Here is a 72,089-nt window from a genome sequence, read left to right on the forward strand (position 1 = left end):
TTTTATATAAGGCTTATGTCCCCTTGAATATGCTGTAAAACAGCCATTTCCTACAGCAAGAAATCATGATAATATTAACAGCAATATTCCCAAGTTATTCAGCTGTCTCCGAGCCAACCATGACAGCCATCTTGTTGTGATTGCTCAATTGTCTTAAATAACAATAATATTTTCCTTTATTTTCCTCAATGGGATTCAAAGTGCTTTAAACATATAGAAGAGTTCTAGTCAAGAGCCAGAATGCAGAGATATAATATGCAGAATATGCAGTAGGAAACCTTATTTCATGCTTGATATTGATAAAAGAGTTATCTAGATGGTAAACCCTTTATTGGTTCCTGAAACCTATGAACATATGTTCAGAGATTTTTATATGGAATAATCATGAGAAACATCAGAAACATATAGCTTAGGACAGGATAAAAAGCGCAGGGACAAATTGCACAGATCACTGTCCCAGGAGCCAAAAATGTTTGCAAATCTATGACAGGGTAGTGTCAACTGATGGGCCTTACATCACCACCCACCTACCCCCATCATTAAATAACATATCTAACCACCCATTGGGTAAAAAAGGTCAAAACTTTTTTATTAACACATTTACATGAATTAGATATCAAATATAAGAACAATGCATTTCAGCAAAGTGTAATGCCAATGCAACTATACAATGGATATTTAGTACCCACTGAAGGCATCAAACAATTATAAAATAGAATGAGAGGTCAGCCTGCTGTCACTCCTAGGCAAAACTCTCTTCTTCCCCATGACCCCATGCATCACTTTGACTCTAGACCTGACCCTTGCCACAACCTACATCTTGTACCCCTATCACCAGCTCCCTCCAAGGAAGCAACTTCAACTGCTGCAACTGAATAATAACCACCAAATCAAAATGTTTCTCCCCACTGTTCCATGACTCATTGAAGAGAGTGAGTGGGGCTTGTTCTGGTAATAGAAGCCTCAAACCCACTTCCTTCCTATTTTAAACCTTTTTGACTCCTCTCTCCATCTCCAGCCCTGTAACTACAATCCCCACAATTCCTATAACTCCCACCATACATGGAAAAATAAAAGCACATTTTTTAACAAAACTTTGTGGGGCCTCCCCCTTATATATAAAGATGCCTAACCTAGTTCAAATGTACAGTACAAACAAAGATGGGTTCAAAAGACTGGGCCATGCTGGGGATTCTAGTTACCTGTGCAGTGTGTGGTCTTAACTTAAAGGAACTTTGATCCCACAAGCCATCTATTATTTGTTGGTTCTTTTACTATAGCAGATCCTTTGATAACAAAATACCAAACAAAAATCTCAACAGAAACATACTGACCTGACGTTGAACATTTTCCAACTAGTTTTCTTTGTGTTGTATTAAAGTGAAAGAAAAAAAAAACAGAGCTTCCATCTGCAGATGGAAAATAAAAAGCTAAATAACACATGGTAAACAGGTAAAGCCACAGCTGAGTACTGAATCAAATCGGAATTCAGCATCTTGCCTTGAAAAATTTCATAAACCAAATCCTGAATCGTATAATCTGTTCTGTGAATGATAGGAAACCAATGTTAATCTGATAAAACTGTTGTAATATGATCACTGAGCTTTAGTCCATGTAACAATGTTAGCAATAGAATTATGGATTAGATGAAGCTTCTGTTTTTTCCCCTTCTACTAGACAGGAGAAGAACACGAGAGCTTGCCTAAATTTTGGAAATAAAAATAGTAATACTATGAGAAAATCCGAGAAATACAATGAGCAAAATGGTATATTTGTGTGCATGTTTTAGAATGTAATACATTATGTTTATTTTTCTTAAGGCAACTCACAAGGGTACATTTATCAAAGAGTAAAGTTAGAGATTACAACTCCATTAATTTCTATGTGATTTTTAAAAGAGTATTTATCAATGGGTGAAAGTGACAGTTCATCCTTTGATAAATACACCTTTCAAAATCCCATAGAAATGAATGGAGAGTGGAATTTCACTCTAGCAGACTCTCTAACAGACTGTGGCGATCTTTAACTTCACTCTTTGATAAATATACCCCATAGTGTGTAATGCACTTTTTTTTAAAGAGGTAAACCTTCTTTTACATAAAAGGGATCTTGCACTAGCAACATATGTATATGTGTCTGATGCTTTTAGTCTCCACAATAAATATTCTTTATTGGCATATAAAACATGGGAGTGTAGCTTCCTTCTTGCTTCAGTTACTGTGAACATTTCTGCTTCACCCAGACTGGATTTGATCTTCTTAAAAACGATCTATTAACCAGACACCTATTATCCAGAAGGTTCATAATTATGGGAAGACCATCTCCCACATACTCCATTTTAATCAAATAATTTAAATAAGGAAAAAAAGGAAAATAGAGTTCATTTTTCAAGACCTCTCTTTGGAGTTTGCTAAAAATGAAAGATTGTTGGCAATATGAGACCAAGGTAGATGTTTTGACCAACGTCATTTTGAATGCATGCCACAAATGTAAAAAAACAACAGTAAAACCAAAAAATGAAAGTGGTTTAAAGTAATTAGAATACATTGCACCATTTTCTTGCACTGGTAGAATTGGTGTGTTGGCTTTATAAACACAATTATAGTTTTTATAAATAAGCTTCTGCACAGCCATGGAGGAGCAGCTATTAAATCTGAAAAAATGAGAAAAGGCACAGCAGATAACAGATACAATGTTATCATGGCTCTCTGAAGAATTACCGACTGACCTATTTAAAATAGGTTTGTTTGTTTGTTACCAAAAAATAGTTTATTTATCGATTCTGGCTCAACAGATATAAACATTAAGGGGCCAATTCATTAACTTCGAGTGAAGGATTCGAAGTAAAAAAACTTGTGTTTTTTTGGCTACTTTGACCATCGAATGGGCTACTTTGACCATCGAATGGGCTACTTCGACCTTCGACTACGACTTCGACTTCGAATCGAAGGATTCGAAATAAAAATCGTTTGACTATTCGACCATTCGATAGTCGAAGTACTGTCTCTTTAAGAAAAAACTTCGACCCCCTAGTTCGCCACCTAAAAGCTACCGAACCCAATGTTAGCCTATGGGGAAGGTCCCCATAGGCTTTGCTAAGTTTTTTTGGCGAAGGATAATCCTTCGATCGTTGGATTGAAATCCTTCAAATCGTTCGATTCGAATGATTTAATCGTTCGATCGAACGATTATTCCTTTGATCGTACGATCGCAGTATTTGCGCAAAATCCTTCGACTTCGATATTCGAAGTTAATTAACCCTCGATATTCGACCCTTGATGAATTTGCCCCTGAAAGTAAATTTGACCTTTCAAACATGTGCCCTACATATTCATAAGAAAAAATCAGCTATCTGTTGGATAGTTGTAAAGTCTTGTCTGCTGAGGACCACATCACACCGTTGACAGGTGACACAAAAAGTCTGCATAGGCCCACCGAAGTATTGATTCATTGGCCCAAGGGAAGTGTTAACCAATTAAAATGCAAAACCTGTAGCAAAGCTACCATAGAGGACTAGTCCAAAATCATTCTAAAATGCAAACTGAAGCATACTAAAACATACTGTACAATTGTGGCACAACATTACGAACTAATGAATGCCCCATCTCTGAGCAGTTGAAGATACAGGTCATAGATTTATACATAGTTTTATACCTATGTGAACATATGCGAGCAAAGCAAGAATCAATAGAGTATCAGCACAACTTTACAAACTCCTTACTGATACCTCTCAACCAAAAGTTGTTTCTGTGGAGCTTTACACTAGTTAAACAGTGTTCGAGCAAGAGAAATCCATCTTGTAAAGTTCTGTACAGATGTAATAAAGATACTGATGCAGAAAAACTAAGCTAAAACATTCCATTCTACAGATGAACAAAAAGCACTCTTGACTTAAAGCTGACAGGAATAAAAATAAATCATTAAAATATCATTCCGAAAGCAGAAGATAACTTTACCTGACAGCAAAGACTGTAGTGGTGATTACAGCCGAAAGAGACTTACTTGTTATTCCAAGAATGTATGTGCTTTCTATATTCTATCAATACAAGTTGACAATTAAGCCCACAGGCAGTAAAAGAATTGTATATATAAAACAGGAATGGCCAACCTGTGGCCCTCAAGCTGTTGCTGAATTACAAGGCTGGTCATCAACTTGTTAAAGGTCCGGGGAGTTGTTGTTTATTGACTGCAGCTTCAGAGAAAATACCATAGCCACAGAAGGTTCCACCTTTCAGCAAAGTATAATTTACATAGCATTTTTCATTACTGTAGCTCGGTATGTCTTAGATTTCTCCTCTGCTGCCTCAGGAAAAATAACTTTTCAGTGATGAGAAATACATTGATGAATCCATTTTGCCTTCTTTGAAGAATTTTTCACATTAACTAGTTTGATAGCTATGAAACTGTTGACCTGTTTATCTAATTCTACTTGGTTCACTTGTGTTAGCAGCTGCAGGTAGGGAAGAGTAATAATGGTCTTGCACAGTGGCCAAAAACCCACACAGAATGACAACCAGGGGGGCCACGACAGAGTCACAGGGGCCACTGCTCTAGTGTTTGCAGTATAGACTCAGAGGGAGACGAATGGCTACAGGCAGGTTGGATGCTTGTATACAACACATTTAGAGGCACATTTATTGAAGTTCGAATTTTGAATTCATGTGAGCTTTCTTAAACTCTATTAAATTTGATTTTACTCGAAATTGGAATGGAGGGTTATTTATAAAAAAAAAACAAATATCTAAAACTCAGACGAATATTTCTGACCTGAAAACTCAATCAAATTTGATTGAAATTCAATATAACACTGAACTCAACACTAAAAAGAAATAATGGCGAATCGCGTCCAAAATTGCACTTGCATTTGAAAATGAAAGTTTTTATATGTATCTATCTAGATTGATTGTTAAACTCAATATATTTATGCATTTCATAAGTACTGTACATGTGATTTACATAGATGTGGTGGCTGAAAGGTTAAAGGGCAACTAATGTAAAGGGTGATATAAGAAATGTTCTATTATATTTTTTGAGTGTATTGAGTCCACCAATAGTATGTAGTTCAAAGTTGGAAAAAACACATCACATGGATGTGCAGAACAAAATGTAGCCTTATAGCAGTGAATATACATTCCTACAAAAATCTTCCAATATCTCTCTATATTGAGTTGCATATATGAAATGTTAAAATCTTAATGTGTATAGCATGTGGAAAGGGAACAAATTTATTGTACCTTGTACTTCCTTAAAATATACAGTATGATTTGTTAGGTCGACATAATGATTTTCATTTCTTGGATGTTACCGGTTGTTTATTCTGCTCCATTGCAGTGTCTAATGCTGTTTTTAAGCAATCATGGAACAACTGGTCCATTTTACAGAATGGTAACTATCGTTGCCTTTGTTAAGGGATTTATAGACAACCACATGATGAAACACAGCCTCTTTATTTCAATGCGTTTGTTTGTACTTAATCTTCCACAGGGAAGTACCAAAAGCAAGTGAAAAGCAACCTGATGCGCTCCACCTGACTTCAGCACTTGCCTGCATCACAAACAGTACAACAATCACATAGGAAACAAAAGAAACACCTGTCTGAAAGATAACTGATCAATTCAAATTTATCAACATGTTTTTCATGTTGGAATGATATCATTGGATTGTCTGGATCCTTTTTCTCCATTTGAGATTTGCTTCAGGGAATAAAGATTTGAATGGGAGGTACTGCTGAGCCCTAACACCCAATGATCCTTAACTGTATTTGACTGATTTGAGCAAATAGGAATACAGAATTCTGGAGAAGGAGCAGAGAATGTTACTGGATATTCAAGATCATGTTAAGCTGTTGTTGCATACTGCTGCTTTCTTGTTACGTTTAATGGTTATGATATCACATTTAAGCAAAATGTTGCAGTTATAAGAAGGACAAAGAGAAAGAAAAAAAATTGCAGTGTTGAATCCAAGCTGTTCCTGAACAAACCATTTCTGTCAAAGCTGCATTTCATAAATAAGGGAAGTTGGAATCATTGGCACACTCTCAGACTTTTGATTGATTTTACTGCTTCGGTGCTTTAGAAATAGGGCCTTTAGTTTGCCATCCTTGACCTCCCCATTCACATCTCTAATTCGCCACTGTATGACACTGTTGAGCAGATATTCCATATAAGCTATCTTTAACAAACAACACAAGCAAAAGAGCAGAGGTACAGGGAAAATATGAGCTCTTTGAATGGATTATAGCTGAACAGAAAGGACTTCTGATCACTTGACCTAATGCAAGAGAAAAAGTGATGGATAAATATATTTGTGACTTCACAATAAAGATATAGGGTCAGTTATCTTGAAACCCAAATATCCAGAATGCTCTGAATTACAGGAAACTATCTGTCGTAGATTTCATTTTAAGCAAATAATTCTAATTTTTAAAACTGATTTCCTTTTCTCTATAGTAATAAAACACTTGATCCCATCTTACGGTAGATATAATTAATCCTTAGTGGAGGCAAAACATTTCTATCGGGTTTATTTAGTTTTTAATTTTTTAGCAGATTTAACATATGGTGATCAAAATAACAGAAAGATCCATTATCTGAAACCTCCAATTCCCATGCATTCTGTATAATAGATCCAATACCTGCACTTTATTAGTATCTGGTTTGTTTAAATAAATATAAGCATGAAGCTATAATCTAGTATTTTTATTCAGTAAATAAGGAATGCAAACTGGAAAGAAAGGGGCAGCAAAAGTCCACCAATCAACTCCTAGAACCTAGAAATAAGTTCTAGGAGGTCCCCCATAGGCTAAAACAGCAATTTTTAGATGGAGTCGAATTTTTAAAGAGACAGTACATGATAAATTTAGATATTTGAATTTTCAAATTTTTTTCAAATTCATATAGAATTTGAACTATTGCTTATTCAAAGTACACAAAAATTCACTCGAAATTCAATTTTTTTTAATTCAAATTTTCACTTCAACCTTTGATAAATCTGCCTCAAAATGTCATTTTCAAGTGCTATATACTGTATACATACAGTATATCTAAAGAAAAAGGTTGCTTTGGAAATGTTGACTTTAAAGTGTTCAACCCATTTAATGTACTAATAGGCTCAGTTCTTGGTTTATGGGTGCAACAGGAACATGTTATATAAAAATGTAAAAACAATTTAAGCTGTTAATTATTTACTATGTGTCACTGCTTGGCAGCTGGACAAGCTCCTCACAGCTCCAATTAGACTGTTTTCCTTTCAAGTCACTCTTACATAAAGCTCTGCTGAGTGTTACTCTGATCTTTGTATTTTTGAGTGGTGCACTGCTGTTCTAGGATCTTTGAAGTCAGATAATGCCATTGACATAGATAACGCAATTCTCTAGCTCAACTCCACTGTCAATTTTTAATGTTACTCGGGCTTTGGATAAGGAAACATTATTAATCTGCATCTCAGTGTCTCGTCAGCAGCAGCAATAACCTCTAATTGTTGCTATCATCATCTTCATGTGTTCCTGTATTGTGTCTGTATTACACTCCCTTACAACCGAGACTAGTCCCAGTGTATGGGAGTACTAAGAAGAATAGTGCAACAGGAGTTGCATGAAAACAAAAAAAAAAGTCTCTTAGAATTATATACATATGATATTTGGACCTGTCTGGTAAAGCAGAGGTTTACACAAAGCAGGTGGTGCCAGAAGGTTACAGTTTAAGTTCAGAAGATTCATGACAATATCAACATATTGTCATGAAGAGTGGTGGTAAATGGAACATTTTCTAAATGGACCAGTGTTGTTAGTGGAGTACCGCAGGGCTCTGTACAAGGTCCCTTGTACTAGGTCAACTTGTTTATTAATGACCTGGAGGTGGGCATTGAAAGTACTGTTTCTATTTTTGCAGATGATACTAAATTGTGCAGAACTATAGGTTCCATGCAGGATGCTTCCACTTTGCAGAGTGATTTGTCTAAATTGGAAAACTGGGCAGCAAACTGGAAAATGAGGTTCAATGTTGATAAATGCAAGGTTATGCACTTTGGCAAAAATAATATAAATGCAAGTTATACACTAAATGGCAGTGTGTTGGGAGTTTCCTTAAATGAGAAGGATCTAGGGGTCTTTGTAGATAACACGTTGTCTAATTCTGGGCAGTGTCATTCTGTGGCTACTAAAGCAAATAATGTTCTGTCTTGCATAAAAAAGGGCATTAACTCAAGAGATGAAAACATAATTATGCCTCTTTATAGGTCCCTGGTAAGGCCTCATCTGGAATACGCAGTGCAGTTTTGGACTCCAGTCCTTAAGAGGGATATAAATGAGCTGGAGAGAGTGCAGAGACGTGCAACTAAACTGGTTAGAGGGATGTAAGACTTAAATTATGAGGGTAGACTGTCAAGGTCGGGGTTGTTTTCTCTGGAAAAAAAGGCGCTTGCGAGGGGACATGATTAGACTTTACATTTACATTTGTACATTAGAGGACATTATAGACAAATTGCAGGGGAACTTTTTACCCATAAAGTGGATCACCGTACCAGAGGCCATCCCTTTAGACTAGAAGAAAAGAACCAGTGAGGTTGTGGAATGCACTGCCGGGTGATGTTGTGATGGCTGATTCAGTTAATAACTTTAAGAATGGCTTGGATGATTTTTTGGACAGTCATAATATCAAAGGCTATTGTGATACTAAACTCTATAGTTAATATAGGTATGGGTATATAGAATTTATATGAAAGTAGGGAGGGGTCTGTGTATGGATGCTGGGTTTTCATTTGGAGGGGTTGGACTTGATGGACTTTGTCTTTTTTCAACCCGATTTATCTATGTAACTATGTAACATACAACAGTCTCTTCTGATTATAAACGCACTTGACCCTGTCTGGCACTATGTGTATGGGGTAGGATGTTATTTTTTAGAATATGTATAGAAAGTGGAACTGGCACCAGAACTTTAGATATTTAGATATCTTTAGATATTTCAAATTTAGATATTTCAAATTTAGATGTTTCAAATTTAGATATTTCAAATTTAGATATTTAGGGGGTTATTTATTAAAGTCTGAATGCCAAAAGCTCGAAAAAATTTTTACTATAAAATCCACATTTTTATTAAAAAAAAAAACCTTGAATTTTTGGGGATTTATTATACCCCGGGTTGGAAAAAGTCAGAATCCAAAAATCTGGCATCTGAGTCCTGGCGAGGTTATATGTAAGTCAATGGGAGAGGTCCTAAAGATACCCTGATCTGAGTGTTGTGCAATAATTTGAAGATTGTGTGGTTTTCAGGCAAAAATCCCCCCCCCAAAAAAAAACTATTTTTGAGGTGTGTTACCTTGACCTAAAATATTTTTTCTTGCAGCCAGAATAAAAATATAAGGATGAGGAATCCAAACGTGGATACTTATCATAAAATATCTAAATGAAAAAGTCTAGGGAAAGAGATTTACCACTAGGTGGCGTTTATGCAGGGAAAATGAACAACAAACATTTTTATTAAAATCGCCAGACAGAAACAGTACTGGTAAGGCTTAAAGGAATTGTTCAGTATCAAAATACAACTGTGTAAATAGATATACAAATTTCGGGTGGGTTGTGGAAGCACTCTAAAGGCTAAATTAAAGTATATTTAAGTATAATGGAAGTGCTACTTAAAATGCACTTCCCTGGTCCCCTGTCTCATAAATAATTCAGTATGTGTAAATAGATAGGCTGTGCAAAATGAAAAATGTTTTCACTATAGTTAATTAGGCAAAAATGTAATTTATAAAGGTTTGAGTGATTTGATGTATAACATAATAGCCAGAACACTACTTCCTGTTTTGCAGCTCTCTTGGTTTCCACTGATTGGTTACCAGGCAGTAACCAATCAGTGACTTTAGAGGGGCCACATGGGTCATAACTGTTTGCTTTTGAATCTGAGCTGAATGTTAAGGATCAATTGTAAACTCACTGAATAGTTATGTCCCATGTGGCTCCCTTTCAAGTCACTGACTAACTAAGAGCTAGAGAGCTGAAAAGCAGGAAGTTGTGTTCTGTTCTGTCAGACATCCAGTCACTCCAGCCATGTTTAATTTGCACAGCCTATCTATTTTCCCAGTTTTATTTTACACTATACTTTTCTTTTAAGATGGTTGTTCACCTTTAAATTACTTTTTAGTATGATGTAGAGTGATATTCTGAGACAATTTTCAATTGGTTATCATTTTTTATTTTTTGTGGCTTTTGAGTTATTTATTTATTTTTCATTCAGCAGCTCTCTAGTTTGTAATTTCCACAGTATGGTAGCTAGTGTCCAAATTACCCTAGCAACTATGCATCGATTTAAATAAGAGACTGGAATATGAATAGGAAAGGGCCTGAATAGAAAAGCAAGTAATAAAAGTAGCAATAACAATACATTTGTAGCCTAATAGAGTATTACTATTAAGATGGGGTCAGTGAGCCCCATTAGAAAGCTGGGAACTGAAGGCCAATTAAAAAGTTGATGAGAATTGGCCATTCGATAGCATACTAAATGTTATCTTAAAGGTGAACCACCCCTTTAACATTCCACTCTAGATGGATTATAATATCATATAGTAGATTGTGTATATTTATTTCTAAGGTCACTGCATAAACTGGGAGTATACTGCAGAATGCAGAATATTCCCACCAACCAGTATAAGTAGAAGGAGTACTTTTTTTTGGCTAACACCCTCAGTAACTAAGAAATCTTCTGTGTGGGTAGCCAAGCCAAATGGGGCACTGGAAAGATGAAGAGACAAAAAGTGTGAAAGACACTTTGCCTGTATACAGCTTATGTTCATTGTTTGACGTTTGAAGAAACTACTACTGGATGCACATGTGGTCTTCAATTGCTATTATTATAGACGCTTCTTTGCTAGATTCTTTCACTATTTTTTTATGTTTTTCATATGGTTGAGTCTTTTAATTTTTGTAAACCTTGTACATGCTTTTCATACATGTGGAGTCATGTGCATTTCTGTGCATCATTGTACTTATTTAGTACTCTTTCTTTGCATATCTTAAAAATAACAGAAACAGAATATGCCTCTGTGGTGTGTATTTGCAAACATTATCATCGTGTAAGATCTGCTTTTTACTGGCCACAAGACATATGTAATAATTGAAATCATATTGTCTGTAACGTTACCAGTCTCTTCTGATAATATCTCTGTCTGTGTATCTAATAGGAAGTTATAATGATGTGCTGTCATTGTGCATATGAAAATAATGATATAGGGAATGGATAATATCCTTTGTGGCACCACAAAATCAGCACTAAGATGCAGCCAGGAAGGAACCTTCTGTCTTTGGAGACAGATCTGTCTATTATAAACAGGACAGTCATTTGTTGAAACAAACCATCTTCCGTGGAAAAAAACAAGAATGATGATAAGCAGTTAATGGGAACCAAAATAAACTAAAAATGTTATTGTTTAATTCAATTAAAATAATATTGCTTTGACAATTTGTATCATAAAGTAAATATGCTAATAAAACTGTTCAATGTTCAGTACAAAAAGATTTAAACATGCATTTTAAATATGTTTAAAAACTGAATATAAAAAATTGGTGCCTCATATCGAAGACCTTCTAAGTGGAAATAAAATAAACATAATGCCTTGTACTATATAAAGAAGTCATTAACCATAGACATAGAGATAGGAATACTTTCTATAAAAAATCTGCAATTTACAGTAACAGATATGTTAAAAATCCTAGCAAGGGCAGAAGAGAATGACAACTTTAACTCTAAAGCACTCTGTATGCCATGTCTTGGCGACCTCATGGAAATAAACATAATTAAGAAAAATGTTTCATTTTAATAATGAAAGGGTGTAATAATTAATTGCACTTTATAGTGACTAACATTAAAGAATGATAAATAGTTGCACTTGACTTTACAGTGACTAATATTAAAGAGACGTTAAACCTGATTTATTGTGAAAATATTTTATAGATCTGTTGTGTCTCCTTTTAAACATTACCAGAAGAACCTCTTTTAAACATTGCTGACAGTCACCACCTTTCTATGGCACTGTGCAATGACAATTACAGGTGGATATACATGGTGCTTAAGTGTGAGATCACATGTAGGTGGCATGTATGCTAGTTTGTGATTAACTCCCAATGCCAATCAAATAACTGGCAAGTGGCAACCACTTCAATTGCAGCAGCATCTGAACTAGGGTGAACAGGGGTACCCCACAGAAATCTTTTGATTTGAACATTATTGCAAAAGTAGGTTATTTTGAGGAATTAAGCATAATTCCTAAATTACACGAATGCCTTTTTACCCCTAAATGTGAGAATAAATAACTCTTGAGTTGTTATTCCATAGCTCATATAATGTCCTTCTCAGCTCTGACTTAAACGCAAGATAAACTATGAGATAAATGGATTTGTGAACCTAAGCGACGTGTGTAAATATATTTACAAAGGGACTAAGTTTTACCTGCAACTTACTTGCTGCTTTCAAAGTAAAACTCCCAAACTTGGCTGCCCTTTTATTAGACACCAGTGGGATCACCTGACTATAGCTGGGAGGGGTGGGAGCTACAACATGGAGCTGGTCACTGCTCCTGTATAACTATAACAAACAAGGGAAAGTTGTGCTCACCACTAATTTTTAAAACCATTAGGCGGGGGTGCAATGAGTCTGTGACCACAAAATACATATAGTCAAATACAAGAGTCCTCTGCACTCAACCCATTATCAATATATTTAAGAAATTGAGACATTTTGTGCATACTGCTACTAAAAATGCCTTACCTAATAAACAAAACAGGGATTGTTGTCCATATATTGCAATATATTTAAGCTGACCAACTACGTCAAAGTCATCCCCAGTGTGGCCAGTTCCTACACTCAACTTGCATCTGATTCATTAAGAATTCTATTACTTTATTATACATTTTTTCTGCAGTGTGGGCTGGTGGCTGCACATCAGAGTGGGATAAGCTGTGGCGACCCCGTCCTTTGGACTGTGATTCCCCTGAGGTGCACCCCATGTTATGTTCCTGAAATGTTGAACTATAATCGTGTTCTACAGCCCCAGAGGGGCAGCTGGAATACTCACACTGACTTTTCCTCTTGCTGGACTGCCTGGAAGCTGCAGGTGAATCTTGTAAGGGACTCTATGTAGAGAGTTACTATAAAGTAACTACAGGGGAAGTTACCTCCATACACTGTTAGTGGCTTAAAGAGGACAGGTGGCCAAGGTTTACTAAATAACTATTATTTGTATGTGAAACTGTTGCCTACACCTGTTGAGCAGTTGAGACTGTTGCCTGCACCTGTTGAGCAGTTGTTCCCTACCAGATGCATAAAGAGATTGCTTGTCTTTGAAGTTTGGTTACTGTTTCCTGCCTGTGTGTTTCTTATGTGCCCATAAACCAGTCCCATGCTCTGGTATGTCACACCTAGGACGTTGTGTGACTTTTTAGAAGCAATTGACACTGGCCACTGTGGGAACCCTGCTTGAAAGTGGTGGTAGATCCAGGATTCCCCTTCATCAATCTTACACAAAAAGTTGACATCATACAAAGGATTATTCTTTAGATTGTGTGAAAAAACACTATTTCCTGATGGGCAATTACTATTGTCTCAATAGTATACTTTTTTGTACAGTTAGTTAAATGGGTGGTCAACCTTTATTTTACTTCCCCATGCTGTCCTTTTCCAAAAAAAATATTATTAAAGGTGACGTACATCTTGTGAAATCTGACATCTGTCATGTGAACGATGTGTTCAGGTCTTGTATAGTCTTCTTTTTGAATTCAATTCACATCACAGTTTGTTTTCCTCTTTACAGTATCTCAATGTTTTTGATTTGTAAATTCTAATGGAAGGCCATTGTGTCATTCATTGTGTGCATGTTGATCATTTTTGCTACAGAATAGAATTTGCCATTTGTATTGCTCTTATAACAGTTTTTACATAAAAATAGACCTTGTTAACTGTTGTTGCTTTTAGCAGTATTTCTTTTTTTAAAGGAGACATTTTTTATACAGTAGTGTAGGTCCCTGGGAGCTTCTAAGGCAACTTAAGGTTTCTACAACTTATGTGCAGTCGGGCTTTACTGTATTAAATGCTATTGAGAATCTGGAGTAGTTTTATATATTGTTTTGTTTAATATAAAGGGAGGCAACTTTATATCATACATTAACATTGATTTTCAATTACCAAGATGTGTCCCAGTTGTTTTCCAGATAAGAAGGAACTACAGATACACATTTTTTTTAAATAATTCCTAAAGTTTCAGGATGTATTTCCCCAAGAGAATATACATAGAGATAATAAAATAGTTTGATAGATGTAAAAATGTTGTGGAAACACTGTCAGAATAAATACACTGGTACTGCATTTAGAAATGACTGGATATATATTCTAGTGGTGGACTTGACAAATCATGTTTTTAACAGTGTAAGCAGGCTGATATTGATGCTAAGAGAGAAATGATAACTGAAGTACTTACCAAATCAAGTTTAATTTTTTTACAATACACAATAGTGAATTCTGCACCTCTGCTTGGCAAGGTAATCGCTCCTTCAATTATCCATCATTTATTTTTATCATGCTCAAAATGTCAAATGTTGAAACTGAACAGCCAGAATGTCAAACTGTCAAAACTTTATATCATCTGAATTACTTTCTTAGCATTGCTGTGAAATGTGCAAATGTGCCACTGTGGTCCCATTTATGGAGGCAAGCCATCAACTTTATTTTATGGAAGCTGGCATTGAGAGTAGAAATATATTTTAGCCTCCTCTGTGAATACATATAGTATATATTTGCAGTCCACTCGACAATAGCCAATTGTTTGTTCCTCCAGTAGCTGTTTAATTCAAATAAATCACAACTCTTTTTTTATTTTGGGTGAAATGTCCATAAATCAGGTGATGTAGGCTGGTTTCAGGTGAGTTTATTATTTGCAAAAGTCATAGGAATATTGATACAGACACACAGTTTTGTATATTATTATTATTATTATGTTTATCATATATGTAACTTCCTACAATATACTGATTAATTTTATACTGTGGGAGTTGGGGGTACAGAACATTTTAAGGACACAAGGCTGGTGAATGAGCCTAATTGTAAAGAGAATTTGACAGCAACTTCATATTAGATATTAGATATATATGGCTGTAAACAAGACGGAAAAAAGTTTTTGTGTCTTCCTAAATAGTCTTCCTAAATACTCTAAGTTAGAATCTCCCCTTGAATGTATGTCATGTGAGGAATGTCAATGTCAAAATCTCATGTGGGCTCATTCCTTTGGTGATCCTGGTATCAAGAAGATGGCTAAATTTGTTTCTTGATATTACTAGTGACCATCCCTTCTGCAATATGTTTCCCAATTTGTATAATTTTCCTTCATGTGTGCACTGCAAAATATGCCTTACACTTTGCCTTGTGGTCTTCTTCAACTAATGGCTTGTTCCTAAAACAGTCCACAAGAAAAACCCAGTGGCACGCAGGCCTGCATGAACACTTCAAGTGTTTATTTTAGCGGAGTGCAATGCAACGTTTCGTGGGGAAAACCCTTTTGTCAAGCATGTTTGTTCCTAAAACAACCTAGGTCTGATAGAGCCATGGGATTTTTGTAGACCTACCCAGATTCTGTGACATGACTAGCATTTTGGATGTGGTCAACAGATATTCTAAAATGTCTCTATTTGTTCTGCGGGAGAACTTCCCCACTCACCTTCATTTTTCTCAGGAAATCGTTGCCTGGTTTTGATGTGCCTTACATACATTTTTAATAATTACGCTGCTGAAAAGATCAATCAGTCTCTAAAGCAAATTTTTGCTGTTTTTTTCTCTCAAAATCAAATTAAGCGAGCATTGAACATGATCATGGTAAAGGCCAGCACTGGCCTCCTGCTTCAGGAAAGAGTAAGTCTATTTAGGCAGACTACTAGTAGTTCCAGCATAACAGTATGTTACAACGTGTATTTGATCCCTTCTTCCCCACTGTCATTGCTCTCTCTTACTATAATTGCACTATTTCCATAATCACCTTTAATCCTTTTCAACCCATGAAACAATCCCCTACACCAGTGATACCTAGCCAGTGGCTCCCAAGCAACATGTTGCTCATCAACCCCTTGGATGTTGCTCTCAGTGGCCTAAAAGCAGGTGTTTAATTTTGAATTACAGACTTGGATGCAAGTATTGGTTGCATAGAAAAAACAGGGGTACTATTAAATTGATCCTCTGGTGGGCTGCTAGTCCACATAGGGGCTACCAAATAGCCTATCACAGACCTTTTTTGACAGCCCCATGGACTTTAATCATGCATCTGTTGCTCCCCATTTTGTTACATTTGAATGTGGCTGCCATACACACTCATGTTTTACTCCTAGCCAGCCTTCTCCCTATCTGCTTGGCCTGTTGCATGCCATGGCTTATAAATCCGCTCTCAATGCATCCAAATCTGATGTCACCAAATGTGGTGGAGTGGAGAGTGAACATGTTTATAAATAAAAGCACCACATGAGTCAGACAATCACTAAAGTGGGCTGGTAGAGATGAAAGACTGCTGATGGACTAAGGCAAGAAACCTGCTCAGAGCCTGCCATTTAGTGATGTGAAGTGCCTGCTTGCCCCGCCCCTCTTGTGATGTCATCAGCGGGGCAGTATCTGGTGCAGGTCTATAAAAGGAACTCAGGTGGGGGTGGGTGTGGGCTGAGGGAGGGTCGGGTTAGGGTCAGGTGCGGATGAGATTTTACCTGACCCTAACCCGACCCTCCCTCAGCCCACACCCACCCCCACCTGAGTTCCTTTTATAGACCTGCACCAGATACTGCCCCGCTGATGACATCACAAGAGGGGCGGGGCAAGCAGGCACTTGTCCACAAAAAAGATAGCTGGAAGTCGGAAGCCGCCAGTCACAAATGGTGTGTGAGGTCGCCCCGAACCTGCCTGAACTGTGGGTAAACCCACAGGTCCTGCGGGTACGAGCCGGCCAGCACATCACTACTGGTATCCACCTTGGATGTGGGCCAGGGCCTGCCATTTACCTGGTATGTGAGTTGGGTGGACCTGGTCTGGTCCCACTCAGTCTTCACCATAACCCTCTGTTATTTCAATACCCAGTTATTCTTTAGTTTCTTGCAAAGATTCACTAAAGTTCTTGGCTTCCCTTTGATCTATTCCAAGTCTTGTGTTTACTGCTGCTAAAACCACAAAAATAATCAATAATTAATAAAAAATAATATGCCAATTGCTCCATTAGATGTTAGATCAGGAGATCTTTTGCCCACTAATCATAATGTATGTAACATTTATTTTAAGGGTAACATCTGTATTATTATTTTTAGTTGTGTAACTTGCTGGCAATAAATAAATAATGGTGATTATAATTAAAAAAGGGTATGTTGATATTATTTATGTCATAATGCCCAAACAAGTGCTGTTTAATTACAGTAATTAACTTAATTTATCTTTTACTTTGATATGCACTACACTCATTTTTTTTTTTTACTTCAGGATAAATAACAGACTTATATTGTGAAGTCTGTGACTTGGGTTGGATAAAAGTTTTTATATTGGTAATCTGTTTTAAAAAAATGTCTTTGAATTGCAGATGTTTTATGCATACTGGGTTGTGGAAAGATAACAATTGTATAATAGTTTAAACTCATTCCATAAATCAATAATAAAGCATTCATTTCAGTTCTCCATGCAATTGTTAAAATGCTCTGGCAGCTGACAGGCATTGAACACAGTCGGTCTGGGTTGGTATCAGAGGATTATAGAATTACTATTGGATTGTAATGACATGAAAGTGACACAAAGAAAGATTTTAAATTAAGTTATTTATTCCAAAGGGTTCTGCTAAAGACTGCAAACCATTTTTTTTTTTTTAAAAATAGACAGGTTTTATCTTAATTTCATTTGTATAAAAGGAGTATGGATAACAAATGTACATGTAGTCAATATTAACCCCTTCTGTTCCTGTTATTTATGTGAAATACCTCATGACAATTGCAGAGTTAAGATATTGTATTAATTATGCATGTTATTTCCTGTAAATCTTGTAATCTTTTTGCTGTTGAATAATTTAAAAAGTAATATAGCAATTCAGATGGAAAATAAGAAATATCACATAAATAAGATTTCACCTACAATTTCAAGCTTGTATTGCTGATATTACTGTCGTCTCACTCATAAAATAATGTTTTACAATGGATTGCCGTACAATGGAATAAATCTTGAATTACTAGAACTTAATATCATTTTCATTTTACTTTACTATATATGATGTCACTTTTTGGTCTCTTGCTGTTTATCTGTCTATTTAAATATTTTTAGATGCTGTCTTAAAGTCACCAAGAATTATAATTATGGACCTAAAAACACACTCTACATTATACGCACATTATACTACTGAACCATAGTAATAGACTTTGAAGCCAAAATAAGCTAGCAATTTACGAAAAGTTTGGATGACATACAACACACAACAGTAGACAGAGCTGTAATTTAAAAGTGAGAGACATGCTGAATCTGCGAACAAGCAGAATGTAGGCCAAAAATAACTGAGCTGCAAATGAAAACATCCATTAAACTAGGGCAGTATGGGCTATGTTCTTTAGAAATGCTGACATCTTATTCCTACAAGACCCCATCTAGTCTACACTGCAGAAAAGGCAACTACTGAGATCACTTATGAAGTCCTATGTTCTCATACAAAGCCCCAATCGCTAGTGATGAGCGAATCTGTCCTGTTCTGTTTTGCAGAAAACCTGAAACTGCGGAAAAATTATCGAAACATCAAAACATTTGCGAAACAGCAAAAAATTTGTGAAATGGCAAAAAATTTGCAAAACTTAATGAAGTCACTAGACGTCAAAATTTTATCCATACGCAAAAATTTTTACACGTGGAAAATTTTTCTTGCTCCAAATGCATTAAAGTCAAAGGGTGTTTTTTTCTTATGGTGACTTTTTTGTCCAAATGCATTAAAGCCAATGGAATTTTTTCTTATGAACTTTTTTTTTATTGCGGCTAATTTTTCTGCTGTGCATTTTTGCCACAGTTTAACAAATACATTTGCAGATGGCTATATGCGAAATTTTGCCGTGAATACATGTCTGCTTAAAAAAATTTGATCATCACTACCAACAACATTTACAGCCTAGTGGTACTTAGTCTGGTCAAGGGCCAAGGTTTTAAAGGAACAAGACAACTACTGAAATCATTTATGAAGTCCTATGTTCTCACAAACAGCCCCAACCACATTTGCAGCCTAGTGGTTGCAAAATTGGCCAAGGTGCCAAGGGTAAAGGATTTAAGAGATACTCAAAGACACAAATTACCCATATGTCTTTTTTCCAAGAAAATAATTTCAGTGATGGTGGCATTGTCAATTAAAGAGCATCAATGTGCTCAACAACTGCATTCATTTCTGCAGGACTGGAGCTGCAGCTGTTGTGGTAAATGAACCCTAAATTAGTAAATATATTCAGATCCCTGAGGACATTGTTGAAAATATATATAAATACTATTTGGCCTTAACTTCCCATATGTAAATAGTAGTGATGGGCAAATTTATTCGCCAGGTGCAAATTCACAGCGAATTTGTGTCGTTTTGCGAGTTTTTTCGCGCGAAGCGAAACTGCGCAAATTCGCCCATCACTAGTAAATAGTTATCTTTCCTGGAAAGTAGATCAGTAAGGTGAATTGTATGGCATATACATGTGCAGTACAGTGTGTGTTGTTGAGCTATGATGAATCAAGCAATCCTGCAAGTTTTAACCTTGTATTTCTGGCTGTAACACAGTCAAAAAAGATTTGAGAAATTGTTGCAGAACAATGAGAGTGTAACAATTTGCTGCATGATCTCAGATTATAATAAACTGAAAACATCAAGGTAAAAGTGTATAATGTATACTATTCAACAAGTTTATATAGTAAAAAAAAATCAGGAAATTTTGCATTTTTAGAGTTGCAGCAGAGCAATTATTTCTACATTAAATTTAATCTAAAAGCCCTAAGGTATATGTATAGGTAATGTAATTTTACAGTAATGATTTAGTGATAAACATATTTCACTTAGATTTTTATGATTATATGTATTCAGAATAGTTTATGTTCCCTTTTATGCTGCAAAGTATGATTCAAAGTGTAACAGTACAATATCAGTGATATGGAAATGAGAACAAGAACAGGTGGCAACATTTCTTTGTCAAGTGCTTAAAATAATCCACTTTTCTCTGATTCTGATATACATGGGTATTTTAAAGAGCACAGTAATCCCTGACAAGAATTCAGTCACAATACAAGTGGTTACATTGGAGCATGGCCATTTAAGATACAGGAAACAGATTGATTGGCCTGAGGACAACAAAATACCTGAGGTTTTTATTACAAGCTTTCTTCTGACAGTACTGTACAAATACAAATTTCTCAAAATGTAATATAATTGTACAAGATTTTTAGTTAAAAAGATATGTTGAAGGGTTAGGCAAAATGAGGAGTAACTCATGTGGAACATATTTAATTCAGAAGCTATTCCTTTTCAATCATAAATTGTTTGCTCTGCACACAAATCCAGTTTATTTTTTTTTACAGTTTTTTTGTTAGCCCATAGAAAATATTTAAATGTTAAAAAGAGAAAAAAAACATGCCATTTGGAATAAACCAGCTTCTGCTAGTTGCTAATGAGCCCCTGTTTTATTCAGCAGAAATTAAACAATAGAGACATCAGATTTTTTTCCTATTTCCCTTGAAGTGCATACCAGGATTCCCGTTAGAAAAACCCTCAAAAACTTTAAAAATCCCTGCCGGCATTTTTTTTTTGGTCCTTCTGCTTTCACTGGAAGCAAAGTTTTCTTTGTGTGCAATTTTTGGTATCCCAAATCTGCCGGTGTTTCAGATACCTTCCTGTACTGGTGTCAGGGAATTTATCTCCCTGTCTGTGTGCCCTCCCTCCCAACCTGTCTAAAAGGCATTTGGTGGCAGTGGTGTATGCATACCTTACAGCCCCCTTTTATTTGTACAGATGGATGAGGGAGGTAGCAGTCATCACTTTATTCAAAGTTTTTAGTTGGGGCAGGGAAGTGCTATATCTTGCTTTGATCAGCCTTGTGGGCTTTTCATAATTTTGGATAATTGAAGATAATTGCATATGCCCTTTGCACTGTTTGCACAGTTTGCCAATCTCTCAACAGGATGTTTTTGTTTTTTCATCCAGTGTTAATAATTTTTTTCCCTATACCATTAAGCATGCTGTGTCTATGGAACACGGTCATGGGACTCTCTTTCAGGGTCAGTATTTTAGATATGGCATTCCTGTTGTTTGTTCTACTTGTCTGCATTGTTTTCTGGATTTTACATTGTGTTGTTGACTGTGTTTTCTGAAGAGGAAGGGTTTTCATTCACAACTTCACTGGGATTGTTTTTTCAAGTGGCAAAGGTTGCTTCCTGGAGCCTTGTCCAAAATCTGCATTAGTACACACAAAAAGTATCAGTATTTATTGTTAGGGTTGAATATATATGCTGCTCATTGTCATGCACAAAATTTGGCAAACATTAAAGAACTGTTTAAAGGCATTTAACAAGTGAAATAACAGTTTAATAGAGTTCAGCTGAGGGCTAAAACATTTGCACGTATTGTCTAATACAATACAATAAATAAAAGAGTCTCATTCTCTGGCGCCTGGAGCGACCACCACCTCTAAGGGTTCCCACAGCACATCTTATGTGCAAACAAATATAGTTATGATACTCTGTTCATGACAGGCAAGCAAACCTGAGCCTGTATCTTGAAAGCAACTCGTTTTAAAACTTAAAACAGAGCCTCATCTCTTAAACAGCGTTTCATGTCTAAAGACCAACATGTTGAGTCACAGCAACTAAAAACTGCAGCAAAGTCTTTTATTTGAAAATTGACCTGCCCTCATAAGTTCTGCAAGAGAGTGACAATTCATAAAGGGAAGCAGCTATCAATCCCAGTTTCCAACACATTTGTGGCAGATGCAATAAATATATAAAGTATATTTTCCTGCCCTGACATTTTGCAACCTCCTCTGGTGGAAGACCAGAACCCATCTGATTTCAGACCGATATTCACTGCTTCACTAGCTTATTAGTGTTGTCCTGTGACAGAATAGCATTTGACAGAGGATTAAAATCATTTGTGATGAAATTAAATTATTTTCTGTATAAATATAAGTATTTTTTATGTTTAAAACTTAAGAATAATTACACACAGAAGGGTTCTTTATGGAAACAACCAAACATGTCTTTAAGATCTGTGCTTACTGCACTAGCAGCAGATGAAGTTAAGCAGCAGTTCACCCTTAAGCGTCCATTAAGGTTATGACAGTAACAGCAGCAAGAAGAGAGAAATTCAGGGCATGCAGATTAGCAGTAACAGCTGGTTTTGAGGCAGACTTTCTTTTAGGATGACATTCATGGTTTCTACTGTGAAATGTGTACCTGAAACATTACTTAGTATATTAAACTTATCTATGGGAAAGCACAGATCATAAATACCAAAAGCAGAGTGTTATAGCACTGTGTACACCTGGCTTGTAAAATGTAAATTGCAAAAGCATGCAACAGATTTGCATTAATGTGGAGCTTCACTTATTTTTCTCTAATGACCCTAATGCTACTGCTTTGATAATTTAGAAAGCAAAATCTTTTGACATTTTCCTTTATTTATTCCTTACATGTAGTTCAAGACAAAATGATTATTTTACTTTTCTGTTGTTTTTACCTTTTATTTAAATAGTGTCAACACATTGCCCATTTCTTTATAACAATTTTACATCATACATATGGGTACTTTTCCAAACAAAATTACCCTACCACAGTCACACAAACACAAATTCTTGGGTCATTTTCATTGCAAGCACAAATACCCCAGATTGAACGCAAGAGTTCGGTGCTTCATGGCAACGATGCTAGTTATAAGGATGTATTACCACTACCATGAACATAATTCCAGAATTCCCTTAAACAAACAATTTATTAAGTATTATGTAGAAAGGTTATGTATAAGAACAATAGGTTTGACCTTAAAAAAATTAATAAATAAAGAAGTGCTTGTACCCAACATATCTCTATTGTAAAAGTAAATCAAAGTAGCAATTGATATGGTCAGGCTATACTGCATAGCTTCTAGCAAGAGAAATTGGGAGCCGCTGTTAAAACACAACATTATACTAAAATCCCTATATAAGGAGATTAAAATAGTATAGTAAGGGATGATGTTTCATTATTGAATTTCAAGTCAACATGCGCATATTTAATGCTTGGCTTTCATTAAAGTATCCATTTTGAAGTGACATATTTGCTGCTAGATACAAATACTTAAAAACAGATTATTAACTAAAATTAGATCTAGTTTTCATTACCCAAGGTACAAATAAAGGTAAAGAGGAGACAAGAACAATGCAGAACTAGCTGCTAGTGCTTTATTGTCATGTTTCAAGCACAACACTCTTTGTAAAGTCTATGCACCTTGAGTGGGGTGTCTAGAAATGACAGAAAACGAAGGTCCCCTCTGTTGTTTGAACTCTTCGGAAGTTACACACAATGTACATATTGATCCATAGATGACAAATGTGGTTGTCTCCTAATTTCATCAAAAACTTACTTCAGGGGGCACTGAAGGATACCCACAGAGGACTTGCAGGACAACAATCTATTGATATCTCCTTCTTTAAACTGCCTGATACAGAACAACCAGTCAACAGGACTGTTACAGTAATAATTGTCCTCTCTCTTTCAAAAATCACATAAATCCTTACAGGACCCATTAGATTATTTCAGATAGTGGTTCTTTGATTTAGCCTGTATCCAAATTTCTGGACAGTTTACTACCTTTGAAAACCCATTATTTACATAGATTTATTTTTCCTATCTATAATGAACTATTTTACAAATTAGGAGATAGCAATACTGAAAGTATACCCTTGTGCATTTGTAACCATAGGGGGAAAAAATGTTCTTTAATTCTTAACATTGGTTTAAAGTATCACAGGTTCAACAATTTTTAACAATTAACAAGCACACAAGCTGCATAAAAATAAATATCAGGATATGATTTTCTGACGTTGTAACTAAAAAAATGGGTTAAAATAATTTTCAAAGATGTGCCCTTAATTGAACTGCTAAAGGTATTTGGCCAAAATTACACAAACATCCTTCTCAGAAAATAAATATACTGACTAATGCCAGTGGACTATGTATCTTATAAAGACTAGTGCATCCTCATCTGTTCATCCACCTGATAAAATTACATTGCCAAATATTAATTACATAACTAAAATATTGTAATATTTTCTAGAGATATTGTGAGTGAAAATGCTTTCAGAAAGATCATTTACAACAGAAATCTGTTCAGATTTATGTCCAATAAATCTTGGTCTTTAGATTTAAAGGACAGACAAATATACACCATAATAAGTCAGCCTTTGTTTTCACATTAGCAGTGTTCTAGGGGTTTGAAGTATTATTGTACTCTGCCACCCTGCAGGAAGAAATTAAGTTATTTATGACCTAGTTTGTCTCTCTACTGTTCTTTATTCCTTCATACATTATCAAGTCTCTGATGTATTTTTTCCTTGCCATGGAAGGCCATGTTTTCTATAATTTAGGGTCAAATGTGAATGTCTCTGATCCTTTATTCATTATTCTTGGCTTTATTGCGAGAGATGCAAAGTCAGTGTGCCTTTCAAGATATTATGCTCTGCTTGGGACAACTCTTCATTTCCCTTTTGAAACTAATCAGAGTTTGATGCTTGTAGCATTCTGCAATTGCATCACTCATTAGAGAGGCTCTTGTAGGCAATTTCTTTAGTAAATGAGAATATAGTAGCCATCACATTTTGGACTAATGGAGGTTGTAATGAAGGCTTGGGCTTCATAACCCAAACTCGTTGCCTTCTGTCACTTTATATTACCTTCCTTGAGTGATTATAGTATGAATCAGAATATTTCTATCAAGCAATAAGTTGATCCTATTACTTTACATAAAAGGTGCTATAGAAAGGACAAGACTAAATTGTGCATAAAACGGATATGATCAATCAAACGTGTAAAGGAAAATAATGAAAAAATAATTCTGCTTATAGCCACATTAGGGTAAGGAAAGTAAACTAATGAAGCTCAGTTAAATAGCTATTTGGGTGACCCCTATGTTAACCTTAGCTTCTAAATCTTAATGTTTTTGTTTTTTTTTTTCATTTGAATAAGTCTGACACAAATCATCATTAATTTGGCAAAGCAAGAGAGTAGATTCAGTTAGCAAATTATGTGAACTTAGGGTGACTTCCAGTTTTAATAACATTCTGTCCGTGGAACTATTAGAATTGATAATGTGATACTGTATGACATTAAGATCTATCAATTGTATTTTTGTGTTGTAATATACCTGGTAACATTTAATGGGATAATAATGTCCCACCTGTGTTTTTCAAATGAATACATGATAATGCATTTTGAAACATGCCATTTTTAACTATGATAGTTAAAAAGGAAACCTACTGTATATGACTTTTATTTATCAAGTTATATGTAGAAAACAGATGCACATTAGCAGTGATGTGATTTGCTAAAGTAGCAAGTAGGGCTAAATGAAAACAAACTACTTTGATTTCTTAGCCTAGCGGATTATATATATTTATATATTTATAAAGTAAATATATGATTTATTTTCTAAAGCTGGCTACACATGAAACATATCCACACATCTAATGCAGCTGCCAAATTAAGTTGATCTAAATGTTTGGTCCCAAGCCAATGATCGTATCAACTTGGAGTCCTGTGCAGACCCTTCAAGATAATCCTAGTTAATTTTAGTTAAATTGAAAAAGGGTGATTTTGATTCAATGGTCTTTTCTATGGGAAAAAATGCTCCACTATTGTGTTTATACTGTCCTCCAATGTACTTGTAGAGAGAAATCATGTCCCCTTGCAAGCACCTTTTCTGCAGAGAAAACAACCCCAACTTATTTTAATTGTGCTCATAGGTTAATTTATTTTGACAGTTTAGTTGCATGTCTTTAAAGCCCCAAAATGCACTGCATACTCATGTCAAGGCCTTTACCACCTTACCAAGAATCTGGAAAGTGTATGTACTTTTTATGTAAGACATTTTTTTTGTAGCCACTGGGTGACTCTGTCTAGAGTTGTACAATTTATCCTCAAAAATCCCCAAATTCTTTTCAATTAACGAGGCCCCCAATACACCCAATGACTATTTTATTGGTAAATCATTTAAGTTTTTTTCCTGCCAAAGTGCATAAACGTGAACCCCATTTACCAATTTTCTGACAATATTTCTAATTTAGTCAAATCATTCTTTAAAGTGGTACCATTCTGCATAACACTTTTTGAAATCTATCCTTCAACCAGCTCTCTATAACATATAATGTTCCACTTTTCATTAATTTTTTCAGTAAACATCTGTGTGGTACTGTATCAAATGCTTTAGCATCCATATCCACTGTCACACCAGTGTCTAACTTTCTTTTCATCTCCTCATAGAAGGCACCAACCATACGAATGGGTAAATGTATTTAAACATCTAAAATATACTGGTGGATTAACCAAAATTAGTTTTTTATGTTTTAGTTTTATAGAGACATGTTTATTTGCTGCACTGCTAGATTAAAAAGCTGTTCTTCTTTTTATCAGTTCTTAAGAGACTTTGCTTAAAGCAGAAATCCTCTCTGCTAACAGAAAATAAACGCATGCCCCCCCCCTCTTTTTTTAAACTATTATACAGTCCATCTGCTGCTCCCCTTAGTGATGAAAACTATCTTAAAGTCTGAAGTTACATGCTGGAGATGTAATTTCATACAGTGTTTCACACTGAGAACTGCAGTGGGAATTTAAATGTACAAAAAAAATAGTAGACAGGATGTTTTTTTTTCCAATATGCATCAAGATCATAGCCTGCTGGTTTTCCTTATTTTATTGTATTGTGAATGCGTAATCACATGGTTACTAGACCATTACTTTAAACAGAGACATTTATGAAAAATGCATAAAGAATGAGTGCATTGATTTCAATATCAGCCACCTGCGTGTTTCTCTACAAGTAGCAATGTTTAAAGTAAATCTATCATCCCGATTGCTCATATATCACAAATGTGCTTCTACAGAAGCCTGGAACTACATTATTTAACCCTCAGGAGCCCTAAGACAGTTATCTGGGATGAGAAAATGATCCATGTAATTTAGACCTGCGAGAACTGGGTGATCTGCCATGTGTTTCTGTCCATTGAGGCAACATTGAAAATCCCAGATATGACAGTGCCAACATATCTGACACCATACCTTCCAGATTTATTTTTCCTAGAGAATTCCAGACATTGCATATATCCACATAACATTTACAAAAATGCCACACGGATTGAGCCTTGGACCAAGGTGGAACCCTGTTGCAAAGCCAAAAAGCTTTGAAGAGTGTACTACAAGTTAGAACATTGGTTGCTCTGGGTGTTAATGAGTGTTTGATATAATAGGATATACAGTATATATTTTTTTGCATGACAGACTTCTGGATTCTACTCTTTGGTGTCTCTTTACCAGATTGGTGCCTGCCTGCAATTACAATGGGGCTTCATTGCAAAACCAATGAAGCACCATTGGGGAAATCAATAGGAATGCCTCTCAAGGGTCCCATTGCAGTGAGGGACAGGGATACTGTTTTGATTACCTTTTTTCATTGGACCCGTTCTATTTTTTGGCAAGGCTACAGCCCTAAGAGGTCTGGTTAGACATTGGGCTAGCAAATTTGGGCCCTACTACCAAAGTAGTATGTGTCCAAATGTTTTATGGTGGTGGCCCTGCATGTAAGATAAATAAATGTATAATAGTGTAAGGTAAACTAAATCCTGTTATATCCAGCAGTAGTACACAAAAAAAATTACACTAAAGTGTGCATTGTTACTATATAGATTTAAAAATAATCAAGTGCTTTATATACAATGTACAGTACACTCCATATGAACTGGGTCCTCTGTCAGGTCTCCAATGAGCAATAACAGCCTACTGACTTAACTACCCAATTAAGGCTGCTGCACAATAAGGGGAAATGTATTAAAAGTCATAACCCGAAAAACATTTTATTACTAAGGACGAACATTCACATTTCACAATGTAATAATTTCATTAGATAGTTATGGCTTTGCAGATTTTTTCAATAAGCCCTTCTATTACATACACTGGGAGTTGGTAAAAATGATAACATTTACAAAAGCAGAATTATATATAGGCATATAGGGACACTATAACTCAATTTGTCTAAGCAAACTTTTAGGATTTATTTTCCTCCTGATTTGTCTCCCTTGTTTGGAAGATGTAGGCAGCCCTGCTTGCAGTTTTAGGGTCGCTCAGAAACCCACTAGTAGACATGTGTCTGCCTTTTGACATAAATGGTGGAGTGGGCACAGAAGAATATTAGTGTTATGATAATATAATAATGAAGTAACAGTTTCAGAAGTAAAACCTCCCATTTAGAATAATGCTATAAAACTATTTTTAATTAGTTGTCTGTGCTAAGCTAAGTTATTAAGGAATACACTGTGTTAAAAATGAATATGTACAGTAGAAATAACCACATTCTGATATTCAGCTCTAATGCCAACTTCACACTTTCGTGTTGCAAGATAATCAATGATTACACAGTTTGCAATAAAATTGAAGCAGAACAAGAGTGTCCATTCCTTTAGTGTCCCAGTGATTGTACTGCACCATGAGAATGCAATACCTCCTCTTTCATTTTAGGGTTCATATAAACTTTTACCTTAACTTCCTTAGTGTGTTATATAAATTGGTGCTTTAGAGAAGATTTGGAATAAAACAGTTGAAAATATATGTATAAATAAACACTGAGCTCTGACTCTAATAGGCAATGCTGCATTAAGGTGGCAATAAGTAAACTTCAGGATATAGATTCACTTTTCAGCATAAACACAGTTTAAATGTAGTAATCGGCTCTATTTGTTTATTTCAACTGCAATCTAAGTAATTAAAATATTTGGTATTCTGTGTCTGTAATGATCAGTCTAATCAATGTTCATATAATTTCCTTGCTCATCATGGCTTAAAGGTTAATCTGTTTAATTTGTATTCTCTTTATGCATTCTGCTCAGATACTCTCTGACCTTAAACTTCCATATAGAGAACTCTTTCTACTGTTTTCTCCTTTTTCATTAACTTAAACTACCCAAACATATCTGCATGGCTCATTTTTTGACCAACTAATACTCATTAGTTACCAAATATGACTGACGCATTTTGAATAATGACCTTAGGAAATACCATTTTTCACATAACAGTGATAATTAAACCTGATTCCAATATTAATTTTGGGCAAAACATATTATATTGCATGGTAACACAGCTAATATGTTGCTGTTTCCTTAGGCTAAAGACACTAGTTGGATATAAAATCAGGGGTTCAAATATTTTCAAATTATTATTAACACTAAGGGGCAAATTCATCAAGGGCGAATATCGAGGGTTAATTAACCCTCGATATTCGACTGGGGAATGAAAATCCTTCGACTTCGAATATCGAAGTCGAAGGATTTTGCGCAAATACTTTGATCGAACGATCGAAGGAATAATCATTTGAATCGAATGATTTGAAGGATTTTAATCCAACGATCGAAGGATTATCCTTCTACCAAAAAACGTTAGGCAAGCCTATGGGGACCTTCCCCATAGGCTAACATTGAGCTCGGTAGCTTTTAGGTGGCGAACTAGGGGGTCGAAGTTTTTTCTTAAAGAGACAGTACTTTGACTATCGAATAGTCGAATGATTTTTAGTTTGAATCCTTCGATTCGAAGTCGAAGTCGTAGTCGAAGGTCCAAGTAGCCCATTCGATGGTCGAAGTAGCCAAAAAAACACTTCGAAGTTTTTTTTCTTCTATTCCTTCACTCTAACTTAATGAATGGGCCCCTATCACCCTAACCTGCTTACATTTAGGGGCTTATTTACTAACACTCAAATGATCTCATATTTTTATGAAAACATAGTCGACCAAACTCCCTTCCACTAATTGAACTAATTTATCAATAATTTTTCCCGTGAAAATAGGATAGACTAAATGTTACAACAAAATCGAGGGTCAATTTGTATCAATTTTAAATTTTATTGAATTTTCACTGCAAAAACGTAACTTTTTCTGATTATCGATGGAAAACCCAGACTTTTTTTGATTTTCCAGTGCAGATCACAATGTCAAGAAGCAACTTCAGGGACATTTGACATTGACTTCTACATGACCTCGACAGTTTTGGGGTATGATAAATTTGAGGGTTTTTTTCCATAAAAATTTGAGTTTTCCCCCTAAAAACCTCCACCAGAAAAAAATCAAGGTTTAATAAATGGGTCCCTTTGAGATTGAGGGTTGCTGTATATACTAATCTGGTCAACTGCATCCAACCAAAGGCATCATTTATCTTGAAAATCTGAATGAAACAATATAAGTGTGAGTAAAACTGACTAAATGAAGATATAACTATAGTTTACTTTATTTATACATTATTATGAGCTAATAGTGTGTAACAAAAATGACTTAAACACATACTTTCCTAGCAGTATTTTCCATTGGGTAATACTAAGGGTCACCCACTGGGATTGTATGATTCACATTACAAACAAACAAACCAAGGGCACACATACATGTTAGGTCACATGAGCCAATGGCTTGACTTACGTATGACTCAATGTCGTCCCTCAACACCTTCCTACTCCCAAAAATATTCAAGACAATAATTTTGGGTGAAAAGGCTGCAGCTTGTTTTATTCCATAACCTTACTTAAGTTTAGGTAAAATATCCACCAAACAAACTATTATTATTATTATGACAAAATAAATAACGTGTTGACATGTGTAAAAAACTAGCTGCTGAAGGCTGTATATAACATATAACAATAGCTTGCAATAACTTACAGTATTCCTGTTAACCAACTCATTCTCCAGCATAAATATAAGCCTCCATCACTTCCTTCCATGCCTGTTGTGCCTAAGCCTAGCCCCAGGCCAATCTCACCTTAGCACTACAACGCCCTTTTGGCTACCCAATATGGGAGCCGCACCATGCCAAAGCTGCAACTTATCTCCCAACCCTCCTTGTCGGGCAGGCGGGAGGGAAACACTATTAACCGTGTAGTCCCCGAGGTAAGACTGGATTCCCGCCTCTCTCCCAAAATCAAACCTGCCAAAGTCATGTAGAAGTCAATCGCAGATTTCCCTTTTACAATTTGAAGTTACCATGATCTGCGCTGGGTTTCATCCAATAATTCGCAAAAAAATTTGGGCTTTCGGGCAATATATTTTTTTTTTTTAAATTCGTATGATTTGAGTTTAAAAAAATTATGTTTTTTGCCATATATGCCATGTGTAGATTAATATAGGTACATTTTCAAATCACAACTGCTGTTTGTATTTAACCTTTTTTAAAGGGCACTTAAGGTAACTTAGTTGCAATTTTGTGGTTATTATTATTGTCATAACAGTTTATTTGTGGTACAATGTATCTGTAATTTTATTGATTCACTTACATGTGCAGATGACTTTCATTATTAAAGTAATGTTCTGTCTGGGTGCATTAAACCTTATGGGATTTGAACAATTAAGCCATTACTGTGTCTCTTTTGTTAAACAAGATAAGAGTTTAAACAGCATCATTTTCTACAGATAACTCGTCTCCCTGACTACAGCTATAGTTTGATACATGATATATTATTGTACAATTAGTAAAATATTGTGAAAAATAAATGATATAATATATAATTATTATAAAATATGCCATTTTAGTATAACTGTCTTCTAAATTGTTCTAAAATTTATGACAAAGTTATTTATAAAATGCCTTTGATGGTTTTCACTCATCCAGGTCATGACATTAAGGGGCAGATTTATCAAGGGTCGAATTTCGGAGTGCAAAAAACTTCGAAATTCGACCATCGAATAGGCTAGTTCGACATTCAAATTTGTAGGATTTTTAACATCGTACAATCGTACTTCGACCGTTCTACGATCGTACTTCAAATCGAACAATTTAATCGTACGATTTCACTTCGACTTCTAAAAACTTAGCTAAATGTTGGCTATATGTTCTAGGAGGTCCCATAGGCTAACATAGCAATTCGGCAGGTTTAAGTACAGTACTTTGATTATCGAATGGTCGAATAGTCGAAGCATTTTCACTTCAATCGAAGTCGAATTTGGTCTATTCAATGGTCAAAGTACCCAAAAAATACTTTGAAATTCAAAGTTTTTCAATTTGAATATATTGGAAATTTTGCAACATAGGTATATGTGTATATACGCGTTCAACGGACATTGATTACAGGTAATGCTAAAATGCACATAAAATATAAAACAAGTTAGGGACCGCCATTCGGGGTTTACCTTGACGTGGTATGGTGGCTTATCAATTTTATGATCATAACTTTGTAACAAAATAACCCCTGTTTTGGGTACATATGCAATAGCATTTATTATACTTATATATATATACTTTAAAGCCTTTAGAGTGCTCCCACAACCCCCCTGTTTTGATATTATATATATATATATATATATATATATATATATATATATATATATATATATATATATATATATATATATATACACATATACATACTGTATACACATATACACGTCAAAGACATAACATGTAAAAGGTTTAACCTAACATTTAGGGGGGTTATTTTTCAAAATTCAAATTTTAAAACTATGGGAGCTTTTTTAAGACCTCAAATATAAATTGAATTGATTAAGTTTTTGGTAAAAAAAAAAACCTCAAATTGATTGAATTAATCAAGTTGTCAAGCAAAACCCACTGAAAAAACCCAAACATCATGAAGGCTAAAAACATCTTCAACTGGTTTAAGGGACATCAGCCATTGACTACTACATGACTCAACAGGTTATAGATATGTGCTTTCAGATTCAGGCTATTTCCATGGTCGGAGTATAATTGTCATGTTTGGCACCATAACTCCAGAACCAATGCTAGGCTCCCTGGTCTCGGCTCTTGCTTCTGCCTTTAACAGCCATCTTTCACCTCAGGAGGAGCCCTCAGCTAATTGGATGCCACCAGGTCTTACTAAGAGAGGAGCAAAGCTAAAGGTTCTGGATGAGCAAAGGGGCACGATTGTGATTAGCTCAGTGATGCAATGTATGTCACGTGACTCACTGAAATATGTGTATTTGTGTTTGATTCTCCTCTTAGAGGTGGGTTGGAGCCTGGAATATGTAAGGTCCCTGTGGTAAAAAACCCCTTTGGGTAGTTAGTTGTCAAATAGTTGCTTTGGGAAACAAAGGTAGTAAACAGTAATAGTCACACTCTAGACCAGTGATCCCCAACCAGTGGCTCGTGAGCAACATGTTGCTCACTAAGCCCTTGGATGTTGCTCCCAGTAGCCTCAAGGCAGGAGCTTATTTTTGAATTCCTGGCTTGGAGGCAAGTTTTGGTTGCATAAAAAACAGGTGTACTGCCAAACAGAGCCTCCTTTAGACTGCCAGTCCACATAGGGGCTACCAAATCGCTAATCATGGCCCTTATTTTATCTTTTGCATGCTTGCATTGCTCTCAAACTCTTTTTTTACAATTGCATGTGGCTCACCGGTAAAAAAAAAGGTTAAGGGCCCCTGCTCTAGACTTAGGGGCATATTTATTAACATTGGAGACAAATATCACTGATAATGTTGCCCATAGAAACCAATTAAATCATTATTTTTTTCTAGCATGTAGGTGACTGTTCGACTCAAATGGCTGATTAGTTACTATGGGCAACATCACCAGTGGTTAGTGATTAGTGATGAGCAAATCAGATGCGTTTCACTGAAAATTGGCAAAACATTTGCCAAATGCATTGAAGTCAATGGGAGGTTGACTTGATTTTTCAAATCACACAAAATTTTTCAAATTCTGCAACATTTTGCTATACATTACAATCTATGGTCGTTTTTATCAAAGTGAAACATTGAAATATTTTGCTCATAAATGCCGGTGATGTTTGTCTCCGATGTTAATTAATATGGTCTTTTTACATTGGGACTGAATCCCCAAAGTTGATAGGGGTGAAATTGTCACATCTACTCTTCTGAAAAATGTGCAAAACTGGAAAAATGTGTGAAACAGTGAAATTTATAGCTTTGCAATAGCATGTATATCTCCTATATCTCCTATATAACTTCTTGTAAGAGAAGTTCCTTTCCACTATACTATATCCTTTCTTTATAGAAAAAAATATGTTACCAAATTGCCAATATCCAAAAGAGGAAGAGAGAGGGATGAGGGGTTATCTGGTCCCATTAGTTGATACGGAAGGAGAGGGTTAATAATGGCAACTGCTTTATTCTTTGCACAGCAGACACATTTTTATGTAAAAAGAGAATGCATGGCAAAACGCGAGCTCGGACTCAGAAAATGTTCTCCACTGCCAAAACCACAAATGTTGCCATGAAGTGAAATATTTATCTCACTTTTAGTTAGTATGAATTTACTCTGGAACAAGAAACTATGCCTGACATTTGGAAGAAATGTATCGTATGACATCTGCAACACAAATTTTTTAAGAAATCCTAGAACCCATATTATGTTGAGTTCTATTTACAGGTAACTGTGTTCTAGTGGAATAGGCAGGTGACAAAATAGATCTTATGCTAAGAGACATTTATTTTTTTTGTCCTTGTGTAGCATTCCTCAATACTGTTTTACTTTTAATTTTATGAAATTATACCATTAATTGTTTATAACACTGTTTTAAAACATTGATATGCATTTTTGACACAATTTTTTCAAATATTAAAGAGCTGAACTAGTTTTAAAAGAAGTGTTATATATTTCGGTAGTATTGAAGATGAGTATCTTTGTTCTTTCATGGTATGCACTGTTCCTTAACAGATTTTCTCAAAGCCTTCCATCTGTTGTGAGCTGCAGATTCCAGCACTGTCAACAGCTCCAGCAAATATTTCATGATCTTTTTATTGGAATTTAATTTACAAGTACAGATGATATAAGATCATTAAGCTGTTGATAGGAGCTGTGATCATTCTGGTTAGCAATGATGGGTGTGGGCTTATGGATTCAGCAGTAGCTATATTCTGTTATTTAAAGAGATACCAACACAAAAAATTAAACTTTCTGTCATAACATTGTCTTTGCATGCTCTTTTTGATTTTGCCACAAAAGTAGTTGCATGATACTTTTACATTACCTATCTGCTCCCACCTGTTCCTGCCATTTTTGTGCTTCAGTTGTGTTAGCGTCACTTTAAAAAGGGCTCCATAATTCCATGCTTTGTGTGTTATGCGGCTCATTATTGGGGCTAAATAGCAAAGTCATTGCGGCATAGACAATGAGATTCAGTTAGGTAACACAGCATCAATTTTAGATGTTCCTTTTTTAAAATCCCCTTGACATGTGGAGGCCTATTTATCAAAATCTTATTTTAGTGGTTTTTGAGGGTTTTGAAACCACGAATAAACTTTCACTAAAACCACAAATGCCATGGAATATTTTCAAACTTAAAAAGCACTAATGATAAAAAGTGCTGAAAAAATATGAATACATCTAAATCTTCTAAAAAAATCAAATTTTTTGGACAATTATTAACGGAAAAAAAAATTATGAAAACGTCTAAAAGCCAAATTGATTTAAAAAGGGCCAGTAGGACCAGTGTAACTCCCAACTTTCTTCTATAGGACCTCAACAACTTTTACATGGTGATTTTTTTTGTATTAGAGAAAAACCAAGAAGAGAGATTTGTGAAAAAAATTCAAATGTTAGTAAATTTTCCCCTTAGTTTACTTTGCTTAAGCAAATATAATTCACCCTCAAAAATGTTGGTTCTGTATGCAAGCCTCACAAGTCAGTCCTACTGTATATTAATTTGTATCAATTATACCATTCAGTAGATATAGTAAAATAAAATAGTAAAGTAGCCATTATATTAGCACTGGCTGCATCATGTGAGAAGCATTTCCACAATGGTGCACATAAGCTCTGTTAATGAAATACAGTATATACAAAAGATAATTATTGCACTAAGTATCTCTGCAAACGGGCACACTCATGTTGATCCTTTAAATGTAATTTACAAAAAGAATGTACTAAGCAATAGATGTTTTATTGCACACTTTTACACTCCATCTCAAGAAAAGGGAAAAACTGCTGCTATAATTATCAGCCCAGCAGGTTTACTAGGCGCTTTTGCAGATTACCTTTGACTGCTCTTCCATTACCTTTAGATTTGTTGCAAAGATTTTGTGGGAAACCAAAACTGCAGCTCATAATACAGTACAGGTTTCAAGCTCTGGAACTATAACTTACAGATAATGAAGGGCAATTCACTGGGATCTTGTTTTAGGAAATTGAGAAATAGCCATTACTGGAAGAAAAACTATTGTATATGAAAACAAAATACACTGTTAGATTGTTAAAATGATATAAGAGCCATCTCTTCTTGACCTCTTTTGCAGAAAATGTTTTTTTCTTTTCATATGTTACATGCATACTTCTTTATATGATTTATATGAAGGGAAAACGTTTTTATGATGTGCTCAGCAAATTGTGTTATTATTCGCAATCATGTAATAGCTGCCTGCAGTCATATTTACCTAGATAAACTCTCTTGTTAACCCCAAGGCTAGTTCTGAATTGGAGTTATTATTGGACACCAGGCAGCAACAAGGTTTTAGCATAGTCAGAAGTGCAGAAATGCTGAAACCCAGAAACTAGCATATTTTTATAGACCAAGAATATACCTGAGATTAAGGGGACATTTTAAGCATATTTGAACATTTCCAGGAATTACTGATGCTAACTTTTTTCTTGAGACTATAAATATGAAACAGGCTCACTTGTCACAGGAGAAAAAACATAATTTGCAAATATTTTTGTCACTGCTCACAACTGGATAATTTGGGCAATTTATACAGGTGTTAATTACACCAGTGAAGTTACCAGTAGCAATCAATCAGGAACTAGCTTTGATCAGTCTATTACAAGTTAGTAAAATTACATCAATAATCTGATTGGATGGTATTAGTAAATCAGCGCCACAGTCTGATAATCCCTACTGCACACAAATTACAATTTTTCATACACAAACATTAAATGAATGCAAATTCTCATTAAAAGGCCCAATGGATTCTTTACTGTATGTAGTGGGAATTCCAGCTTTCCAATTCTAAACATGGATTGGAATACCTTTATTCATTTTCATTAGCTTCCTGTGCACACATTTTTAAGAGAGGGTGTATTATGAAACACTTTCAGAAATGTATGTTAACATTAATGCAAGTATGTAAAACAATTACATGGACTGTAGCATTGAAAGTTTAAAGGAATAGTAACATAAATTGTCCATATTCTTGCCAAATATTCAGTTATGTTGAATAAACAACTACTGCAGAGATCAGTGTTTTGCAAGGTCCCTGACCTGAATTATCTCATTAGACCTTAATCGCCATTAGGAGTTGTCACTTGTTGACAACTACAGAGCTTGATAATATATTTGACACCCCAAATGTTGGGCTGTCACTCAACAACCATTGGCTCCTCTAACTGAATTGCTCTTAAATGTCTACACATTTGTGCATTTAAATATCTCCCTCTGTGGCCTAAGGAAACATTTTCTGTCTTCACTACTCCTTTTGCCCTGGCCATTGATCCATTAGCTATAATGAAAGGGGCCAAACCTATAGAAGAAGCTTTATTTGCAATGTGCCAAATTAAAGAACTATTAGAAGTCAAGAATTTGTTTACACATTTTTACCACAAAAACCAAAAGCCTTGACACAAGGCTTGTAGGGAACATTAACAGACACAAGACAAGGAAAGAACCCTTTCAGTAATGTAATTAATCTCCCAAACTTTGCACTGTGGTCACCCTTTGCACTCCCCCCCTTACCAACTGTGGGCTAGAAATAGAGGCTCTAACATAGAGCCAAGTGTAAATAGCACAAGCAAGCTTCCCAATGTAGGCCCTGAAAAATTAGCAAATACAAACACTTACATAGACTCTATCTCTATAGTTTCTGGACTACAACTCCCATCATTCTTTAATTCATAGTAATGTGTATAAATCCAGTAAAATCTGGGTGCGGCAACACTGATATGGAAGGTTTATGACCCCTTTAAATAATTAAATAGTTAAAAAACACACAAAGACTATTTGCAAATAGCCTTACAATACTACTTCCTTCACAATGCTAGATGTACATTTTAAGGTAACCTCTTTAATTCAGCTGCATATATAAGCCAGTTCCATAGAGACATATGAAGTCTGAACAGATTGGTAATTAGCCATGCAGCTCTGCAATCTATAGCAATTCAGGGTAGATATGATCTGTCAGCCCTAAGCAAATTCCTTTGCAGTGTATTTCTCACAAATATTCCTCTTTAAAGAAGCAAGAATATATGGGATGTGTGTGGTTTCAATTAACATTGAAACAATAAGCAGCACTATAGCATTCATTCTGCCTTTGTGCTCCCCTTCTGTTTATTCATTCTTCATGGGTAGAAAGCATTATAGATGTCTTGCATTTTCCCAGGATCGTAATATGGCCATTTTATCATTGAGAACATGTGTACTATGTAATGTATTTCACCTGCTGTGCAGAAGGAAATCAGTCATCTATGAAAATATCATGTGCAGTGTGATTGAAAAGCTTAAGTACACCATAGGTGTACGGAATAACTACTTTTTTATTTCCACCATTATGTAAATTAAAATAGTTCCCTGTTTCTCAAGATAATCAAAACACAGAGGGGCTACGGTCTTTAAAATTCAGAGACAGTGATATTGTAAAATATTCTGCACAGTTAGCTGACTTTACGAGATTTTATTCGCAGTTCAGAAGCTAACAGTAATAACTTTAGCACTTCAACCAAATTGGCGTAAATGCTCATAGCAGCAGCACTAATGTAAAAGTGTCAGTGATGTACTGTTATCGTTTCCTTACTATTCTCCTGAAAGATTCATTTAACAGAAAAAAAATATTCAAAAGAAATAATAGATCTCATTAATGAAACATTAGTGGTGGATCACACTCACCAATCATCCCTAGACTTGGTTATAGACAACATGTATCATATCTTGAAAGATATTAGCAAATTTGTTTTCATATGGTGGCTACCTAATGTGGTTACGTAATGTTTTTAACCAACCAAGGCACTTGTTCTGTAAGTTGGAAAGAGAAACATTATTGTCCTCGGTGTTCCTCAATGTAAAGCCTGCTGTGATTATTAGAAGAGGTGATAGGTAAACTAAACTGCTGTGACGCTTACTGGATTATACAGTAGAATATAATGATCTAATATAGATCAAACAGACAATTGAAGATTGATTTAAAGATCATTGCCCCAGACACAAATGCAACATGAGCCAAATTGTGCCCCTTAGCATCTTATCTCACTGGCACTGGCAGCCGTGCACTTACACATTCATAGATGCCAGGTTTGCTGCTACTTAGAAACTTCAGTGAAACTGCTTTACAGCTCCATGGACTGTCTTCAAATGAGAGCACTGGATGTAAGAAGTCAATTGTACTTGATAAATCAAGAGTTAATTGTGTTCTAGCCAAAATACATAGTTGTAGAGATGATTTTGAACATTTCTCTACATAACTTAGTAAAGCGAACATGGTATATGATCTTTCACTGTACATAGGCCTTGGAAGCATAAGTAGCTTTGCTTTGTCAACCTTTCAATTTGGGCTAGATAGCTGGGTGGAGTGAGAACTAATTACTTTTCTTATTACCTCTAGAACACCAGAAAACCAATGGCGTGTCTGTCCACCAACTGGATTACTGGAGAACTCCAGTAAAAGTTAAATCAGCATATGAGTATATTTCTCACATGTCCAATTGGAATCTGAGGAATAGGGAAATTTTCTCAAAAAGTAATATGAAAATAGAGCTTTATTTTATTTTGCAGACCTCCATAAAAAATACAATAAACTAGACTCTTATTTAACACAGTTAAGAGACTGTTATAAAAAATTAAAACTGATATTCTCATCATACATTGGCTCTTCCTAGAACCAGCACTTCCAACTTGTGCTTTACAAATAACTGTCTGTTTACATATCACTCCAGCCTTTTTTTTCCTGTTAAATCCCAGGTAGCATCTGCCTCTTAGAGGTGCAAGCCACCACACCCAGCTGGATCACAGGTATTGTAACAGTTTTAAGTTTAATGCTGCACTTGCAATTAAGCTGTATTTTAAAATCCTTAATAACAATATAGCTAAAACAAATGCATTACATTTGTAGTACATAAATATGCTCTACCATTTACCATACACATTTAAATGTTTTTAAAAGTTGGCTCACAAAACTGGTCCTTCAAAGACCAACTTAGGAGCCACAGAAAAACACGGACTATAAGTAAATGTACAAAAGATTGATTATTTATTTTACAGAATTTTTAGGTTTCTTTAAAAGATATAGTTAGACAATTAATAAATTCAAGGCCCAGACATTAATATAGAAACCCCAAACAAAGAATGTAATTGACTGTCTTTAGGAGATGCACTTATCTAGACAAAGTCACTAAAGATGAGAAGAGTCCTTAAAGAGCAATAATTATGCCATTCTTCAAATGTAAACATTTTCTTGAAAAACAAGTACACTTTTATGCTAATATTTAAATAATGTTTATCCTCAAATCTACAAATCTATGTCCTTGAAAGAATTCAAAAGTTAATTTTAAAGTTTATACTGAGAAATGGAATAATTGTGCCTCAAGGAATGGATAGCTAATGTTTTTATATATTTAGTAAAATGATCCTCGGCAGAATTACAGTTTCTTTCAACAACTTTGTTATCCTATACTCTAGCATACAGCAGATTAGCATAATTGGGGGCAAGCTGTGCATGAGAGTGGAAGAAAGAATTAATAATTAGGCATATTCTTTATTCTGTATTCTGCCTCTTAGTACAAGATGGCATTTGTAACTTCATGACCACTGCATTAGGAAGAAACAATGCAGCTCCCATTAAATGTCTCTAGTGTTTCTCACTAAAAGGGATGATTATTGCATAAAAGATTAATATGTTAAAACTGTTTTCTTAATAATTTAGAGCTGTTTTGCCTTTGAATTGAGACAGTGTTTAAAGGTTTTTCCTAGAAAAAAATCCCAGTAATCTTAGCATAAAAGGTAAAACATTTTACATTTGATTGATATCTTATGAAAAAATGGTGTTATTTTAGCATATTAAGTTTCTGGCACAGTGGATACCATTGCTACTTTGTACCTCTGGGGTCTTTGTTACAGTTCTGACCAGGGTATCATTTGTGTGGCGTTTATGCATTCACCTTGTGTTTGATTGGGTTTCCTTCCAGAGTTCGAAAACATACTGGCCGGTTAATCGACTGTTCGTAAAATTGACTCTAATGCGTGCACCTGTGGTAGAGAGATTCAATTACAGTTGACCCCCTCTTTTACTTCTTCTTTCTTTTATATACATTTTCTTCCTTAAAATAGTATCACAATATCTAAAAAAATATTTTAGTATACATTTCTAGCTAAAATGCTCTTTAAAAATAATAAGCAAGTAGGCAAAATCTGTCATGCTGTTCTGTAAACTGCTAAAAACACTCCCTTTGAATATATTGAACTTATACATTGAACATTGAGAGGGACCGTTCAATCAGAGTTATTGCTCTTTCCCATGAGAAATGTTTGATGACAAATGTTCCCAAAGCAAAGGGATATCGTGGCATTGAGTAAACTGATGTACGGGAAAAAATGTATTAGTAAAATGAAAGCAATATGAAATGGTTTGAGAATAATCCCATCCTCTGTACATGGACCAATGTTGAGAAACACCCCCTGCAATTGTTTTGACAGTGGCTCAGGCAGGACCATATTTATATATAGGCACCCTAAGGGCCTGTGCCTAGGACTGCAGCTTTAATGCAGAAACCCTTGGGTGCCTATATAACAAATGAACATTTTTTTTAATAAAAAATCTCCCCAGCCATTGCTGGAGTCTTGCGAGCAAATCCAATTACTAAGATGGGTCTGAGGGGTTAGGCGTGCAGTTTTCTTGTTGACGGAAATGACATTATACGTCTTGTGCATGATGTCACACACATACACAGGGTTATTCCTCAAAGGATGGATTTTGGAGTTTTTTATACCTTGAATGAACTCAAATAAACTCACAATTCAAATGGTTTCTTATTTAAGAAAAAACTGGAGTGGAAAAAACATGATTCAACGAAAACCCGAAAGCTAAAATTAATCAAGTCTTCAGTGGAAAAAAACTTGAATAAATTTAATTGGACTAGTTTTCAGGCAAAACCCTCTGAAAAAAACTCATGAAGGCTATTGACATGTTCAAATGGTTCAAGGGACCTCTGCAACTGGCCCATGCCTGAAGATGACATATTTTAAATGGTATATTTTCAGATTCAAGCTATTTCTGGGGTCGGGCTATCTCTAAAAATTCAAGTTAAAAAAAAACTCCAAAAATTCAAGTTTTTTTCAACTCGAAAACTCAAATTTTCATGGAAAACACAGCTCCATCCTTAAAAAATCTGTACCATATTGTCACTTCCATAATGGGGGGGTTGCACTAGGACAGCACCAGCAGGGCCAGAACTAGGGGTAGGCAGAGTATGCACGTGCCTATGACACAAAGCTGGGGGGCACCAGGCACGTGCCTTCTCTGGCTTTTCGCGCATCTGGTATTTCCATGCATCCGCACTTTCGGTATTTATGCGCATGCACATCTGTGGGCATTATGCCCAGCCAGGCAGCCTAGGGCGCCTGCCCAGGTTGGCCCGGCGCTGAGTACCAGCACAAAATACAGCACTGGGCTCAGCTTCACCTGCTGTGCTGTATGTGATATTGTGCATAAAGTAATGGAGTATGGGGACATGTTCAAGTACAGTATGTCCAGTGTTTCATACATATCCTATATAAATAGTGATGGCCGAATCTGTGTGAAAAATTGAATTCAACGGATGTCAAAATTATTTCACGTGCGTCAATTTTGACATGAGCATCAATTTTTATACACTCTACTATTTGGTCCAAATGCATTAAAGTCAATGGGCGTCCGAACAATTGTGACAGGCTGCAGTTTATATGCACGCTGCAATTTTGACGCACAACAACTTTTTTGACGCAGTGGATTTTTTGTGGGCGAATTGTCGTTGCAGTTTAGTTAATTAATTGGCTTGAGCAAATGCGAAAAATGTACCGTGATTTAGTGTCTGGCGAATTTATTCACCCATAACTATTTATGGCCTATTTTGGTCGCAGTTTCATGAATTTATTTGCTGGTGGCGAAATGTTGAGATTTGCCACAAATTTGCGCCTGCTGAATTTATTCGCCCACCACTTTATATAACCAATATATTCTTGAAGCTGATGTACATGTCCAATTTAGTACCTCATTTTTAAAACAAATCAGATGTAGAGTCTAAAGCAAAAATGTCTGATTCATAGATATCTAAAAATAAAAAGAACACATGCATTTTTTTAGGAAACTCTATCAGCCAAAGAACAACAAAGGAACAATAACATTGTAACTTGCCATGAGCAGCCATTTCACTATGCTTTAGAGAGATTGAAGCATCATTATTTTATGTGGTGTTTACAGCTGTACAGTTTTGTCTATTTCTATTACCTTTTCTCAGGCTATAAAATGATACAGGTTGTATCACAGAGTCACATCTTTTTATTTGTGGGTACCGTAAGCTGAGAAAATAAAACAATAAGAATAGAAGACATCTGAGGTCATCTTCCTTTAATATTTATTTATTTTTTTCCCATTATAGAATAATACTTGTCTTTCCAAAACAAATGAAGGACATTTGATGAGGGAAAACAGTATTGATCCCGTCCCTAGGCCCTTCTGATGTTTTCTCAACAAAACTGACTAATTTATAAGGTTGTATATGGTGTAAAAATGTGGTTGACAAAATAAACCATAATGTGACATTTATTTCAATTAGGGATTATTGATCTAATCAAACTACACGAGCTAAACATTCCCAGATGATTTTTATAATGTATTTGTTGCTACCAATACAAAGCTAGTTATTCTGGCAGTATTGACATTTAAGATACTTTTTTTGAGTTGCTACCGTGATACAGATTTTATTGACAAACCAATCTAAATAGTAGAAAATATTGTAGCAGGATAAGATTTTTTTTAAATTGCACACGGATAGGAGTGCAGTTGCTTCAATTAATGCGTGAAAATGGACCCACTTTACTTAATAGACTTTACTAAGGATTACACTAACATTGAGGGTCATTTGTTCTTACTGCTATTGGTCATAAATTCTAGAAATAGTACTTTCTGATTTAGCAGTATAATACAACTATAGGTTGAAACTACTTGTTTGTCTAGGGGTTTAATAATTTACAGGTATGTTATATTTTATATAAAAATTATATATTTATTTATTGTTCTGTTCCATGAACAAATTCAGGTTCATAAAATGCAATCTTACAGTCTTGTCCTTCTGCCTACCTCCACACAACCTAGACTGTCAATTTAAATTAAATAGCATAAAATCTCCTTTCATACCACAAAGGGTGCTATGATCTGATGTTCTACCCATGGTAACTAGGTTTGAGCAAATCTGTGCCACCCTCAGAAATCTCTGGTACACCCTTTGTGAACATACCTTACACCCTACTTTCCTTAATGACTAGCAATCATCTGAATGTTACTCATATAATTCATTCTAATTTGGCAGTATGGACAAAAATAAGTATTGCTGATATAGTAATGCTACAGTATACCAGAATCAACAAATTAATCCTCTCAAAAAATAAACTTTTCAAAAACAGTCCCAATGCATGCCCCAGTTCTCTAAAGTAAAAAAACTTAACAGATATACAGCACTCATCTCACTGTTATCTTTTGGCTACATGAAAGAGAATATTCCTGTTTTTTGCTCTTTGACAGGGACTTTGCCAAGGACCATATACACAAATCTTAGTATTTTTTATGTGCACTTCCTCTATCATTTAACATAAAGAGCATATATTGCAGGTTTGAGTTCCCTAAACATTCATAGGGTTCCCCCGTTTTAGTGGCTGATTAGAAGAATGGTGTGATAAAGGCAAAGATTTTCAGAATATGGTGAGAGGCTGAGGAATAGGGACTCAACCACATTGTTAAGGGCTGGAAGTAAACAAGGACAAGGGTTTTAATAGGTGTTTAAATGTTTGTTCACATAAAAACTAATGTGGGTGCTAAAAGGTGCAAGAGGTTCATCAGGAACCTTTTGATTGTTTTCCCTTCAGTGGTTGTTCAAATCCCTTCAGATAATCAAATTTACTTATCACTCTGTTCTTCGTTATAATAAATAAACATTTAATTACTAGATTTTCTTTTCCTTCTTTTACCTTTTGGCCTTATGACCTACTTTCATTGAGGGATGAATCTAACCCATTTCTCTTCACAAAAAAAAGTTTTTTAAGTCATGCAACATTTTTTTTACTATTAAAGTCTATGGGTGTTTTTTTTCTCCACGAAGCTCAGCAAAACACGGAGAAATATTTAGTGCATCCCTAGTTTTCACATCTAAAAGTCACTGCAGTAATACTGCTGTCTTGTCTACAGATAGTAGCAATGTTCTTTGAGATTGCTTTCTGTAGTTATGCTTCTATAGTAACAGAGAAAACCAGAATAAAAATGTGTGGTTTATTTACAAGCCATCTTGTTTTTGGAATATGACACAAGCGTACCGGATGTAATTTTTTTTCTCAGTTGGAACTATTTATATAACCATAAAATTAGTTGGCAATTGGAGCTAAAATTGGCGATCCTTTATTATACTACCCTGCATCAAAGGCACATTGCTGTGCATTTGTATGAATACGTAAAAATAACACACTAAGCTATGAACCAGATAATCATGAAGCAAATGCATGATAATAAAATGGGAACCCTTTCCCATCTGTATAATGCTCTACCAAGCACAAACAGAAGCATACTTTTTCACTTCATGCTGGGAACATAAAGTCTCTATGTTCATAAAGATCTGTGGGTGTTAAAAGCAAATTCCAGGGGAGGAGGCTGCAAAGTGCAAAACATGGTAACCACATGTCATTTTCCATGAGATTGTTTCATGGTTTACCCATATTCGTTTTGTGCTGAGACATACCTGAACCTGAAAAGAGTAAGAGATGTGGAGAGCCTCTACACCTGCATCCCACAGGATTTCCGCCTCCAGCTTGACAATGATCCAACGATGGATAATGCAAAAAATAAATAATTTCTTCCTCTTTCAGGATCAATATTACATCCAAATATGTGGAACGATGATGGGCTCCAATGTGGCCCTGTCCTATGCAAACATCTTTATGAATAGATTTGAAATACAATCTATTTACAGAAATGAATGGTTAATTAGATATTGCCACATGTGGTTTTGCTACATCGATGATGTGTTTGCTATATGGACAGATCCACATTGGGCCCTAGAAAAAAAATTTGTAAGTGAGATAAACATGTCTCTTTTTAGACACTAAGGTGTCGAGGTGTGGTAGATCCCTGTTGGTGGATTTGTATACCAAACCCACTGATGGGAAAACTCTGCTACACTTTGATTCCTTTCATCCTTTGCAAGTCAAAAAATCCCTTCCAAAATCTCAGTTCAAGGACTTGACGAAATGCAGGAGAAATTTAGGGAGCTGTAAGGAAGGTAACTCACCCTGGTGGTCCAGTGGTGTGGCGGGGATGCCCGCCGTGCCGCTCCTCTTCTCATGTGCTGCCTTCCCCTTCGCGTGTGCGTGGCGCGCACTTCCGTGTTATGTAGGCGCATGCGCGCTGACGTCATCACGCAAAGGCGCGAAATTTAAAAGTATTAAAGGGGTATTTTTACTGTTTTGTCATTGCCCGTGATAGGATTGTTATCCTGGTGCTTCTTAGCCTTGTGCTTTCTGTTCCTGAACCTAAATCTTGTTTATAATCCGTGTTTGACCCTGCCTGTATACTGACTACTCTGAACTCTGAATATTGACCCAGCCTGAACTTTTGCCTGATACCATCTGTTTGATTGATACCTGTTTTTGACCCTTGCCTGCCTGACGATTCTGTTATCCGCCTGCCTCGACCCAGCCTGTCTGACCATCTGCTTGCCTTGCCCTTTGTACCGTGACCTTCTGCCTAAAGACTCTGCTAAACGTCCGTGCCCCTTCGCCAGCCAGAACATCTCGCCTTGCACCCCTCGATAAGTCCAGGTGGCACCCAAGTAAGCTGAGGGCTCCTCCCGAAGCCCAACGGTGGTCACACTACTGGTGAAGCCGAGTCGAGACCAGGGTGCTTGGCACTTGTTCTTGTATTGGGTGCCGGCCGTGACAGGAGCGTGGTTACCCTAACAACCTGTTACAACTCCAACATAATGAGATAGAGAAATTGAAGGATATTATAGCATGTTTTTGGGCCAGACTAGACAACGGGGGAATCGTATCCCATTTGTCTCCAAGTACCACACTTTAAGTCATCAGGTGGCAAATATTGTAAGAAAACATTGGAAAATCCTCAAAGAAGGTCTCCCTAATGTGACTAGTTTTAAAAAACCGCCACGTCTTACAAAACCATGTCCTACAAAGGGATAGAATGGTGGCTTCCATACTGGTAAGGTCCGATATAGGAGGTCGAAAGGAGACACAAAGTGTGTTGCGGCCAGCTAGGAATGGGACGTTTCCATGTCTGGGATGCAACTGCTGTTCCAATTGCCAGAAGGGTGGCATAGTGTATCACCCACGAAAAGGAACCCCTATAAAAATTCAGGGGTACCAAACAAAATTGAAATTTGATTGTTAGTTAATTAACCCCTTAGTATAAAACGGTGATGCAATCCTGGGAAACCTTTATTCCTGATGTTTGGACTATCTGAATATAGACCCAACATGTAGCATGGATGTTTTTCCACATAGCAATTGTAGAAGATTCATCCAAAAGTCATTTAAGGAAAATACATTTACGAGCAAGAAACAAAGATTAGATGTTAAAAGTTACTTGAATTTAGTGAGATATGTTATACCCCCAATATACTGTACATATTTTTAGAGAGATTTGAACCTGAATTGTAGTGGCCACAGTAAGTACTCTATAACTTTGGTCCAGAAAGGTATAATTTTAGGGCAGATCCACAAGATGTAAAAAAACTACACCAGCGACCGGCACTTAAGGCAACAGTCATTTTAACATATTCTAGTTGTATATATTGCCAAATAGAATAAACTGCTTCATTTCCCTGACCAACTAAATATTTTAGTATTAAAATCTAATTATGAGAACACCTTATTTGATATATAGACTGGGAAAAGGCATACAATAATTGTGGTAAAAAAAATCTTGCCAGCGATTCCATTGGATCAACCAAAATTAACAGCATACCATCAGTGTACAGTGCAATATTTTCCTCAATAGTTCCATATTTACAGTCCACTATCTTATTATCTGATCTGGGGTATAAAGGACACAATCTATTCCTAAATTTAAAAGACTGATAGACCAGCTCCCAGATCTTAAATCCAAGTCTAACTTTACCCAAAATAGAGATAAATATTGCAGAGTAAAATGTGTTAATTAAATAGAGAATATATCTGTTATTTTATAAACTGAGAGGTATTTTAATATCTCATGTTACTATACATTTTTGGTTTGGTCTTTTCTTTTCATGCAGAGATATATTTAAGCCTGTGGAATTAAAATGAAATGCTATTTTGTATTCAGTACTTGTAACAGTTTATCTTGTCACGCAGTCCAGTATTTAATATTTCATATAGGTAATCCTTTAATGGACACCATTAATTTCAATCATGTATAGTCATAGAGTGCCTGAAGGTATTTCTCTGTGACACAATTTTGCAAGTGACTGCTTTTCCCTTATGGTATCTTCTACTTACTGAGAGACAATCTTTCTCTCTGCTTTTCTATAATGAAACACTTTTCCAGTGTATTTAGACTGTGAGATATGTTGACTGTAACTTGTATTTTTTGTAAAATATTTTTCATTATATAAATATCTACTAGAAGGTAAGATGATTTGTGTTTGTGTATCTTAAATAGGATTACTCAGAGATTTATATGGATAGCACCACTCATTAGGGTTAATGTGCAGAGCACAATACTAGTTTCTTGTTTGAAACACATTTTTTTAATGAGCAGCACATAGTGCATTTACTCTATATTATTGTTGATGGATACTTTAAGATCTATGGAACTTGAAAGAATGAATTACTCAAGAAAGTAGCAATGATCACATTTCAAGCAATCTTTTGAATGTTTACCCAATAAGAAGAAAATCAAAGGGAATTTAATCAGATATAATACACATGAATGTAAAATATACTAATGAAATACTTACAGAACTTCTATTTGTCCGAGATTCTTAACCATTTAACATCATGTAATGGCCTTGATAAATTATCTGTCCTAGAAGCAGGACCCCATGTACCACTAACGTGCAAAATTCAGTGTGGGTTTTGCAGTTAAAGTCTGTTGATTTCTTAACAAATAGCTAGTGAATTGGTGTACCAACAAGATAATCATGCAAATCTTGACAAAATATACAACCCCTGGTAATACTATTACCTGGGATAACAAAATGTTGAAATGCATAAATCTACTTACATTTTTAGTAAATAAAACAGATATAGGTATATGAATATATTAATTATCACACCCCATCTGACCTCTATTTAGAGCACTAGATTTACACATCATGGAGAAGTGCTGCCTATTTGGAACCACCTATCCATTTCTTCAGTTTCTCCCATGTCTAGAGGTATGTTCCATGTGCTCATGGTGAAACAGTTGCTAAACCTATGCCCACTAATGATGCAGTTGCAGGCCCTATTTAAAGCTAAAAACTGCCAAACTTGCTGGGGAAATCCAGCCCAAAAACAAACTTACTTGAGGTGTTGATTACGATTGCTTGAGCCCCAAGCCTTGAACAATCATAAATTGAGCCCCAAAGATCTACCAGTCTGACAAAAGTTCAATTGGTATTATTGGTTTATGTGCAGTATCTTAGGGTAATGTAGTTTTGACGTTTCTATTAAAAAACAAACATACTTATGCAAATAATCTTTTCCTGATGGATATATTATTTTTAGAAAACCTTAGAAACAGAAAATATGCATGTTTGTTTCATTTCCTGTTTTATAGTATACATTATGCAATATATTAGATTCCTACTGCTGTTTGAGGAAAGTTACACAAGGGAATTGACAACTGGTTCATACATAAATTCACCCTCACTAATAAAATGCAATTACTACAAGCCTAAAAATATTTGAGAAGGAGGTTAAATAATTGAATCTCTACAGTGTCAGTGTCTGTAATCGGTGCTTTATAAATTAACAAGTTTGTCTGAAGCAGAATATACTCATTTGCAGAAACTGAATCAACAGTTATCCCTAGAGTTGTGCTTGTGCCAGAAATGTTAATCTTCAGGCACCGTCCCAATTCCACATAATAATGCCAGATCCATTCATAGTTAAATGCTACAAAGAACCTTTGTGGTGTTTCTTTTGAGAAAGAGTGAGTCAGAGTTTAGATCTTATGTAACCATATGGGTATATGCCCAGAGGATCTAGGTTTTAGAAGACAATGTACATTTTTCCCATCTTTTAATATTTATCTGCTGAATATTAATCAGCATGCCCTGATTACATTCCACAAAATGACCCTGACATGTTTGTTAGCCAGGGGTTGTTTACATGCAAATAACACCAGCATAGAACAATCAACTAAATGAGTCCATGTAAAATCAAAAGGTTTGAAATTCATATGGTTTGTGCATATTCAATTACATAACCATCAAGTGTGTCCATTGATGTTTAGTCAATAGCATTACTGTCTAAATATTTTACACTGTTTAACTAGTATGCTGAAAACATTGATAAGCTGTCTATGCTAAATGTAATCACTATCTATCACAGACAGCTTTACATGTTTATTTACTGACTTTCATTCAATTATAGTCTTATGCAGCTGCAGTAAATAATTGATCATTTGGCATTAAAAATAAGTTCCCTGTCATAACATTTTTGTGCATCTGTTTCTTGATAAATATAAGGAACATAATAATAGAATAATAGTTTAATAAGACAATTTAACAGTTTCTATAATTTAACAGTTTTTTGGGGGGTTGAGTGTAAAAATTTAGTTTACAGAAAAAATATACTCGCAATAATTGTTTCCTTGGGTAAATGGTTTTCCTTCAAAATGTACAGTATTTAATATACTCAGGGGACAATTTACAAGTGTCAGTCATTTTTTCATTACCAGGAATCACACTTCGTAGTGCTAAAAATCATATTTTTCTCATTACCAAATCCAAGATTATTTGAAATGTAAGTGTAAAAACCTCAAAAAAACTCGATCGAAAATATACGAACACGCCATCTAAAAGGTGCCACAGTCATGTAGAATCAGAGGAAGCTGTCCTACTTTTGCCATATAAATTTGTATGAGGATTTTGAGGTATTCATACTCTTATTACAATCATTCAGCATATTTTTTTCCATTCATGCTTTTTATAATTGGTCATAACAAATTTCATGACATTTGTGGTTTTAGGAAAATTATTTTTTTTGTTGTTGTGGTTTCTAAAACCACAATTTTTTTTTTTTATAAATAAGTCTCTTGGCTTTTGTAGGAACCCATCCGCTAGAATCAAGATTGTACATTATACTGTACCTTTTGCTTCATTGCACGTGTGTAATCTTTTCTTACAGAAATGGTTGTTTTTGAATCAAAAAAATGACACATTTAAGTGGGTCTTTCAAAAACATAATTAAAATTCATGACGTAGTATCTGTCTAAACAAAAATATTTAAATGCAAAAATACACCTTTTTGTCATGACGCTCACGCCACGTCGCCAAGCGTCATGACGTCACTAACAAGTGCCAAATTCAATCTTGGTGCCAAAACCTGCTTAAAAGCCCAGTCCTCCATTTTGACCATGCCCAAGCTGGTTCCAGTTACACTGTTCCTGCCGAAGCCTTTGTTTTTGACTTTGAAATCCTGGTTTTGACTTCTGCCTTGACTACGATTTCTTCCGCCTGCCTTGACTTAGAACTACGCCTCCTCTTTATTCTTGTTGGTACCTCGTTTACGGACTTTACATGCATCTCCTTGTTGGCTTCTGCAGCAGAAAGCCCGGGGCCCCAAAAGGTCGTGTGAATACCGGAAACCTACAGGGTCCACCTATGCGTTCAAAGGTACTGTCACTTTACAAGGTTTCTGATAACGTGGTCGTTACACATTGCTGTTGAAATATATATTTTGTTTTTATTGAGAAAAGTATGCTCTGACATTTACCAACAGGCTTCAGAACACAAGATCAATAAGCACTTTTCACTTTAGAATGTCTCCACTAACAATTAGCCATTCTGACAACTTCAGTTAAAGGGACATGGTGCTGACTACTTATGAATAACATAAGCAGTACCTATTATTTGCTGCTACTAATTCAAGTTAAGCATGTTTGAGAGCTACTGCATCCAAAACAAATCAATTAACAAAGTTTATGACTAAACAAACAGTTCTATAATTTTTCAAGATGATTGGACCTATTAAAGGAACAGCAACGTCAAAAAATAAAAGTGTTTTAAAGTAATGAAAATATAATGCAGTGTTGCCATGCACTGGTAAAACTGCTGTGTTTGCTTAAGAAATTCTACTATTGTTTATATAAATAAGCTGCTGTATAGCAATGGGGGCAGCCATTCAAAGGAGAAAAGGCTCAGGTTACATTGCAGATAGCAAATAAGCTCTGTCTGTCTAATGGTGTTATCTGTTATCCATTAGTTAACCTGTGCCATATAGACATTTTTCAATTTCTGCCATTGCTCCACAGCAGCTTGTTTCTATAAACTATAGTAGTGTTTCTGAAGCAAACAGATCAGTTTTACGAGTGAAAGGCAACACTACATGATATTTTCATTACTTTAAAACACTTACATTTTTGAGTGTTACTGTTCCTTTAAAGCTAATTTTTCATTGGAGCCTGTGGATGAGGTTTATACATGCATGTACAGAGAGAGAGAGAAGAAAAACTATAGCTGCACTTAAATCTTAATATAATGGCTCTAGGACAATATTGCAATGTTTCCAAATAATAACTTCCTTTTTCAAGCATGTCCATACAATTCGCACAGTACTGTAAAAAAAGAAAAAAAACTCAACAAACATAAACATTTAGAAAAAGGCAATGGATGAATAAATACCATATATTAACCCTCCATTTTCCCTGGGAGTCATCTGCTTTTAGAGACCCCCCACTCCCATCATTATTGGTCATTCCCCTGGTATTTTAGCAATTTCATCCTCAGACCCATGTCCGTTGCTCAGTGAGCAATTTTAGCTGCACAGCATGGCCAGTTTAAGATTCAGTGATATCATTAGCAATTTCATGCCATGTCATGCCCTTCACAGCATTTAGGCCATGCCCATTTTTTTAGAAGATCTCCCAAGCTCTAGATCCTCTGTTGACATATCTTAAAATATATTAGGATATCATCTGCATACAAAAAATATTTTGACTTAAATGAATGGCTAATGTTGGACAGAATATACAAAGAGAACAACAGTAGGCCAAGGACAGAGCCTATGGGTATCCACACATTATCAGTAACTCCGCCTTCCATAACAGGTGGTGCACTGATTCTCTGGAAAGCCGAGGAACTTTGATTTCCTCATTTCACAATGGGGCAAGGAAAGTGAGGGATTATATTACACTGCAAATCTATGGGGGGTGGGGAAATAGTTCTTTAGAGTAACGTGGGTCAATGATAAATTTTGTGAAATTGCTAATTTTTGATTAAAGGGATTCTGGCATATTTTTTATGATATTGTTTTTAATTCACTCATATAAAATGTTATTCAAGAACCAACAAGTGTATTTTTTTGTTGTAATATTGGTGTGTAGGCAGCCAGCGTCAAAAATGGATGCCGGCGCCGTTTCGCAAATTTTTCGCTGTTTCAGCAAAGCGAAATGGCGCAAATTTGCCTATGACTAATCTCAGTTCATTTAGCTTGACCCTGTGCTTTCAGAAAGAGTAAGTTAGCACTTCATGATGGATGGCTTTCATATAAGCTATTGTTTCCCCAACTCAATATAAAGGAGTCACAGTGGGACTATGCTTTTACTATTGAGTGCTGTTCTTATATCTACCATGGAGCTGTTATCTTGTTACATTCCTATTGTTCTGATGAAAGGCTGTTGGGGGGGAGGGAGGCGGGTGATATCACTCCAACTTGCAGTGCAGCAGTAAAAACTGACTGAAGTTTATCAGAGCACATGTCACATGACTGAGAGTACATTGGAAACTAACAACATGTCTAGCCCCATGTCAGATGTCATATACAAAAAATCAGTTTGCTCTTTTACAAAAAGAATTTCAGCGTGGAAGTCTGTTGTGAATTGGGGTTCTTAGTCCTTTTTCAATTATTTCTAAATAAGATAATAATGAATAATATATTGATGGTTCTTTAAAGTGCTACAGCGATGTAGATTCTACTGTACTTGATCATTGCCTTTAAAATGATCTAAATTTATAAATAGCTTCAATATTTGCTTATAAGAATTGACAAATGTTTGCAATTACTTTGTGTTTTGCTTCAGTTCAAAATATAAATTTGAATATACATTATATGCAATGATATGACTTGAATTAAAAAATATGTTTCAGTTATGGCATGTGCATTAGCTTAAAATTTGTGTCAAATGTCCCCTTCCTCCTCCTCATAATGTTTGCAAATACAGAATTAGCTTTTCAAAAGCATAATTTACCCTTTTGCAAGATTTAAACGAGTCCCAAAAGGAAGTGAAATTATTTAATCTACACTAGAGTCGGCTAATTTTTTCATGCAAAAGATGCCAACATCTGGCAGTTCATTTATGATTAGTTCTAAAACAAAGAAACTAATTTACTCTGATGTGTGAGACAGCAATGGCATACTGTATCAGCACTCTTCCTCGCCTTAAAATCTCCCCAAAGAACTGTAGAGACACAGCCGAGGCAACAAACTTTTTAAAGGAAAAACAGAGAGTTTGGTGGTACATTGATGCATCAGCTGGAAAATCTGCAACTACATTTTTTTTAGAAGCCTGTTATCATTTAACAAAATAATACTCTATTATTAGATTACATTTTATACCTCTTACATGAATAATATATTAATAAGATTACTGCCTAGAAATACAGCCACATGTTACATAACATGGAGATTATTGCATTATATGCCGTTATTTTCATGCTGAGTTGTTTACTGAATAGTCACACTATCCCCCATATGTAATGAAAGGCACTAGGGGGGTTATTTATCAAAGGTCGAGTGTTAGAGTTTTTGTTACCTCAAATGAACCAGAATGAACTCTTATTTAAGAAAAAACTCAAATATGAAAATCCTGATTCTGCGAGTTCAAGTCCCACAACCCGAAAATTCAAATTGATCAAGTTTTCGTGCAAAAGCCTCTGAAAAAACTCGAACATCAAACAGGCTGTTAACTTCTTCAAATGGTTCAAGGGACCTCTTCCAATTTAAGCTATTTCCATAATCAAGGTATAGTAAATCGTAAATATTCCATAATCGAGTTATAATAAATCTTGAATACTCAATTAGAGTTTTTTTACCTTTTTACCTGAGATTGTGTTTCGACAAAAAAAAACCTTGAAAACGTGACTTTTCATGTAACAAACAACGTAAACCTTAATAAATCTGTACCTAGTAGCAGTAACCCATAGCAATCAGTAAAATGCTTGCTTTTAAGCAGGTGACTAGTAAAATCTTCCTGGTGATTGATTGCTATGGGTTACTGCTTAGTGACTTTATTACATAGCCCCTGATGCTGCTATAAAACAATCACAAAAACCCATCACGCAACTGAACACAAATAATCCATCTCTAACAACATTCATTTGCAAATTATGAAAATATTTACAAAGTTTTATATAATGGCTTTTCTGACACATTGTCAGACACACACACATAAATTGTATTTAATGATGCAAGTTGTTTTCCTTTATTTTGGGGCTTATTTATCAAAGGTCAGATTGTAGTGGTTCTAAAGGTTTTTGAAACCACGACTGATAAAAAATAAAAATGGAAAATTACTCTGAACGATGTGCTAAAACTACAAATACCTTGAAAATCTCTAAAAATGTGATTTGTTCGGCCAATTCTTAGCAAAAAAAAATTCATAAACCTAAAAGTCTGAATTGATTTAAAATGATCCAATAAGATCAACGAAGCTCCCATTGACTTTTGTAGAACTTCGATAGGATTTTTACACTTAATAAATCGCCAATATTTAAAGTTTTTTTTTAAAAAAAAAAAGAAAACCACAAATTCATAGAGATTAGTGGGAAAAACAAAATTTAATTGTTAGTAAGTGATACTGTTAGTAAGTGATACTGATATTTTTATTAAAGTGCCATGTAATACCTTGAAATAAAATGCCATAAATGCAAGTGCACAGAATGTTAATTTAGTGTGCTCTTTCAAACTATATGTATCCATGGGAAGCATGAGATTTGTATTTAAACATGCTTGCTGTTTTCAGTTTTTTAGGATTTTCAGATGGGTTTTTTGCCCTCCTCTGGATCAACTAGCAGTTAGGCAGTTTAAAATAGAGTTCAAAGGTTGAACTTGATGGTTGTGTGTTTTTTTTTTTCAACCTGTCTGTCACATTAAAGAAAAACAACAAAACAGAGCAGACTGCAGCTGAGCTTATAGCATTTGCACTGTATGTTTATACCTGTGTCTTGCATAGGATAAAAATAAATGGTATGCACATTGTTTCCTTAAACCCCATTATCAAGAAAGATCTAAAATCTAAATTACAGCATTGGCCTAGAGTCCTATTTAAACCAGCAATGAGTTTTTTTTACAGATTTGTTTGTTATTTGAAAGAATAAGATCGTACTTTGCATTTAATGATAACTAAGCGAATATAATAAGGGATCTGTTATCCGGAAACCCGTTATCCAGAAAGCTCTGAGTTATGGAAAAACCGTCTCCCTTAGACTCCATGTTATCCAAATAATCTCATATTTTAAAAATGATTTCCTTTTTCTCTGTAATAATAAAACAGTAGCTTGTACTTGATTCAAACTAAGATATACTTATTCCTTCTTGGAAGCAAAACCTGCCTATTGGGTTATTGGGTTTTATTAGTAAAAAATGTAAATGTACAAATGTACAACTGTACATATCTGACCCAGAGAGTTGTCATTCTTCTAACCATTGACTATCTCTTTGACAGTGCATTAATACTGTCAGCGAGGAAGTTAATGCCAGTTTAGTTGTATGCATGGCAAAGTTAATGCAGTGTCAGGCAGATAGATAGATGACTTAATGCAATGCTTTCAGACAGGTAGCTTAATAACTTTTTAACTGGGTTAGTTTTTCCTTTTTTAATACTGTATAAAGTTCAAAGCAAAGGGGATATTTGATGCAAGCACATGGTTACCTTTAGGAGATCTCAGTATCTTTTTAAGGTGTAATAAAGAAAATATGTAATTGGGAAATCTGAGCTCAAAACTATCTTCATAATTGCTCAACAGGAGTATATAAAGAATGCATGCAAGCTTAGTAAAGGAAACCTGTCCCAGAAGTGACTATTAGTGATGAGCGTTTTTTTTTCCCCACCACGCATGGTTTCATGTCAAAATTCACCTTGAAAAAAAGCCCTTGACTTTAATATATTTGGAATGAGAAAAAACGCCCCTTGACATTAATGCATTGTATGGAAAAAAGCTGTGAAAAACACTAATCAACTTCAACGCGTTTTGCAAATTTTTTGCAAATTTGTTTGCTGTTTTGCAGATTTTCTGATGCGGCAAAAAGGGACAGATTTGCTTGTTATTAAAAGCTATATTGTGCTCTTTAGAAGGCACTCATAATAACATAATACAAGTAAAGATATAAGAGGATATTTCTATTTCAAGGTGTGAAATTATTAACTGCTTTTTAATTATTAGCTCAAATACAGTTTAATTTTTATGTAATTTTGCATACTAGACATGCACCCATTCTATAGACCATTTCTTTATCCCTTTATGTGTGTGAGGTTAAAAAAAAGACTGTGTTTTCTGACTAAGCCTTTGATTCTTAATGACGCTTGACAAAAAGCTTCTATACATGATCAAATAATTCAGTGGATTTTTATTGGTCTGTAGGGTATCTGTGAAAATACAGTTATTTAAAAACGCTTTGAAAAATGATTCTCCTTACCTTTTTTTCTTTTCCTTTGACAATCAAACAGGAATTTGCTGTGGTAATAAATTAAGGCAGGTGTCACCTATCTTTAACAAGGGACTGTGCTGAGCACAGAATATTCTGTACAGAAGGATTAATGGTAAATAAGGGGTCAGGATGACTTTGTAACACATTTAGTAATGCTCTGATGTTAGCGAGTAATATACAAGTCAGTGAATTTTATATATAACTTAATAGGGTTATGTCTCTGCATATACACATATTCAGCTTGTTTATGGGTCATTACAAGGAGGTAACTTTTCACAGTACCCGAGAGTAGCATGTTAGTGATATTATTGATGGCAAAATGGTGACTAATACTGTGGCTAGGGATTCCTATTTTAAAACTATGGTGGCAGTTTTACAAATGGTTTTTCAAATTTAAGTTGGGGGGGAAACATCTTCTCTATGAAACAGAGGCAATTAGAAAACTCTGCTCTTGCTGATTAGTAATGATCTTTATTAAGACTAAAGCTATTCCCATATAGAAAATATCAATAATCTTATTTCATAGATGAGCAGTCAATAACTTACCATATTTCATTCTATACAATATATAATCTAGTTATATTATTACTTTAAGAGGCAGATTTATCAAAGGTCAAGTGAAAATTCATATAAAAAAATAGAATTTCGAGCTCATTTTTGTGTACTTCGACTAGGAATAATCCAATTTCGATCCAAATTTGAAAAAAATGTGAAAATTAGAATTTTGAAATTATTTATCATGTACTGTCTCTTTAAAAATTTGACATCGACCATTTACCATCTAAAACCTGATGAATTGCTGTTTTACCCTATGGGGGAACTCCTAGAACCCCTTTGGAGTCAATTGGTGGATTTTGAAAAATCTACTTTTTTTGGGACAAAACTTCGAATCATATGATATGAAAGCCTTCAATTTAAATTCGGTTGGTCTTTTTGAATCCGAATTTCAAAGTTTTTCATATTTGAAATTTGACCCTTGATAAATCTGCCCCCAAATGTATACAAGTAATACTTTACTATGAAACTTTTCTCTCCTATTATGCATGCCCACCCCGTTAGGGCACCTATCATCCAAATTTAGCCCACCATTGGTTGGGGGAAACAATAGCTTGTTTGTTTTTTAATGTCCCCTGTCCACCCACACAGGGATGGAGCTCCTGGTGCGGGCAGCCATGTTTAGTGATATACCTGAGCATAATAAGTGTTGGTTGTTAATTATGCACATGCATGTGATGTCAGATGCATGTGCACAACAAGGGAAATTTAGGGCACTATTCTAAGTGTCCCAACATGGCTACCCACACCAGAAGCTACCTTCTTGATATAGATGGCTTCACGCTCAGGGTTGGCATTTTAAAGAAACTATTGTTTACCCTCAACTGCAGTGTGGGCTGTATTGGCCTGCACCTGTGGTAATGGACACAATTTTTGGATGATAGGTGCCCTTTAATTTTGTAGATAACAATAATTCATTATTTTGCAGCTCTACATGTCCCAAATGTCATGGAATCTGTAGTGAGCAACACAAGTATTTGGTTTCCTATGCTTTAGACATGACTAGGCATGATAACACTAAGAATATTTGATAGGTAGAGATGAGCGAATTAATTCTCCAGCCATGGATTGGCGGCAAAATTCAGAATTTCGGCATGTGCAATTTTTTTCCACTGCAGCGCAAATTTGCAGTTGAAAAATTTGCCACGAAAAAAAAACCCATAGGAAAAAAACGCCCATTGTCTTTAATGCATTTGGCGAAAAAAAGTTGCCTTATGAAAAAACGCCCATTAACTTAAATGCATTTGGAGAGAAAAAGTCACCGTAAGAAAAAACACCCATTGACTTTAATGCATTAGGAGAAAAAAGTCTCCATAAGAAAAAAGCCCATGACTTTGATGCATAAAGACAAAAAAGTCGTCATAAGTAAAAAAACCCCATTGACTTTAATGCATTAGGACAAAAATCTCCATAAGAAAAAATGCCTTTGACTTTAATGCGTTTCAGGAATAATACGCATAATATTGATTCCTTGAATATTTATTGTTATTTTGCAACAAATGCATAACCACAATAATCACAATTTGTCTTGTAGTTATTATACATTTGTGAATAATAATATGCCTGCATTTGTAATTACAAGCAGGGAACAGATGGAGTAGGTTACATTCAGGATCATTCTTCCATTTCATTTACTAATGATTCTCACTAATTTCTCACAAATCAGGTCTTCTCCACAAATCAGAACTTCTCTCTAAAACATAAAGTTCATTCTCTAATGAAATATTTTGGGAAAATAAATGTTTTGTATAATGTATCCAAGGATGATATGCATTATTAACAAACCTGTTTTGGCTAATTTTATTTTTAAACCTAATTTAAGCCTTTGAATGCCTTTGTAATAGTACTTATCTAAGAATCAAAATTAATTTTCGCCTCCTTGTTTGTGTACATACAAGTCCTTAAAAGGCAGTTAAAGAATGCAATAGGCCCACACTGTCTTGCAGAAGAACACAGGAATAACTTTATACACAGTCAACAGGATAGCTTCTCGAATAATAATTACAGTCCCACAGTTATCATCATTAAAACTGAGCCGCTTGGCACACTTGTTGCCTGTACTTTGCTCATATTACTTTCTGTATCTATTCACCTGGCAGGTACTTTTCTATACCTTAACAATATAAATAATTTTACAAATGCAGTTGTATTGCAATTTTTAAGGTGTAGTTTCTATAGTTTCAGTGAGTTTATGTTATAAAGCAAAACTATAATTATGGCTCTATACCACAGAACATAACACTTAACAGGCATCTTTAGTCATTTCAATCAAATGTCCTAGTTATTAAAAAGAAATAAGATTGAAAAGTAGTTTCCTCTTTTCAAAATGTTCTTTAGACATCACACATTGTTTTATCCTTTTGGAAAGACAATTGAAATAAAAGAAAACAGCTTTTTTAGTATATAAGGCAAACAAAGTACCTGTGTGGGTGCTGGATTCCTTTAGCGACCCACGCCACACAATATGAAAGGCAAGAAGAGGTGGTTTCGCACTTGAAATGTTTAAAAAAGTCAAAATCTTTATTCGGCGATGGTTAAAAGACACGTTATGTTTTGTGCGGAACCATCTCTTCTTGCCTTCCATATTATATATTTTCATCAAATAAAAGTCACAGATTAGAAGGCCATTGTTTAATATTCCAAAATTAGAAATACTTTCTTTAAGGTTTGTCTTTAATTTGATACCCCATAAGGGCTGTGATAAAATACAAAATATTTTTGTCCCTACAACTCATGGCATGCGATGCAACATTACTAGCATGCTGTCAATAGAACAAATAACAAGAAAAGTGAAAGAATATTCAAAGATATGCTCCCTGTGTCCTTTTTTTTTTGGCACTCCATGGGTGACATCATAGTTGTCGTGAAATTCAATTATTTAAAGGGGCTGCAGCCATTTACTCATACTCATGTAGGTCTATTTCCTGACAGTTCCTGGGTGTGATTCAAGTCTGATTTCTGAGTTTTGACCCTTGTCTGTCCCTGACTACTGCTTGTTTGCTACCTGTACTGACCTTTGCCTGTTCCTGACCATTCTCCTGGATCCTGACTCTGTAATACATTACTGTTTCCTGCCTGTGTCCTGACTATGCTCCTGGTTCCCAATTCTGTACTGCATTGCCTGATAGGTATCAACCTCAGTCTGACCTTCACCAATGCTCCCTGTTTTCCATCCTTCCTGTGTATGTGTATATATATATATATATATATATATATATATACATACACATTATGGTTCCCTTGTCTGCCCAGGCCTTCTGATTTAAAAACTTGCCAGTATCTGTGTAGTAGAGGGCTCCTCCCGATGTGAAAGGTGGCTGTTATACACAGAAGCGTGAGCTGAGACTGGGACCTTGGGTTTTTTTATGGGTTTTGGATCTGGATACCGAAAGAGCAGCTGCTTCTCCCACTACCACACAAGCAATCCGGACAAGCCTCCTCCAGCATCTGGGGGAATAAGAGGGTAAGAAAGATCAAATCGTCAAATGTCTCCAGAGGTTGCCTGCAAGTTTGTTATCCAGCAACAACTGGTTGCCACCACTCCTACAGCTACCTACAGCTACTGTCTACTTTTTGTAGAAATTAAAGATGGTGGCCTGAGGCCATGCATTGATTATAGGGGTGAAACAAAATCACAGTCAAGAATTGTTGTCCCCTTTCCTTGATTTCGGAAATCTTTGATAGAGTGAAGGGGGCCACAATCTTCTCTAAAATCAATCCGAGGGAGTATATAATTTGATCTGAATCAAGGAATTTGATAGGATCTATAAATGTTTATTATGCTCTTTGGTTTATGTAACACCCCAGCTGTTTTCCAAGAATTCATAAATGAAATCTTCCATTATCTTCTGGGTCAAAATCTAGTGGTATACATATATTCTTGTAATTTAACTGACCATTGTGTCTATGTTCATTCTTGTAATTTAACTGACCATTGTGTCCATGTTCAGGAGGTGTTACGTAGGTTAAGGCAAAATCAACTTTATGCTAAGATCAAAAAATGAGATGCCCTCTATTCATTTTCTAGGGAACATTCTTTCTCAAAAGGGTTAAGAGATGGAGTCAGCCAAGATTCAGGCTATTCTAAATTGGGTGCAACCCCTGTCCAAAACTTTCAAAGGTTATTAATAGTGCTGGAATAATTTGCCTAGTGCGAATTTCGGAGTTTTGCCAAAAATTTTGGTAGCACGTCCAAAAAGTTGCTCACATCAAACTCGGCACGCATCAACACTATTCGGACGTCCATTGACTTTAAAACCTGTGTCTAAATTGACGCAAGCTACTTTTCAGGCGTGTGTCCAAAATTGACTAGTATCACAATTTTTTCCTAGTTTCGTGAATTTTGCTGGAAGAAAATTTATTACAGATAATTTATTAAAGGCTTTTCTACTCTTGTGGCTCCAATCACTGCCCTTACCAGACAGTGGCAGACCCTATGGCCTGAAGAGGCTGTAAAGGTCTTAGATTCATTGAAAGAGGCTTTTATTTCAGCACCGGTGCTCCAGCATCCTGATTCTACCCTTCCTTTCTTGGTAGAAGTTAATGCTTCTGAGATTGTTTCCTGCAGAGATGACATCTTTTGGAGGGCACAAAACATGTGGTCACTGTGTTTGCCGATCACAAGAATCTCTTGTATATTGGATCTGCTAAGTGATAATCTTAGACAGGCCAGATGGGCATTGTAGCATTACCTCCCTCTAAAGGGAACACTGAAGTATGGATCTTACAGACCAACTATTGTAAGGCAGCATGCATTATGCATTGGTTAAAAGAGAATTACTTACAAAATAATGGTTACATCCCAAGGCTTCTTTTATGTTTATATGTCAGTGAATTGAGATGCTACCTAAGTTGTTGGAAGCAAGTTAAATTGTGGAGAACTGAACACTTACAGCTGTCATAAGAATAGAAGATAATAAGAAAGACAATTCAATGGCACACACGGCGAGTTCAAGCATGGCAAGTCCTTGCAATTTTATTTGCAGTTGTGCAACGTTTCTGGGTAACCCCTTATCAAGTTGAAGGTGTTTTGTTCGGGACAGTAGAGTAAACATTGAGGATACTGCCACTCTACCCATACATTCCAAGGTCTTTTGTTGCTCTTTTGCTTGTGCTTATTATACAGTATTTCTCTAATTTCACCTAGCCCCACAAGATCATTTATAAGGTAATGGTGTGGGCTTGCATTTTTTAACATATCTGTGCACATAAGCATTGACAGTTTCTGGCATCTGTTTGGTGGAATGATGGAAAAAAACTCTCAAATACAATAAGATAAGGTATAAAAATTAGTCAGTTTCTCTTCTTATTTTTCATTAACAGTGCTTTTGTTATGTGAATACATACCTTTGGATATTCAGTTTGGGTTGTTTTTTTGTGATTTGTAATTATAATAAGCTTCTTATATTGATAGATTATCTTTAAAGGTAGAGAAAAAGTAGAATAATTTGTTTTGCTTTCTTTTCTAAACTGCATTAATGTTCAAGTGTTTTAAAAATCTTAAATGGTATTTAATGGATAATGATTATAATGACACCATATGAATTCAATAATAATCTTTGTACTTTCTTTTTAAATTCTTGTTTGCTTCTAACACAAGCCTGGCAGCTGAGTGATAAAATACCCATCCATTTCTGTAGAAATGCAGCTTTAATCCTACTGTAATACAAGAATTAAATGGTAAGTCTTAAAATGGCATCTGCTATCTATATCGGATTAATTTCTTTTTTGCAGGTATAAGAAAACATTACTTTTGTGATAAGAAACTATAACAGAAATAAAACACCAAAATAAAAATTAAAAGGGTATTATAAAGAAGAAATATGTTTGTATCATTCTGCTAATATCTCACTAAAGATAAGGTACGGGAATAATGTTTTTACACTAATACCCAGCATAAATTTGTTCTTAAGCATTAAAACATTAATTTGGTTCATTCAATCCACAGTTTAGCAATCACAAAACAAAACCATTAACTAAAATGGCTAAATGCAGAATAATATGATTTAGTTATTGCTTCCTTGTTAAAGATATCCTTTTCAATGGTAATACATTATAATATTTGTGCTTTGTATATTTTGTAACTGAAGATGGTCTTGTGAAGATAAACAAAGGTCCAGGGCCAGGTGGTATTTATCCCAGGGTACTTAGTGAGCTTAGCTCTGTGATTGCCAAAGCTCTTTACTTAATTTTTAAGGATTCATTGAGATCTGGCATAGTGCAGAGAGACTGGCTCTTTTGCTTATATGGTGCCGCTTTTCAAAAAAGGATCCCTCCCCTTAAAGGATCTCAGCCTTTAAAACTATAGGCCAGTTAGGCTGGCATCAGTGGGAAATCTTTTTGAAGGTTTACTAAAGGATACGATATTGGACTTCATAGCAAATCATAATACTATGAGTGTGTGCCAGCATGGTTTTATGCATAATAGATCTTGCCAGACTAACTTAATTTCTTTTTATGAGAAGGTAAGCAAGGACCTTGATTCTGGGATGGCAGTGGATGTGATTTACTTAGACTTTGCTAAAGCATTTGATACAGTGCCACACAGAAGGTTACTGGTTAAATTAAGGAATGTTGGCCTGGAACATAGTATTTGTACCTGGATAGAGAACTGTCTATAGACTACAAAGAGTGGTGGTAAATGGGACATTTTACTAATTGGACCAGTGTTGTTAGGGGAGTACCGCATGGCTCTGTACTAGGTCCCTTGCTTTTCAACTTGTTTTTTAATGACCTGGAGGTGGGCATTGACAGTACTGTTTCTATTTTTGCAGATGATACTAAATTGTGCAGAACCATAGGTTCCATGCAGGATGCTGCCACTTTGAAGAGTGATTTGTCTAAGTTGGGAAACTGGGCAGCAAACTGGAAAATGAGGTTCAATGTTGATAAATGCAACATTATGCACTTTGGCAAAAAAAAGTATAAATTCAAGTTAAACACTAAATGGCAGAGTGTTGGGTGTTTCCTTTAATGAGAAGGATCTAGGGGTTTTGTAGATAACAAGTTGTCTAATTCTGCAAATAAAGTTCTGTCTTGCATAAAAAAGGGCATTAACTCAAGGGATGAACACACAATTATGCCTCTTTCTAGGTCCCTGGTAAGGCCTCAACTGGAGTATGCAGAGCAGTTTTGGACTCCAGAGGGATATAGTTAGTATAAATATGGGTATATTTAATTTATGTGTAAAAAGTATGGAGGGGTGTGTGTATGGATGCTGGGTTTTCATTTGGAGCGGTTGAACTTGATGGACTTTGACTTTTTTATAACTGTCTCCCCTGATGGTGGACCCTGTGCTCTTCCTTAGCAAAACTACTTTATCTCCAGGGATGGTATAATGATAAATCACCAATAGTTAGATTGCATGAATATCCTACCATGTTGGAATGATACACTTCTAATTCACTGCTAATAATAATTGTATTTCATTTTAACTTGAATTGCAACTTAAAGAGTTACATAACAGTTATAAACGTGCACATTATATTATGAAATTGGTTCACACTTGCAGAGTTGGCATTGACTTTTCTACATTTAAGTTTAGAAAAGTAATGTTTATTCTGTTTCTAGTTCCATTAACTATACTGTTGGATCTGTGGCTATTTAGTTAATGTGGTTGGTATGTTGTGTAAAGGAAACAAGAGAAGTTTTAGTAGAATCTCTATCAAGGGATAAGTACAGTATATGGTAAAAAGTGAAAAATCATGCACTTAATATTTGAATGCTTTATGTTTATCAGTTATTTACAATGCTAGAGAAAATAAATGTTTTTTTTGGCACTGTAACAATATATTAATGGTTTTTATGTTTTAAAAAATAAAAGTGTAGAAGGGCAGAGGTGTTGTCTGTATTAACTTTAGTTACTCCCCTGAAGGGCTGGCCTGTTCAGAATTAGGGGAGGCTGGTTACCTTTCCAAGTTAACATTTTTTCTTATTAGGCTTGGATGTTAAATGTCCCTAGTTTTTAAAAAGGAGAATCACCATGTGTTTTTTGGGTCCACTTTCTGAATGATCTGCTTTAGATTAACTAACGACCTGTTATCAACTAAAGCAAAAAGTGCCTATACTTTACTAATGCAAGGTCTACTTTTAGTGATAATGTCCCATTATGATCTGCAACCATAAAAGTATTTTTAGCATTCTGTTTTATGGAAAATTACTTAAATATTGATTTTTGAGAAAATGTATATTGCTATATTTAACAAACAACTATTTCTTAATGCATCTGTAACCTTAATGTAATAAATGTCTGAATGAAAAGATTGAACCAGGATTAAGATCTACTGATCACCAGCTAAAGGTCTACTGGTAGATCCCAATCTACCTTTTGGACAACCCTGCACTACACCATTCATCATCCTCTTCTCCTCCAGTCTCTCTCTCTATACTCTTGGCTTCTTTGACACTGTCATATCCTTATTATCATTCTACCTCTCACATTGTCTTTTCAGAAATGTCTATTGCATTTAGTTTTTAGCATAAATGTAAAATACACCAGTAACTGGCCAATCACCAGTGAGATGCTTAAAAATGTGGCACACCCATGTAGCATAGCACTTAAGACACGTATACATGTTCAGACCTGACTGCAGCCTCAACCACTGTAGATAAAATATACAGCCTATTAGCCTTTGATTTAGCTTGATATCTGTTTGGAGCCTCTTTCAGGCTGTGAGAAAAATCCTGGTTATCTAGAGTTAAATCATGAAAATATTTTATTGATAGTCTAATATTTGTGTAATAAACTGCCAAGGCCCAGAATTAAAGTTTTACAAAAAAATATTAATTACAAATAATTTTAAAATAAAAAAATACCACATCAAATGACAAAAGATGTATCCCTATGCTCTGCACTCCTTACACATTATCAGAGAACTTCCTCTGATAAGATGCCTAATGGGTTGGGTGTGAATCAGAACCGGGCTGGTAAGGGTCCGAATTTTTTTGCCTACATAACTACTATATAGATGTCAATTGGCTTGGCACTCCCAATTATTATTAAAGCTTAACTCAGACACCTGATTTGCATTATTTTTTTTCTGGCATTTAGTAGTACTCTTGTGACCATCTTCTTTCTTGTCCCGGAGTATTTTTGTTTTTTACACTATATCCTTACTATACTGCACAAGTTTACAGCCCAGACCAAATGCAAGGGATACCTGGGAAAGACACAGTGGTCACTATAATTCCTGGCTGAATTGAGCCGTTCTGGTCTGGATCTTAGGCAAGTGATTGTAATCACTGGAATTTGTACCACCCAGGGATTAGTCCTTATCCCTTTTAGCTTTCTTTTTCTTTTAGGGGCAGATTTATCAAAGGTCGAGGTGAATTTTTGAATGAAAAAAATTAGAATTTCGATCCATTTTTTGTGTATCTAGAGAATAGTCTGAATTTGATTTGAATTTGAAAAAAAATTGAAAATTTGAATATAGAAATTTATTTTGACTGAGATGAGCAAATCTGACTTTTTTTTTTGACACACGTCTTGCAACTTTTTGTTCTTACTGAAAAAGCCAATATTCAGAGGGAGCTTTTTCTTGCGGCGACTTTTTGTCTTGGTAACTTTTTGTCCAAATACATTAAAGTCAATGGGCATTTTTCTCAAGTTTTTTCTCACTCCAAATGCATTTAAAGTCAATGGAGGTTTTCATGCAGTGACTTTTTTTGTTGCAGCCCTTTTTTATGGGCAAATCTTTGTGAAAAAATGTGCAGATGATGAATTGTGGAATTTCTATGTGAATAGATGCCTGACAAAAACATCACTAAAGAAAGATGTCAGGTTGAGTGTGGAAACCCAGTTTTAAGGTACATTTTCTTTCCTATGGTCACATATCTCCTTTACATAAATGTTAACTAAGGGATGAATCCTCAGAATATGGAGTTTGTAATGTAACGATAAACTAAAATGAATGAGTGAACTGCTTAGCAAAAAGCATTTCCTTCTAGATAAAATTGATCTGTTTATTCCTCTGACTTGCACTCGCTAACCAAGAAATACATCTAGGTGATTTATGATGTAATTGATTAATGTTTGAGTTCAAATCAGCAAAAGATGTCAAAATGGGACTACTTCTGTTTATGGCAAATGGATGTGGCAATTTTGAAGCAATAAGCACAAAAAATTTAGATCTTGAAACAGACTTTTCTACATACTGTACATTCCATTCCTAGCAAGTAAATTATTTGTTTATGCTGATTTAAATCAACATTAGTCAGATGTCCGTTTGTATGCCATGAGTATGTTTCAGAGTTATATTTGTATCTGCAAATGGATTATTTTTTGTATCATGTTCACGCTCCTTTTGAGGTGCTTAGCATATCATATAAAAATAGCTGGTGTGATGTTTATATATATATATTGTGACAAAGAGCTATGTCCCAATAGGCTGCCTGTATATGATGGGAGGTATATAGCACCCAGCCTGAGGTATTGGCTCCTTTAAATCTCCAGGGTAAGACAGGTTAGGACCCTGGAGCAAGGATATAGTTCAGTATGCTGCCCAATTAGTCCGCAGGTGGGGCTGTTTAAGGGAGCCTGGCGGGGAGTGGGTGTGTGTTGTACTGGGAGTCAGAGAGAACCTCTGAACACACGCTGTGAAGTGTTTTGTGAAACAAACTGTGTGTTTGACTGCAACTCCAAATGGCAAATGTTTGTTACCACCGCAAGGAACTTTCCTATGGACTGTAACACTGCAAACCGGTGAGGTTTACATTATTATTTGACTGTTTAGCACGGAAATTGTGCCTGTTTAAGTTGTCCGGTTTGAACAATAAAACCCCAGGCAGGAGCCTGTTTCACTTTTGTTGCAAACCTAAGCCTCCTGTCTCCTCTGTAAGAACTGTTTTACCTGAGCCCTACCGGCTGCTTTGAGCTATTCCCCACAAATGGTGGAGGATGCGGGCAACAGAGAGACAGTGAGCATAATAGGACAACCATTGTTAAAAGGGCAGTGCTATCTGCTGCAGACTGTGGGAGTTGTAGTTCAACAACATGGAGGAACTTGTGTTGCAGCTGGCCAAAGTCAATGCTAGTCAGCAGGAGGCAAATGCTGCCCAGCAAGAGACCAATACCATCCAGAGGCAGAGTATGGTCACCCAGCAAGAGACTAATTGTTTGCTTGCAGCTCAACTGACAGCATTAGCAAAAGCGGTTGAGGCTGATCGACAACTCTTGACGGATGTGGTACAGCAGATGATTGCACTGGGGTCCAATGTGTCGAGTGGGGCCCCTAACACAGATAGCTCCATTAAGGCCAGTCGTTTTCTGCAAAAGATGACGCCACATGATGATGTTGAGGCATATCTGCATACTTTTGAAAGGACTGCCGAGAGGGAGTCTTGGCCCAAGTCCCAGTGGGCAGGTCTGGTAGCGCCTTTTCTGACTGGGGATTCGCAAAAGGCATACTTTGATTTGACCATAGCCGATGCCAAAGACTATGACAAGTTAAAAACGGAGATACTCCACCGCTTGGGTGTCACCTCAGCCGTGCGAGCTCAACGGGTGCACAAGTGGTCATACCAGCAAGAGAGGTCTCCCCGTGCCCAGATGTATGACTTAATTCATCTTGTGAAAAAGTGGCTGCAGCCAGAATCTCTGTCAGCTCCTCAAGTCGTGGAAAGGGTCACTATGGATCGCTTTCTGAGAGCTCTTCCGCCATCCTTGAGGAGATGGGTGAGTCATGCAGATCCCCAGACAGCCGATCACCTGGTGGAAATGGTGGAACGTTATATTGCCGCTGAGGACAACTTAGGATCGTTTCCACAACACCGCAAGCCAGCCACAAAACATCCATCTGCAAGGTCCCCAGGAAAAGCCAATGATTCGTTGCCTCAGGATACTGGGGCTGACCAAAAGGCTATAGAATGGTCTAAAGGAGCTGACAAAACTCAGCTGTCCCCTCCAACCAAGGGTCGAGGCCAAGTGCAATGCTGGCGATGTAATGAGTGGGGTCATGTTGCTGCCAGGTGCCCACTACCTGCAGAGCCCATGGATTGTCACTCGGCTCAGCAGGTGTCGTTGTTTGCTCACCCTGCGTGCACCGCAGACACTGACTTGCATATGGCGGTGGTAAAGGTGGGTGGAAAGTCTGTTCAAGCTCTGTTGGATTCCGGGAGCTTAGTCACAATGGTGCACGCCAGTTTGGTAAGCCCAGACCAAGTTAATGAACGTAATCTTGGGGTGCTCTGTATTCATGGAGACTGTAAAAGTTATCCCACTGCTATAGTGACATTTGAAACTGTTACTGGTACTGCATGTCATGAAGTGGGTGTTTCCTCTGTTTTGATGCATAGTGTAATTTTGGGACGAGACTTTCCCCTCTTTTGGAAGCTCTGGGGAAAGGAAGGTTCTCCACAGGGGTCTGAGAAAGGCATTCCTAAGGATGCACCAGGGGTTTGTAAACCTAACTCAGAGGTAGTAACTGAAGGGGAGACCATGCTTGAAGCAGATAATTTTCCCCTAGAGGTACTAGCAGGTGAAACAGAGTTGCCCTTGGAGCCCTCCGAAGCATCCGATATGCCAGACTTGGAGGTCTCTCGGGTTAACTTTGGAACAGCCCAAATGAGGGACCCTACCCTGAATAGGGCCTGGGAAAATGTTAAGGTAATTAATGGTGAACCTCAGGAACCTGGGGCTGAGAGTGTATTCCCTCATTTTTCTGTCAGTCAAGATTTACTGTATCGGGTTGACAGAGTCCAAGGGGGGGTGGTAGAGCAGTTGTTAGTGCCCCAGCCCTATAGGCGAATGGTCTTGGACCTGGCCCACACTCACCCCCTGGGTGGTCACCTACGTCAGGAGAAAACCCAACAGCGAATTTTACAAAGGTTTTATTGGCCCGGTATATTTGCGGAGGTGAAGGGGTATTGTGACTCTTGCCCAGAATGCCAACTGTCTGCCCCGGTACCTCACTTCCGTAGCCCTCTAGTGCCATTGCCTATCATTGAGGTCCCATTTGAAAGAATTGCAATGGACTTGGTAGGGCCACTGTTTAAGTCAGCTCGGGGCCATCAGTATATTCTCGTAATTATGGATTATGCTACGCGGTATCCTGAGGCAGTCCCTTTAAGAAACACAGCCTCCAAAAATATTGCTAAAGAGCTGTTCTATATGTTTACCCGCACTGGCATTCCTAAAGAAGTCCTCACAGACCAGGGTACACCCTTTATGTCTCGGGTTATGAAGGAACTATGTAAGCTCTTGAAAATTAAACAGTTAAGAACTTCTGTTTATCACCCCCAGACTGATGGGTTGGTAGAGCGCTTTAACAAAACCCTGAAAAACATGTTAAAGA

The sequence above is a fragment of the Xenopus laevis genome, chromosome 8L (assembly GCF_017654675.1).
Source record: "Xenopus laevis strain J_2021 chromosome 8L, Xenopus_laevis_v10.1, whole genome shotgun sequence".
NCBI classification, from domain to species: domain Eukaryota; kingdom Metazoa; phylum Chordata; class Amphibia; order Anura; family Pipidae; genus Xenopus; species Xenopus laevis.